Here is a 59,423-nt window from a genome sequence, read left to right as displayed (position 1 = left end):
TGTTGCACAAGCACCAGTACAAACCAATGGCTCTGGCTTTGCAAAGAAATGCAATGCAGCAAGCACCCAACTCTTATAGAAGAGGCAAAATTCTAGAGAAAACTGGCAGACGCCTACATTTTCACCCCTGGTGACAGAACTGTGTGCAGGCCTGCAATTCCACTCAACCGTAAACCTTATTGTAAAGTGAGTAAATTTCTGAAAACAATGATACAAAAAGTATTTACAATAACAGATTACTGTATAAATGTCTCTGACTTAGTAGTGCACAATACATTAAATATCTTTCACAAAAGGCACCATGAATCATTGGGCAACATCGTATCCAGTAGCTTAAAAAAAAAACATTTTAAAATCTCACACTGAAAAAGTAGTAACTTTCTGCAACTGTCAAATGTGGCCAAATTGTGTTGACAAAAAAAGGTGTGTTTGTCATCCTGCTGTTCCAGGTAGAGAGAGGCCTCTCTGTTGAGCGCAAAGCTGCAAGCAGAAATGGGAGGGGTTCAAACGAACACACTGCTCAGTCTCTGACTTACACATACAGGAGTGAGATGAGAACACAAAAGGCACTCAAAATGAGACTTTCAATTAAGGCCTTTTGTTTGAAAATAAGACAATGTTTTCAGATTTAATTATTTAAATCAGACCGCCAGAGCAACAGCTGAGAGCGCAGTGAGGATCGGCGTTTCCCCACGTATGACAAAAACACAAAGTGAGGTGTCTGAAATGTGTGATGTTCTTTTCCAATAGCATCTTCCCATAAGGCAATCATATCAAGCCAAGTTTCTCAGAAGCTGGCTGGCAAAACATTGTCCGAAAAGACAGACACATTCATTTCATCTAGAGGAGGCCTTTCCAAGCAGTACTGTCCCTACCGACACATACTGAACAAAAACAATAATGGAGGGAGATGAAGTCTTCACAGATCTTTTGCAAAGCATTACAGTGAGCACTGCTAATACAACGCACACCCCCAAGCTGCAACACTGAAATATTTCTCCACAAAACCCAACACAAGCAAAGTAAATGCCAGAGAGAAAGAAAGAAAAAGAGAGAGAGAGAGAGAGAGAGAGAGAGAGAGAGAGAAAGAAAGAGCTGACAAAATCCAGTCTTTTTGATTGAGCCTTTAAGTAACAGAGACTGGCTGAGCTGAGATGGCCTGAACGTCACCCCCCCTCGGCTGCAGGGTGGAATAAGACTGACTGCATGCAGAACCTGCTGACGAATGAGAATGTAAAACAGTCTACTGCAGTGCTGCGTTTTAACTCTGCTGTAGACAGATCCTTCATCTGAGGAGAAAGTCTACACTTCAAGGATTTGTTTTGGCAGCTGTAACACACTTTCTGGTTGTACACCATTGCAAGCTGAAATATCAAAGGACCTGCAACTGTTCCCAGATTCATGGTGCTTTTCCTTTATGTGTATATATAGTATAAAAACTTCCCCACAGCCCTCACTCCAAATCCTTCCTAAAACCAGACTGATGATGTCCTCATTTCCAAGCCTCCCACCACTGGTAAAGCCTGAACAGGTCCATCTTCCTGTAAATGTTGATTCATCTGCTCAGTTAATTTATTGGAGCTAATATCCATCTCAGCACAAAAAAGGCCTCAAGAGCCAGATTTTTTCCCCCCATCTGTGACAGACTGGCGTGTCAGGGCGATTTCACCACGACCCAGTAAGGGTTACACAGATGGATGTACAATCTCAGCTTAACACAGACAGAGAGAAGTCAAAGACAAAGCAGGAAGTAGCACTACCTCTTCTCATAAGTCACTCCAGTCCACATTGTCTGCAGGCTGTTCTTGTCAACATTCCGATTTAAAAAAAAAAAAAAAATGAGGGCATACATTCATGCTGCAGATGTACAGAACAGAACCACCACTGCCTGGCAGAGGAATCACAGCCATATTGCTCTCACCACACCTAACAAAAGCAAATGCGGTCTTGAGTGTTTTTTCCTTGATATGAAAAAATGTAGGATCTTTAAAAAAAGACATCTGTGCTTTCAATTAAATAAAATTAAATTCAAGTTTACACATGAAGACATTCTACTGTTTGAACAAAATAATCCAAAAATTGATAATGTGCTAGAGGAGTACTGCAGCTTGTGTTTCAGCTAGTTCGATTTGTCCAGGACAGTCGTTTTGTATTCGAGACACCAGGCGCTGGAACACGGCCCCATCGGAGGACGTCCAGCACTGTCCAACCCTCAAGGACACTTGTAAAAACAGCAGCTGGCTGACACTGTCCTTGCCCCTCTGATGCCCCACGCTCACTTCACCAACGGCTCTCTGCCTTCCACAACTAGTTCTAAAACCAAAACGTGCAGCACATGTGCAAGGGAGTTTCAGATAGAGTCTTAAAAATAGTGTTCTTTTGCATTTATTATCTGATAGCAACATAGTCTGTATTGTCATTAAAAAACACACTTGAAATGAATATAAAAGCAGTAATGAAATATGATGACAACACCCCTGTGCCACACAATGTGTCGCAGCTGAAGTCTTACAGTAAGTGCAAAGTCACATGACCTTTTGGGCTGGGGGGGGGGGGAGGCTTAGTTTAGTCTGTAACTTCCACCGGAACAAACCAACAAAGCACTCCGTTAAAGAGGGAAGCCCTGTGCAAGTGACACACTGCTGTTCTACATGACAGATGGCACCTCCGAACCGAACGAAAGCTTATGTGTACGTTCCAGACAGGTCGTTGGGGGGGGGGGGGCTTGTGCACAGTGTCTCATGGAGGGGAATCAAGATGTGCTGAGTAAATGTGGATCTGCCGGGTAATGACACTTAACACCAAACTAGAAGCGGGGCAGGCTAATCCCTGTTTTTCCATCTCCATTTGCTTTTGCATTCTATACACCCACACAACAGTCGTCCCTGCTCTGTGAGTTGACCCTGTTCTCTGTAGACCCTCAGTGACAGGATCGGCAGCTGCTACAGTAGATTACTGATGACACGGGAATCAATAAGTGATGTCATATCCATATACAATTTAGATTGTGAGAAAAGATTTGTTCAGGGCAAGAGGAGGTGCCTCTTCTAGTTTGATATAAGTATGTTTCTATTCAAGGTAAAGACCATGTTCCCCTATGAGACCTATGAGAAAGAGTTAGCTGTAAACAATATGAGATATAAGTTGTGAATTTCTGAGGTACTGTTGAGATTGTTCTCTGTCCCCCAAATCTGAAACACAAGAAAAAAAAACAAAAAAAAACAAATGGGGAGTCGGTGGAGTGTGTGGTGGCTACCTCTGTACCACATCACTGATTTCCTTGATGCAGGTGTGCAAGTTGTCCAAGGCCGGGCTCTGTCCCAGGCCACCTCCGCCCGACGAGGACGCCCGCAACTCCTGCAGGCTCAGTTCCAGTTTGCCCACGGCCTCCCTGAAGGCGAACTTGTTGCGCATCTGCGGGATGCAGTCCACGTAGCCGGAGCAGTAGTCCAGCAGCTGGTGGCCGGCGTCCAGCACCTGGCTGCTGGAGGAGGGCTCGGGGCTTCCGTGCAGGGCGCTGCTCAGGCACTCCGCGCACTCCAGCAGGGCCTCCTTGCTGATCTTCTCCAGCGGCACCCTCTCCGCCTGCTGCCGAGTCCGCCGCAGCGCCACCTTGGCGCCCCCCGCGGGGGTGGAGGGCGAGGGGGCGGTGCTGGCGGCACCGTTGGCCATCTTGGTCGGGGTGGCGCCGCCGGCGGACGCGGAGGGCGAGGAGGTGGCGGAGGGCGGCGGAGGCACTTGCGGTGGCGGCACTGACGGTCTCCCCCCTCCCCCTCCCCCTCCCGCCCTCCCCGGCCGTCTGAGGCTGTCGCCGTTCACCTCCACGCCGGCCTGCTCCTCCGCCCCGTCGCCGCTGTAGTTGGAGGAGGGGTGCTGCAGCAGGCGCAGGGTGGGGGGCGGGGGAGGGGCGCACTTGGGCTTGACCAGCCTGGGCCGGTCCCGGTCAGCCTGGTGCTCCGACAGGAGCTTGAAGCGGTTCCCCTGAGAGTCCACGCCCACCAGGTGCACATCGGCGGGGCTGTGCTTCAGCGTGGGCGAGATCAGCACCGGCACCTTGTGGTTGTGGGGGGTGGTGGACGGGCCCAAGCTGGTCGATTTGGAGGGAGAGGCCCACCCCTGCCTGTCCTGCACCACCGCCTCCTGCCCTTCCCTCCCCCGCGAGTGGCCGTCTGAATCCGCTTCGCCTCCGACCCCTGGCGCCCTCAGCGCCGTCGCCGCCCCCGCCCCGCTCGCTCCCCCTACCCCCCGGGGCAGCAGCTTGGCCTTGGGCCGGTCCCGGATCTGTGCCGTGCCCTCGTCCAGCTTGCGCAGGAGGGCCTCGGAGGAGCGCGTGGCCCCGTTCTCCGGCTGGGAGGTGGTGGAGGCGGTGCGCTCCAGCGGGGGCTTGCTGCGGTTCCTGGGCAGAGTGAGGGCCATGCGCTCCAGGTCCGGCAGCCCAGCTGACATGGAAGAGGTGGAGTTGGACCTAGGGAAGGGCTTGCTCCCCCCGCCCCCGTCCTCCGCCCCGGACGGCTTTCCAGTCCGCAGCCCCAGGGTCTTTTTTATGAGACGGGGGGTGAAGAACCCTGCCAGCCCCGCCCAGCTGCTGCTGCTGCCGCCACTGCCAGCCGCCGGAGACGGGGCCCCGGCCCCCGCGCCCCCAGCTGCGGAGGTCTTCTGTCCGAAAGTGGCCCCGCAGCAGCGCGACTGGATGTGGTTTCCCTCACCGTGGGACGGAGAAAAGCCCAGCCCGTCCGCCTGGGGCAGCGGAGGGGGCGGGGCGAAGTTGGCGAAGCCGGCTGTGGGCTCGTACTTCTTGTGCGGCTGGTTCTCCATCTCGCGGAAGGAGCTGCTCCTCTTGGGCGGGGTGGGCAGGCTCTGCTGCGGCTGGGCGGAGGAAGACGAGGACGAGGAGGAGGACTTCTTCTTCATGAAGGAGCTGAAGAAGCCGGCCTTGCGGTCCCGTGTGAACGTGGTCTCCTGGGAGTCCTCCAGGAGGCCGCTGGGGGATTTGTCACGCTGCTTGCGGGGCAGCGCGGGGGAGCCTCCGGCACCATCACCCATCAGCAGGCTGCTCACGAGGCCTGGGGAGGACACAGAGCAAAGCTGAAGAGAGAAAATTCCCTCCCTCCTCACCTTCTACCGCTTCTACAGTACCAGTGAAAGGTTTGGACACACCTACCCACACGTACCAAGAGTAAAGACATCAAAACTACAAAATAACACAAGTGGAATTATGCAATGACCAAAAAAGCTTTAAGCAAATCAAAATTCATATTTTAGATTCTTCAAAGTAGCCAAAAATATATATATATATATTTTTTTTTTGGAAAGAAATTTATAAACAGGCATCAACTTCACTATTTATATTTGTCTAAGAAACACATTTCAAGCATTTGAGCATAAGGCTTTAGATCAAAATGTCTTTGAATGCATGTTTCTCATTATCTTAAGTAGGTGTGTCCAAGCTTTTGGCTGTTACTGTAATTCAGCTGACATTCTAACCTTTAATAACATCAGCACAGCTACCCTTAACCAGCAGAAGATATGGGTCAGTATACATGACAGACAGGACTACAACAGGAATGGGTGCAGCACAGAAAGTAATGGATTCTTGCCAATCCACACTGCATTGATACCATGGGGGACATTCACTGCTTATACCACAATGACCCAGACTCCAACGGCATGAAATTTATCTCCAGTCAGATGACCTTAAGCCATTTTTGGAGGTTGATTCATTGTGCCTCATGCCGTATGGATTTAAAGCAGAGCGAAATGAATGTTTGATGTAACGCTGTACCGTGGTGGCATGAGGGAGTTACACGACAGGGAGAGTGTGTGTGCATGTGTGCACTCGACTTGCCTGCTTTACAAGTAACAGGCCACAGTTACACAGGGGTTAATGAATTCTCTAAGCTTTCTTACTTTCCTATCTTTATAAGAAGAATGTGTTACATCTGAAAGAAAACTCTAGTCTACAGAGCATTTGACACTGTTTCAGTGTTTATGCTTTGGTAACTTCCACAGTGTAGTGGAATTTAGGGGGGTTGTAGGGGGGTTTCTTGACATTTTGAGGGTAGGGAATTTCAGTTCTCCAAATCATTCACCACCTGCCACCATCGTGTGCATTTTATTTCAAACCACTGAAATGAGTCTGAGACCAGGACAAAAGGGACAGATAGAGAGCCATATATTGACTGTCTGCCTTATACGTCTGCCTATGAAGTGACTCAGGGGTTTCTTGACAGAGGAGTGATATATGGAGTCATATTTACTGTAGAAAATCCAATGTGCACTCAGGTGAAGTCTTTGATACTTAACTTGCATGTAATATGAACTAAAAGTACTGAAAAAAACTTTATTTAAAATGAGTCATTTAAATACATAAATATGTAAATAACTTAAGCAAAAAAAATTTGAACCGTAATAAATATTAAATACATTCATACACAAATACTTACAGAGAGAAGAGAATAAACAAGGGAATTTTAATCCATGAGAGAGTACAAATGCAGTCATTGGTTGTAAATGCAGTTTGGGGTTTGGGGATACCATGCTACAGGCAGGGACAAACCAGCAAGCACTGGGTGAGGTTTGTTATGTCCTCACAAGTGGTACAAAGAACAGATGACTGTACACACACAGGTATGCACACCAGCTCAACAAAGGCGTTAGATGAGCAAATTAATGTGAGGTGAGAAGGTTCATCAGGCATGCAATGCTTGAAAGACACAGTGAATAGGAGCTGGTGAGAGCTATAGGGTACCTGCCTGACATCCCTCCATTTAAAAAAATGACCTGACCCAAACTGAAAACTATCACCACGGAATGATAACTGAGTAAGCATGAAGTCCGTGCAGTTCTCTTCAACTCTATGATTTCCACTGTAAACACCAGCGTGCATTACTTAAACCTACAAAGGAGGACTTCCCATTTCTTGTAGACAAAAACATACACCAACTGAATATAGTGTGGACAAAACTCCAGGAATTACATTTTCTAACATTATATTAATGTAAGAATTTGAGGAGGTGTGCTATGATGAATCACGTTTGTGCCGGGGCACAGCGGACACTGCCGTAGCCCGTATCCTCAGGGCATCTCTGGCAGACACACTGCTGCCATTCTCTTCAGCCTGCGGCGGGGGCGTGCTGGGGTACCTGAGGGGCTGCCGTGTCCCGGGGGGTCCTGCCTGCCGTCCAGCCCCCCCTCGATGTTCTCCTTGTTCTCTGTGTGCTTCTTTAGCGTGCGCGATTTGGAGGGCAGGAGGGGCAAGTCGGGGCCGAACGGGTGCGCTGGCATGGAGGGGCCGGAGGAGGCCGTCTTGCACAGCTCCTCGGCCACCTCTGTGGCGGGGGCACGAGTACAGGACAGGAACAGTCATTACATTATTAACGTTACTGGCATTTAGCTGACACTCCTATCCAGAGCAACTTACAAAGGTTACAATTTTTTTTACATGTTACCCATTTACACAGCTGGATATTTACTGACGCAATTCTGGGTTAAGTACCTTGCCCAAGGCTACAACAGCAGTGCCCCAGTGGGGAATCTAAACGGCAACCTTTCGGGTTCGTATCGAGCTCTGCTCCTTACCACTACGCTACACTGCCGTCAGGTCATTTAGACCCGGCCCTCAGGTGCTGCTCAGCACTGCTGAATATTCTGGAAATACTACGAAATGTGCTGGGCAGTAGAGAGTGTTGGCGCTCTGTATGGCTGTACCTTCAGATATGCTGGAGTCGTGGAACATGGTCTCAAAGGCCTGATGTGTCTCAGCAAAAGATGGTCGGTCCAGGGGGCTCCACTGCCAGCCTGAAGACATGCACAGAAACAAGTGAGCTTGACCAATGGATATATTAACATGCTAATGGCAGGGCTGATTACTATCGGAGAAATTAACACTGTCTAATTACTGAGATTGTGACCTTTTAGGCTTCGTTAACATTTTCTTTTAAAATAAAATGGTGACTGCCAAGCTGCCTTAATTTGTATGAGTGTTCACAGTGAATGCCGAATAGTGGAATTTGTATGTATACATGTATGTATGTGCATGTTTATATATGAAAGCACTCTCATACTGTTTGAATGTGTGTATGTGTGAGTCTTCATGTGTGTACAGAGGTACTCACTTTGGATTGGAATGCGTGCGTGTCTGTGTACATATTTATGTGTACAGAGGTACTCATGATCTGTCTGAAAGTCTATGTGTGTGCATGTGTGTTTGTGTGTGTGTGTGTGTGTGTGTGTGCATGTGTGTGTGTGCGTGTGCGTGCATGTGTGGACGCACAGATATATACTCACAGGCTCTCATCAGCTCGTACACCTTGGGGGGACACCCCTCAGGCTGCTCCATACGGTAGCCCTTCTCCAGCAGGTCGTACACCTGAGACAGGTCTATGCCCGGGTATGGCGACATGCCATAGGTGGCAATCTCCCACAGCAGCACTCCGAACGCTTGGATCAAGAACAGATCACACAGTGATACAAATGCCATCTACCATATACAGCTGCTAAAAGCACTCTCAAAGCAGCATTTCCTTCAAAATATGGATTAATAGTGATGTTTGGCTAGTTCAGCACCATTTTTTCAATCTCTAAACAGGCTTATCAAATCAAATTCCTTATCAAATCCTGCAACATAAAACATGTGACTGTAAGTCCGTCATTGCCTTGTTCCTCCGCCCACCTACCCCAGACGTCGGACTTGATGGAGAAGGTGTTGTAGGCCAGGCTCTCGGGGGCGGTCCACTTGATGGGGAACTTGGCCCCCGCGTGTGCTGTGTAGGTGTCTCCAGTCATCAGCCGGCTCAGCCCAAAGTCTGCCACCTTCACCACATGGTTCTCACCGACCAGACAGTTCCTCGCTGCCAGGTCCCTGACACAGAGAGGGGGAGGGATCACAGTAAGTTCAAACGTTCTGTTAGTTCAACCTATCAGCTCACAAAGCATCCTAAGGCTAAGACTCCACAGTAAATACCCACCTGTATAAATGGATATCATGTAAAAAAACTGTAACCTATGCAAGTTGCTCTGAATAAGAGCTTCTGCTAAATGACAATAATGTAATGTGTTGATGTGCGAGGACAGCGTCTCACCTGTGGATGAAGTTCTTCTTCTCCAGGTACTCCATGGCGGAGGAGATCTGCGTGGCCATGTAGAGAAGCACCACGGCGTTGACCTCCTCGCGGTCACACTCTCGCAGGTAGTCCAGCAGGTTCCCATGGGGCATGTACTCGGTTACGATGTAGAAGGGGGGCTCCAATGTGCACACACCTACGCAGGGGGGAGAAACACACACGTCACTTCCACCCTTCCAGAGAGAACATCCATTCTCCATTCTCCTGGGGTACACAAGAGTGACAATACACTCAGTGGGCCATCTACATGGGGAAAATCAGTGACCCATCAGTGGGATGAACACACAGGTACCCTTCAAAGATACTGACCTAATAGCTGCACCAGGTTTGGGTGTTTCACCTCCTTCATGACTGAGGCTTCTTTTAGGAACTCCTCCACCTCCATAGTGTCCTCCTATCAGACAAAAGACAAAATCCTTTTATATCACTAAAAGCACAATTTCTACTCAATATACTCAAAATCTACTAATATAGCTTTTTAAGTGCTGAGTATGAGTACATCACAGACTAGATCCCATGCACTGCATTTCAATTGCTAGAGAGAGAATAATGTAATACAAGGTTTAGCCACTAGGTGGTGATCAACAACCATAAAATGCATAGACGTCGCATGATTCAATTATTCTGAAGAGGCAGCAAACCAGAGACTGAGAGCTTCTTGACAACAATAATTGAGAAGATACACAGAGAACAGAACAGAGATAATATAGTCACATGATCAAAAGAGTGGCCCACCTTGAGTGTCTTCACAGCTACGGTCAGGTTGTACTTCTTCCAGACCCCCACGTAGACCTCTCCGTACTGGCCCCCGCCCAGCTTGTGCTTCATGGTGATGTCAGTGCGCTCCATCTCCCACTTGTCGTGGATGGGCGACACCCCGTACACCGTGGGCTTGTTGCACTTGGGCGCGGGGTAGTGCAGCGTGGTCACCAGCCCGTCGGCCACCGTGGAATGATGGTGCACCAGCTCGGCCAGGGTGCTGAAGCGGCTCTCGGCTGTCACGTATACCTGGAGGAGGGGGCAGAGGCGTCATTAGAAAGGGGCATGGTGTGATGAATTATTATTTTACATGTAGTATGCGTTTTGGTTTCTGTGATCTAGTGGCTGAAGTATGGTAGTATACTTGGCTTCCCTTGCCCAGTCAGGTTTCGCAAGCTAACTTGTGGTAGGGCTTGTACAGTGCTATGCTCACACTCACTGGTCTGGGAGTGGTGTTAGCCTGGTCTGACACTGTTGCTCATTCAGCTGGAATGGATATACTAATGTTCTATTCTTCTGGACGTCACTCTGGGTAACACTGTCTACTAAATGAATGTAATGTAATGTAATGACAAATCTATACAACATTCAACCTGGACTGGCCTGAGGGTTAGGGATGAAGAAATATATCAGAGTGGGTGGGGACTAGGAAGACCAGCGAACTGCAGAGGAAGAGGGGGAGAGAGAGAGTGAGAGAGAAAGAGCAGGTTCGAGTGGGAGAGACAGAGAGGACCCGTGCCCTCCTCTCCCCGCCCCGTTCCCATCGTGCCCCGCACCTTGCCGTCGGAGGCGGTGTTGATGCGGTAGTGGTAGACGCGGCCCTCGTAGCGCAGCGAGATGGACAGCTGGCCCGGGCTGCTCTCGCTCTCCCGCACCAGGAAGCTGCCGTTGATGAGGCTGCTGAGCAGGTACTCGGCGGCGCTGCGCGACACGGGCCCGTGGTACCAGCTGTGCTTCTCCAGGCTGTTCACCGGCGTGATGTAGTTGCTGGGCACCCAGCCCTGGCCGTTCTTGGAGCGCACCTCGCTCCATTCCCCGTTCTGGTTGTAGCCCAGCACCCTGAGCTTCTCGCCTGGCGCAGGGAGAGAGGAGGAGGCACAAAGTCACACGAACGGCCCAGGGCCTCTTTCACAGCGGACTTTGTCACACGACGAAAAAGAACACACGAACTTTAATCACGACCGCCATGTTCTCTTTTTCACCAAAACCTCCCCGCAACTCTCCATACGCCCCTTCACAATATGAGCCCCCTTTTCCCCTTCAGTACAGGGTGATAAGTGCGATCATATACATATATAGCCTTTGTCCACCTGAATATAACACAACCAGTAATACAGTACAAGGCATACATATATAATAATGTACTTTTAACATCAGAAAATTAACAGACTTGAGTGCTTAACCCAGCATTATCAGCGTCCATACTGAAGTTTTTCGTCACTGTTGTGGCAAATATGTACACCACATACCACAGGAGTGACATTCAGAGGGTAGCACCGCAGATAAACATGAGCGATTTATTCTCCTGCGTTTCCTGCCAATGACATCAGCAGCGGGGGCGTGGAGGTAGGGCCATTAATGGAAAACCTAGTACTCAAACCAAGAACTGGGCTGTGGCTGTGGTCACAGGGAGGAGAGAGACTGGAGGCTGACAATCATCAGTTAAAGCATCAGTAAGTACTCTGTACGCTGTGGGGAGAGGGCTGGCAGCCAATCAGACCGTGCCACCCCTCTCTGCTCTGCCCAGGCTGCTTGACGCCACAGGGACCGATCTCAGCGCAGACACGTGTGCCGCACTAAAATGCTCGGCGTTTACGCGCCTCTCAACGATCGGACGGCCCAGGCGCGGGCCCAGGCCCACGCCATGCCCCCCTCCCTGGCACGCAGCGAGAAACAGTGAATGTCAGACGCCTCGGCCATTACCCGTCCCGGGCATCGTATCGATCTGACGCAGCGATTGGGGAGGGCAGTGCTGCTAATCCCCTCCCCTTGATCACCCACCGCTGTGTTTACCCACCTGCCGTTTGCCGGAGCAGAAAGGATTACGCATTTAAAAGCGCATTAGAGACAAACAAGGGTGTGGGGAACGCTTTGGTCTCGCGCTCCCTGTGACTCACAGCCAAAGCACAGATTCCCTTTCAGGGAGGGGGAACCTGGAAGCACTGAGTAAGTGCAATGTTACTTCACTTTTTTACTTTTTGACTTCAGTTAAAAAGGAGAGGCGCATTCCCTCCAGATATGTAGTATTTTAGGCGCGCACACCCCCCTCCCCCCCAAGCAAACTCTCTTTGATCGCAGAGGGCTGCCAGAAAGAACAAGGACAAGGCTGATAAAACAACAAACAAAATCATATACAATTAGGGGAATGGGATTATAATTAGCTGCCATCTTCAATTTGCTGGCTGGAACTGGTGTGATGAGTTTTTTTTTTTTGGGAGATGGTTTCTGGGAGTGCAGCGAAAGAACCCCCCACTGGGCACTCCACATGCCTCTGCGCATGTGTCACTATCGCATACTGGGAGTTTTGTTAAGGCGTGGGAGAGAGAATGATGCGGAGGCCGGCGTTGTGCAATTCAGTGGTCACAAAAGTCCTTTCAGAGTAAAATACCTTTGGTGATGCTCAGCGTGTTGTCACCGCTGGCGACGAAGTCGTAAAGTGCAACGAAGAGGTTGGGGTCGCTCTCGGCCGCGCCCAGCAGGTTCTCCTTGGAGCTCCAGCGCACTGCCTCCGTCAGCGCCGCCGAGTCCAGGCCGAAGGGCCGGTGGAGGGCTTCTGCAGGGAGAGCGAGAGGAAGAGGGGGTGTGAGGAGAGCAGGGTCTGTGAGCGGACAGTGATACCCGAGGAGGGCTGGACCCTGCGAAGGCAGAGTGGAGGGCAAACGCAACATCAGGGAAAAGCAGCGAGACACGTGACTGAGCGCACCATCCAAAACGGCGGACATTTTCCAGACCACTACCGATTTTAAAAATGACAGTTTAACGCTGACATTTATGAAATGTATTGTATTCTCTGACCCTGCTCTCAATGAGTTCCGGCAGCTCAACCTAAGCATACCTTGACCAAGCACAACCTGCCCGCAAATGCAAACTTTCAACGCAAAGCCACTGCAGTCCTTAAACAGATAAACAGTAACTACCAGTTACATAAAACTCCACCACATTTCCCAGTACTGTGGAGCATGTTCAGCAAACAATGTCAATGGCATGAGTAGATAAAGAGGCAAGTTGTGTCCTAGGCTGAGTCTGGGGCCGGGGGCCTCCCGCAGGGTACCTGAGAGGTGGTAGCTGTAGCTGTGGCTGTCTACATCCTCAGGCCTCGGACAGGGACAGCCCGTCAGCCTGATCCACTCTTCCTCAAAGCTGCTGGAGGGCGGTAGGGTCCGCAAAAGCATACTCTGTCAGTCCTCTCTCTCTGAGAAAAAATTCCCTTGCTTCCAGAAAAAAGAAACCTCTGAGCTTGACTTGCCCTCACAGGAAGTTTCTGTGCTTGTCTCTTTTTCCATGGCCTGCCTATATAGACTACAGGGCCTGGGGGAGTGGCTCTGAAAGCGGTAGGAAAGATACTGTAGCCCTCCACGCCCACAACACATGCCTTCAAAGTGTACCCAGCAACCTCGGCAGCATGTCTGGGCAGCTGTGAGCTCAGATGGCGGTGGGGGCAGAAGGAAAGGGGGGGTGGACAGCGTGTATGAGAGACAGCCAAGGAAGATAATGGTCCACCACTCCGGCATTACAGGTAAACAGTCCATCTAGGTTTTTGAGAAAGGAGAAAATCTTACAGAACACAGCAACAGTGTATCATTATGTAACAGATCACTAATTAGACCTGTTCTAAAACAACACTAGTCCAGTACTTTTGTAACAAGGTGGATACACCCAGAGTTGCCAGCAATAATTGAGGCCAGTAGCTGCATGATCATTCATTTGTGGCAGGGTTTCCAGAGAGGGGAGTAACAGCTGTGTACATCTTTTTAAAAAAGATTACAATATCTCAAGAAAACACACTGTCCATCTGAATCATTTTCAGAGGCTAGACCCGAGATACAGATTACACTAACAAATAAGAAAATGCCTGAGGCACTTCGGTTATCCAGCTTTTTCTTAAATTTTTATCCCCTAAGAGTGATGTCCACTGCATTCAGAGAAATATTTCAACAATGAGCAAACTGTATGTAAGCAGGGCCTTTAGAACCATCCTCAACCATCTCTGACCCACAACAAAATGCCAGAGAAGGCCTTCAATGTCAAAGTAGCCATAAATTAACAAAAAACTTGGAAAATTGCTAAGACGACGCTCTATTAAAAGGGGAAGATATTTTAACTATGTCTCAATCAATCAAAGACAACACTGTGTGGCATCAGCATGTATTTACCTGGGTCTAGTACCCACAATCCTTTGAGCAAACCAGCTACAAGTAACAATGATGCAACAAAGCAAGGCTCAGTTGTAACCTTAACACAGCATGCTGCTGTAGCCCAATCAGAATATCACCTACACTGGAACACAGAGCTGGTGTACCTCTGCTCCTAACCAGAATGCACTGGGGCAGAGTCCCAGTCACCTGGCTCAGCCACAACTCCCTACATATGTGAAACTTTCCAGTCACTCAGCCTTCCAGCATCCCTTTAAGCTGTGAGTGTGTGCCCATCGCTCTCCCTCAACAGCACCCGGACCCCAAAAGGCTTTTCATCCAGACAGACTGCAAACGCTCACATTCAGAGGAAAAACACGTTCATAAAGCAATGTTCCTCCGACTGCTGTTGTCCTGACCCAGACACTTCCATTACGACCTTTGATGTGGGTTAACAAGTCAGACTTTCCTGGGCCACAGACGTCGAAGCTAGATCCATGACTGCGATTCTCCATAGCAACCCCCTCCTCCGAAATGTCTCCCAGAGAGGAAAGTCGGGCTCACAGGGAGCGCTCCGGCAGACGCGTGTACTGGTTCACTTTTACGCAGCGCTGACCAGCTCCCTCCCCTCCCTGCCCCCCTTCCAGCCATGTCTCCAGCAGATGGCCAGACCTCTTTGTGAACCCCAAGCCTAACTCTGCATCCCCGGGGAAGGAGTGAGAGAGCTGGTAATAAGAGGTGGGTGCATACACTTCTGTTCTTTTGTTCTGGAAGGCCCTCTGGATAAGAGTGTCTGCTAAATGAATGTAATGTAATGTAGTGCAATGTAAGGGAGGGAACAGGAGACACTGCAGAACAGCACGGCCTTTCCCGTTTCAGACACTGCTGCTCTTGCAGTCCAGGCTCCTGAGAGCAATGCTGCCGGTACACAATGCCCACACCAGAGCTTCCTATGCTACACCAGCACAGCGTACTTCCTATCACCAGCATTAGGGACACTGCCAATGCATGGAAGTACACAGAATTGACCACCAGTTTTAAAATTTAATGAGCAGTTACAGGATTTTTGCTGAACAGACAATACAAAAGGAAACTATACTGAAACTTCACTTTGAAAATTACTTTCAGCTCAATGCAAACGTACTTTTCAAGTTAAATAATGTATTTGGAAATATTTCTGTACTTGTTAAGAACTGAAAAAAATGTCCCAGCCAGTAGGAGATCTCACACATAGTTGAATTAATCTAATTGTAGAAGGTTCTCAAATGTAATAGTCTCTACGCAAGGTATGGCGAGCAATATTCAACTTTCAACACAGGCGAGAAAAGTTTTACTTTTTGAAGATATTGATGTAAGGCTTAATGTATTTTTAAATCTTAATCTAACTAAAAGCAGAGAGAAAGTTTGCTTCCCAGTTTCTACAATGCTTACTGATGAAATAATCCAAGTACTGGGCCAAGTACAAGCCTAAGGAGTTGCCACTGTAATTCACCCAGGAAAATGGAAAAACTTCGACTAACTGGTTTCATTAAGCCGTATGATGTCAGCAACCCCCAGTGGCTTCTGGGACAAACTGGAGATGCCACAGTGCACTTGGTGAATTCACTTCAGTCAACAGATTACTTAATGCGCAAGTATGTGCAAGGACAACTGTTTAACCTGAGCTATGCAGCTACTGCCAGAAACAAGAACGTGCTAAACCAGAAATTACTTAAGTAATGAACACACCATAGCTGCCAGTGTTTCGTTTATTTAAAAAAAAAAAAAAACATTTCAGACGCATTAAAGCCTGCTAGCAAAGCACATTTAAAACAAAATTAATTCTGCCATCAAAAAGATACTGATGTACTGAACATCACCCATGGACCATTTCCTGATGATCAATACTGACAGTGTCATCCATTACAATGCACTCCCGTGTAAGACCAGCAAAAAGCTGCAGCTGGAGATTCTCCTCATTGCTGAAAGGGTGAGACAGAGAGGTGGTATCTTACAAGTGCCTACAATACCATCCAGTCAACAATACTATATTGATCAGACAGACATGTTACAGATTTATATAGCTGGTTATGATAAATTATAATTATAATTAAGCATTCTCACAGTAAAATAGTTTATCTGCATATTTAAATTGGTTTGGTTTATATTGGCTTAACGTAATTTTTTATTCATTTCTCTTTTGAATTATATATTATATTTTGACAGTATTTACAAAGTGTGTTTCATGGCAATAAAGCACCCTGACTTGAAGTGAGAGAAAACTCGGGAGAGGGAGAGAGGGACTGATCGCTCTTCCTATCCAATTCCTGCCCCATTTCCATAATCCATTCACTCTTTCACACTGGCAACGGATCCACTCATTCTTCCATTGTTCGAGATTCAAAAGACTGAGCGAGGCTTTGGGATGATACACCACTGGGAGGCAGCTGGGGTGCACATGAGGCATGAGGGGTTTATGTGCGAGTGTGTGTGTGTGTGTGTGTGTGTGTGTGTGTATATATATACACACGCCCATACACAGACACACATACATGGTATGTGCACACGTATGTGGTGTGTGTACTTGTAGTGTGAGTGGGTGTATTATGTGTGTGTATGCAGTGTGTGCGCTTGTAGTGTGTGTATCTGTGTGTATGCGTATGCATCCGGGGGAAAGGGGGGCTGTCTGGGGCAGGGGGCACTACTCCCTGGTGTTTGTGTATGAAGAGCAGGCACAAGTCCAGCAGCAGACAGCTGAAACAGTGGTGCAGCCTCCAGCCCTGCTGCGGCTCAATGGGGATATTGAGTGAACCACCCCCTGCAGCAGGCAGGCAAGCGCCCCTCTTGCAGCTGTCGGTAGCAGCTGAACCAGCACCTCTGCACCCCCTCCATCGCCCCATCACCCCCTCGCCGCACCGATCAGGGCCAGACAAGGCCAGGCCCCGGGGCCATGCTGCATCGACTCGTTCTGCCAGGCATGCCACAAGTGGCCAGCCCTCACACATCATAAACACCCCACGCACAATGGAGCCACTGACGTTCGGCAGTTCTGTCACTGGTATACCTGGATTAGACCCACACATGCCGCTCTGTAGCAAATGCAAAAATAGCTATTTAAGTCCCCTCTGTTTCCAGCAACGCGTTGGAGATACCAAGGATGAGGTTCTCTTCCACACTAAAGCTCCATGTTGCGCAGTGTGGGGTATTTGGATTGATTTCTTTACTTATTAACCACCTCAGCGGAAATTTGTTCGGTTTGGTTCTGAATGTGCTTCCAGAAACATCTCTATTTCCATATCCCTCACATCTTGACAAATACCCAGAGGTATAGCGTTTCCCTGTGTGAATTGTGTTGCACCCTGCAGTTCAGAGTGGAAAAACAAATTAATTGTCATGAAAGGGAAGAGTGGACTCCTGTGTTGCATAATTAGCCCAGATTTTCCTCGGAGCCCCACCCCGGCTCCGCACCTCCAGGTAATTGCCCCAGCGCTGCGGCTGCAGGCTCTGGGCCGCCCCTGTCTGCGGCTGCCTTCTGTGGGACTCGCAGGCAGACATTAAGCACTTGATTACGGGCCCGTCTACAAGCTTGGACCTCGAATCCTCAGCATGTTCTACAGCAGATGTTTTCCAGGCTTTGGAGCACTACAAGCAATTTGTCCATCACATGAGAATTACATAAGTCTTGCTTTAAAGGGCGCTGAAGAAGCATTTAAATACGCGTAGACACACTGTATTTGTTCGACCTGAACAACCTACTCCTGCTCAGACAGACAGGCAAAACTGACCTGTTTTAACAGGAGTTTTTCATAGGAAAGAGGCGAAATGATGTCAGTGCATGTGACAAACAGGAAGTCTGGGAAAGACTGAGATGGAACACTTCCTGTCTTCCTCCAGGCATGTGTGGGCTGGAGCAGAGCTCTGCTATTCCAATATACATGTCATTGTGTGCTGAGAATATTTTTAGCTACCATTAAAAAACACAATAGGACCATAAATACCTCCAGAACTATCACAGGTTTCAGACAAAGAGAAACAGGAAACGTGGACAATGAAACTAAACAAATTGACTTTTTTGTCAGGGAAAATAAGTTCATTTTGAAGGATAAAATCCCACGTTTAGTATTACTGGGGGAGCAGCTTCCTCCAGGTCAGAGTCTCAACAAGGAGAAAAGCCATTCTACGCCCTATAGATTCGCATGGAACCAGAGGGCCAAGCAAAGGAGCCAAAGTCAGGGCTGAAAATTTTATGATGTTTTCTCCCTGTCTCAGTGCCACTTTCATTCCTGGTGATGCAAGCATCTGAAAGTCCTGTACACTTTGGACACGGCACCTACGAAAAGGAGAGTCAAACCGGCAGTGCTGAAATAATAACTTACAGGCTAACTAAAGGCTAACACAAAGTCTGTACTTGGCCAGACTGTTCATGAAGGACATGGATGAGCTATCCGCTGAGAAGAAATGCAAATCTTGATGCCGCCTACTCCTGTTTAAGAGAATTAAAATTTGTCTTCATGTGCCAGCCGTCCGCAGTGAATCAATGGCAGTTTGACTCTTTTCACGCATGTTAAACTGGGATGATCGGTCCCTGGGCTGTCAGCACCGAGAGCCGGGCTTTGAAGAGTTGACGACAGAACAAAAAATAAATTATGTTATGTAAACAGGGTTCACGGTAATCATTGTAACACTAGGTAACAGCATCAGCGAATGTCAACCACCTAATTCGCCTACCTTTACTAATGTAATCAGTATGGACAATGGTACAATACAAACACACACAAAGAATTGCTTCTGAATCAGTCATATCTTCTTGGAGGTATACATTGTGTTACTTTGCACGTATGCTCAACCAGCCTACTTCCTCCCAATTCAGGACTTAATGAAGCACGTTTGTGTGTGTGTGTGTGTGTGTGTGTGTGTGTGTGTGTGTGTGTGTGTGTGTGTGTGTGTAGAGAGCTTCATGAAAGGAGGAGGCACCTGTATCATAATTCTGGGGTGGGGTGACCTCCTCCTACCCTCATAAATCTTTGGGAATGTAATTACACACCGGGGTGCCGGGAGACGCCTTGTACCGCATTCATCTGCGCTGTCCTCTGCCGTACACAGTAATTAGCTGCAGTCCGATCTGGAATGCGCCGGAGATCAGCAGCGACTAATGGGCCTCTCAGACCAGAGGCTGCCTCCCACTGTCCTGTAATTGGTTAATGTCCTGAGTAAGTGCGTCTCCCCCCCCCCCCCCCCCCCCCCCCGGGCGGGCCAATCGGACGGCCAGCTGAACTCTGAGATCACAGAGGCACCCTTGCGCCCTCCCCGCCATTCTGACATTCAGCTGCACTCCCAACAACTTTTTGCCCATTTACATTACATTATTGTCATTTTAGCAAACACTATTACCTAAAGTAACTTCCATAGGTTACAATTTATTACATGTTACCCATTTATACAGCTGGATATTTACTGAGGCAGTTGAGGGTTAAATACCTTGCCCTAGGGTACAATAACAGCGTCCCAGCAAGGAATCAAACTGGCAACCATTCGATAATGCCCCTTACCACTATGCTACACTGCCGCCATTTAATCTGGCAAACCAAAACCTGGCTCAACAGCAGGCTGAAGAGGGAGAGACAGGCAGAGAGAGAGAGAGAGAGAGAACACGTTTGGCTTGTTGGAACCAAGCATGCTGGGAAAATCCATCTAGTGCTGTGATTCACTTCACGTTTCTCACGTTTACTTCACATCCTGATGCCACTGCTTACATGACTGAACATCGAACTACAAAAGGAATCAACAAGAGTCTGAATTAAATTTATGAGAAATGCTATGACTGCCCCTTTCAGAGCCCCTCCAAATGATCATGTTCAGGAGCATGAATGTGCCCTCTCTCAAGAACATGGAGCTCACACACTCAGACGAAGTTTAAATAATATGAAGGGTAGACAAGTTTGAAAGCTGATCTGATGCCATGGCAGACTGCCATGTGATTCAAACTAGGCATTAGAATCCATCTAAATCATCTCTGTTTTCAGGATTACGACAGTCCGCATATTCATCCAGGAGGCCAGCATTTCCAAAACATTTCTGACAAACTCATTTTGTTGTAGCAGCGTGCCTCCAGGCTTCGGGAGGCTCAGGGGGGGCGGGGGGGGGGGGGCCGCGCTGTGGCATCCGTCTGAGATGTGCCAGCGTTACAGCATGCTCGGGGATACAGCACGAGGGAGTGGCACCAACCGCAAGAACAAGACCCTGCAAAGCCCTGGAGATGATCTGCTCGGATGGCCAGACCGTGTCGTAAATGAAGGGTTTGATTCTTGCCCAATCAGGAGAAGGGGGGGGGGAGGCGGGCCTGTCTGCTGTGCCCGCCCGCTGTCTGACTAATCAACGCTCTCCATCCCCTGTTCAGCGAGGATCATGTTCTTCACATTCTTTTCCTAAGTGTTTCCACGTCACCGGTGCAGACAAGCCCTCAACTCGGGCTCCTGTTGCTACAACAAAACACAGGACAGGGAACAGGACGTCTGAGCACACCTCATGCAGCGTCTTTCATGTTTCAAAGACAGAGCCCTCCTTTTTAATTGCGGCTTCAGGACCAGGGGCCCACCCCCTCAGCCCCGAGGCATGTGGTGAACCCCAGTTGCGTCAGTCCCACATACCCAGCGCGGCCTTCATCACTGAAAAGTGTTTAATTGCTCAAAACCCGGGAAACGCGAGTGGGAAGCACAGTTGGGAATTGACTTAAAAATTTAATTAATCCTGACTTCATTTAGTTCTTTGAGAGGAAAAAAAAAATCACCAGCAACTAATGTATCCCTGATCCTGGTGAAGGTGAAATCTGAAAATGTGGGCTGTATTTAATCTTCCCAGAGATTACACGCAGTAAGCTTTCAGTTCCTAACCTGATTAAGACAGTAGTAAAGTGTGGCGTTCTAATGGTGTAGTGATGAGTAAGGAGCCCAAATCAACCAGTTCCAACTGAGCTCAGCTCTGTCCAGAAAGGCAAGTGGAGAGACCTTCACTTTGTCATTTTCCACTACATAAATATCAATGAGAATCAAGGATTGGATAAAGCCTCATTATCATTCTAAAACAGAATTTTACTCAGGTTTACATGTAACAAATACTGCTCGAATTGGTCACGCACATATCAGTTACTACTACTCATTTTAAAACCACTACTAGCCAGCTGCCAAATGCCCAACTGCCAACTGTTCATAGCCAAGACTAGAGACGTACCAGCTCCATGTGCTTTGGCATTTTTCTCAGAACTAGTGTGGATGGAAATCTACCCTCAGGGGTCAGATTTGTGCTCCAACAGAACACTGACAATGAACCAACAACCTAGCCCAGAACAGGCATCTCTAAAATACAGGGAAACCTAGCTTCGACACCCTACGTCACCCCACCAAAGGAGAGACTTCAAGTGAGCGACAGCTGGGCTGATGAGGAATATCTGGGCCTTGCTTGAATGGATTACACTTTGCAGCTCTGTATGATTCATAGTGGCTTAAGTAGGACCAAGGTTAGAGGAACTGCTGTCTCGTTGGTGCCACACTCAGAGCCCGTCCTCCCATTACAAAGGGCACAAAAACCTGACAGCAGCCGAGTAACTGCTGCAGTATCAACTCACTGCAGCGCATTTTGTCATTTCACGAGGCCTGCAGTAACCCCTCACCGCACTGCATTTAATCATTTACAAGAACCTACAGCACCCCTCACTGCAGTGCATTTCACCATTTAACAGGGCCTGCAGTACCTCCTCGCTGCACCGCATTTCAGCATTTAACAGGGCCTGCAGTACCTCCTCGCTGCACCGCATTTCAGCATTTAACAGGGCCTGCAGTACCTCCTCGCTGCATCGCATTTCAGCATGTCTCTTGCAAACTTCTCTTTGCCGCTGTCCCCCCCATGACGAGCGCTGGGAGAATGGAGAAGGCACGGCTGGAAGCAGATAAAGGAAAGCGCGGGCTGTGAAGGAGGGAGATTAAAGGCGACTTGCATGCGATTAAACGGGAACTGCTGAAGTGGGAGGAGGGAAGGATTATCCCCAACGCAAGCTGTGCTCAATATCAACTCCACTCTCAGACTAATGAGAGAAACAAATGAGCGAGACGGGGAGAGTGATGGATTTAAGCTGGAGTTCGGGCAAAACCTGAAGTCAGTATGACAGTGCGTATAGAGATTCATTCTGGGGCGTGAGGGATCTTGTAAAAGACTGACACTAAACATACGGGAGAACACAAAAAGACAGAGCGACTGGTGGGCTGAAGAGGGAAAACCCAGCTGCGGGTTTAACAACAACACTGACTCCCGAAACAATACTGACTCCCAAGACAATACTGACTCCCCAAAATGAGGACAAGCTGACAAATTTACAAAGTGATCCCAATTTAGACTTTGCTAGATGCTACAACACATGAGAGAGAGAGTGCATGTTCTACTAGCGCCGATAAGTAAGACTCGCCTCCAGGACAAACACAGGCACACAATACACAATGACGTTTCCTTCACCATCTGCACCCACAACAGAAGCAATCAGTTTCTTTTTTCCTTTTCTAATCCTCTCTTTAATAAGAACAAAATGAGTTCTGCTGGGACGTGGTGGGGTTTGGGATAGTTAATGCAGCAGAAATTAACGGAGAATGAGTACAGCTTTAGACAACAGCCTCTGTGTTTGGCAGAGATGTGGAGGAGAGAAGGGAGAGGGATTTATCTGACTGCAAAAGTGGAGATATGCCATACGCATACAATGCGTAATCCATTGCCAAATGAGCTATGTGCCACACATTCTAGTAAAAATGCAGAAGAACATGCAACTGCTGGCTTCTAGTCATGAAAATAAAGGACACAGTGCCTTCTAGTGGTAGAGAGATGTAACTAAGGGGCTTGGCATTGAGACAGGACAAAATCCTTCTTAATTATTGTCCAAATCAAAACTCCTGTACTACATCAAACACTGTCTGATGACCAGACTAACCCTAAATCCACAAAATTCTTTCTAAATGTCTGTGTTGCACTGCTCGTTTTCTTCGAGGAACAACTACTTTCTGAAGCCTTCTCATATGTAAAAGTGGATTTGACAAATCCAATTTTAGCCATGATGCAAAACAGCTTATGTATTAGAGATAAACAGCACTTCCATCCTTTGGGCAGTTCATTTTAATTCAAGAGATTTGGAAGAATGCCAGTTTAGAATAAGCAATGCAAGGGGCAAGATAAAGAAGGGATGGTATTCCTCACAATTATCTTCTGAGAGCCCATTCCCTCCGTAATCTTTATATGATATCCTTTTTAAATTTATGGACCTATCCAGACTGGCAAGAGGACCAAACTCATAAGCTCTTAAGAATACCAGAACTAGGCCCTTCAGCATAGGAGGTGGAGAGACCATGAAATCTAAAGTAAACCCCTGAAAAAGTCCACCCTCTACCACAAAGCCTTTCACCCAGGTGGAGATATGCTACTTCCTTGAGTATGCTTGATTCATGTAAAGATCCAGAGGGTTCTGGGTTCAGATCCTGGCAGAGACAGAAACACTGTCAAAAATCTAGACATTTTGCCTTCATAAGGAGATACCGAAAACATTTTTTTCCAGAATCTGGAGTTTACGAGAGCGATAGGGGTGGTGGGCAAGCGAACATGTAAAAAGGTAACAATAAGCCGGGGTGACCTCACAGAGTGGTGAGTCATCATGCCTGAAGCGGGCGGTAAGGTGCAGACATCAGTTTGGGGAGCACTCTAGTGTCTCGGTGAGGTGACTCACTGTCTTTGGGAGAACAGGCACTTCTCCGTGACACAGGGGGAAGCACTCGGACAGACCGTGGCCTGAGCGTGAACACGAAGCCCAACACACGGTCACACACTGCGACAATCGCACGTTTTCAGGTTTTCAGTTCTCCACAGCTGCGCTCGCGAGAGGCAGAGCACCGCCACTACTCTGTTTGAATGCCACAGGCCGTGCCGAGCAGCACGCCGCAGTGGAGCCCACAGCACTGCCTCTGACAAAACCATACAACAGGCAACTGTTTGCGTTGACTCATTCCTGCAACACAAAGGTTCACAAAAAACCATAGGCTCTAAATCATTCAACTCTGTCCCACGTTTGAACAAAAATGTCGAGAAAATAATTTGGCACGGGCTGGCATCGAAGGGGATTTCGGAAATGCAATTCAATAGCAACATCTCTCTGCGGCTTAACAGAGGGAAGAAAGATTGAAAAGATTCAGCATTATAAAGCACTGACTCTACACCATCTTACAGACAGAAATTAAAACAAAACAGCTTTGTCTCCAAGTAATAATTTGGCAAAAGCAGACCCAGAATGATACCATTTGCAAAGAGCCATGAATTGTTCCATTTTTGATATGCTGATTGTTTACATTTAAAATCAAGCAGAATGTGTTTCAGCTGAAAGCATGTGTGATCTTGTGTAGACATCCATTTTGGAAAATCTGAGAATCCCCTCACCTCTATGATTTTACACACTGTATGCAACTTAAAATGGGGTACACTGCGTGAGGGGTCATTTCCCTATTTGTAGCCATCGCAGAGCACTGACAGCTTTGAAAATATTTTCTATCTTACTAATGATACAATAAAATGTTTCTTCCTAACATATCTTCTCAAGGTTGTCTCTAGCTGCTGAATGTCCTTGAATCAAACAAGCTTGCCATCTCTATGCAGACATGGTCCAATGTCTCTCACGGCACAGCCAGCCCCCCTTCAACTTGGGTCTTTTTAAAAAGCACTCTGAATTTGATCAACTCTAGTATTTCAAGTGAAACTGCAGCTCAACTACATTGTTGTATACATACATGCACACATACACACATCTGTAGTTGTTCATCAAGTATATGACAGGGCCTCTTCTGTGAGACTTAAGCTTCTAGATCCAAATGAGGTCCCTCCTTCACCTGACATTGTTGCATAATAAATGCCTGTGATTGACAGCTGTTCATGTGTCCTGGATTGTGGTGAGACACTGACACTCATGAGCTGTGACACTCAGGAACAATGTACCAGCCAGTGCTGACACCCCTGTCTGTCCTCTTTTGAAAAGGTTTGAAACCAGCCATCCTGCAACCTTGCCTTGAATACAGCTATAAAAAGGCACACTTGACATTTCAAAGAACAGACCGCATGCACATGCAGGTCTGTTTTCTTCCAGCTGAAGGGGTTCTTTGTTGTGAAGTGACAGGTTTCTCCTTGACTCTGCACAGTGCGTATGCTTTCACATTCCCATCACAGGGGACTGAGGAGAAGGTTCTGACTGACCTGGGCATGGGGCACAGGGGTGCAGTGTACAGCAGGGGCAGTGATGTGGATGCCATTTTGTTGCCGAGTCATCCTGCCAGTGTTACAATTATTACCATGCTTACCTCACAGCCTGAGGGAACTGTACCCCTCTAATAATGTTTGTGCAATTCACCGCAGTATTAACATGCAAGTAAATCAAAATCTGAAGTCAGTTAAGTTTATGACACAGGAATGTTGGCTGCAATTCCTCTGATATTATTCCTCTGGCATACATTAAATCCCTTTCGAAATAAAACTTTATGTTCAGTCCCTTTCTCTTATTTAAATGCCCCTGATCTAGTCATGTTGTCCTCACTTTCAAAGACTTAATCTGAGGTTTGTTCTTGGTACAAACTGAAGCAATTACTAGATTTCATGGCATTTTCTTTCCCTTGGGAAGCTGTAGTCTGCATTCGATCATTGCCTCTTCAGACTGCACTAACATGCAAAGGATTTTACAACGATTTCTGCTTCTTGTGTGAAACTTGACCTGACTCCCATCCGGAAAGTTTGAAAACAAGACCACTCTACTACCACTGTCACAATGCTACTGATAGGATGGCGGATATTTTGCCCATTTCATCAACTCCTCCACACTGAAGACAAGAACATCAGCAAGTTTCTGCAGAATGCAATTAGTCAGTTGAAAAGAGCCGAAGGAAACCACTTCAGTGTGAAACACGAGAAAGTGGTGGCGACCATAGACAGCTAATGGGGTAAAGTAGTGAGTGCATCCCCGGCAGTAAAGATCATTGTTTGGCGAGTGTCTCAGTATTGACAAAGAAAGGAACTGTCACTCCGGAGCGTGCAGCTGTGGAGCCGTGAAACGGCTCTTTATCCTTCCCCCCGTTTATTCAGAGGTACTCAATTGTTCCAATAAGTCTAGCCTATTCAGTCCAGTAAAATCAAATGATAAGCTCCCTCTCGAATGTGGTACTGACTACACTTAGCTGGGTGCTTACAGCATACAGTGAATGAACTAGTTATCTTGTCAAACGTGACTTGCTAGGTAGCTACGTGTTGGCACGTTGATCGTTTTAATGGCCTGAGGTTCCTAGTCAACTCCCCTCCACCCACCCTTAATTTTAAACAGCGTCTTGTGGTGGTCAGCCATCCTCAAATAACAGGGTTGTATATCTCACCTGTGGCTGGGTCATAGCTACCAATACTAATATGGCCAATGATGGGGTTGGTTAAAAAAAAAACGTGACACTGATCGTGTCGTCACTGGCTGCAGTTATCGACTGCATCGCTAGCTGGGTAATACAAGCCAATACAAATCTGCGTGCAGGTATTACGAGCTAGCGTGGTCAGACTAGCCTTGAAACTACTGTATTATACTGTAGTATCACCAGATCACTTTGGTTGTAAAAAAAAAAAAAAAAAAAGAAATACGTCGATTTCACGTGAAACAATTCAAAGCAGAAAACAGAAATATACCATGTAACATTAGCTAGCGACGTAAACCATCGATACAGTCGGTCACCTCGCTAGAGTAGGGAACCTAGGGAACTAACGTTAGATAAACCCATAATTTTATCCAGTGAGGCAGGTAACATTAGTTCTCAACACACAGATTTTCAAACTCTAAAGTAAAAAGTAACTAGCTAATAACCCAAACTAGCCAGCAATGTAGATAACATAGTATTGGCCAATTTAAATGAATCCAACTCTAAGCTCTATAGTTAAGGTTTTCCATTTGTTATACAGAAACTCAGATAAGTTAGCCAGCAAAGTAACTGGAATAGTATCTGAGAACTTCACCACCTAACGTTAGCTAAGCGGTTATCGAGCCAGCTAACTTGAACAATGAATATAGCGAACATTAGCCAGGTAGCTAACTTGCAATACTCCTCCTTCCACAGCTTTTAAAAAGCACACTTGATGAAGTGCAAAATACAGGTTCGTAGGTTGTCTGCTATCGAACAAAGCACTGGTTCACAAATAACCGCCCAGTCAACGCTAACGTTTGCTAGGTAAGCAATTCCTTGAACGCCATGGGACAGAAGCGAATGGCCAAGATAGTTAGCTTAGCCAGATGTAGTTCGCTTGCTAGCTAGCACTAGTCAGCAAGATGATTGTATGGATAACAGTAGCTTAGTATGGTCCGCTAGCTAATTGGTTGCTCAATCACCATTCCTCTTATATGGCTATTTCCATTAGCTTCACAACTTTGCCATGTAAACTGACTACAAAAACTGATCGTACCTGAGTGTTGGGTGAATATATTGATTCCCGGATCCGGCACGCTGACAGCGACAGCTCTGCCTGGTGGCGTCCCGGTAGTAGCAGCTTCCCGTGGTCTTCTCCCGGCGCTGCTCCCTCGGTTCGTCTTTCCCTGGTGCTGCTGTTGCGACTGCGGTTGAGGTGGCTGGAGCCCCGTCGAAGCCCCCTCCCCGACGCGGCCTACCTGTTGTCCCATATTCCCAATTCTGAGTAGAGATTCGCGGGACGTAACCCACCTCCCTCCTGGATCACATCCCCCAAGGCGGAACGGCCTATTCGGAATAGTATTCCTGAACCTCTCCTTCCAGTCTCGCTAACGTTAGCTAGCTAACGTGTAGTCTCGCTAGCAAAGCTAGCTCCCCCTCTCCAACGCGAACCCACCTTGCCTCCAACGGCAGCTAGCTAACGTGTGACAGATCGGTTTGTCCAACTATACGCTAACGGGCAGCGGGATCACGAGGCGGCACCGTTTTATTCCTCTGGCCCAGAAAGATCTAATTCCTTCAGGGTCGTTCAGTCTTCCTCCGGCCACTGCGCGCCCCCTCTGCAGCCGCCATCTTTACCGCAGAACAGCGCTTACTTTGCATTGGGGAGTCCACTATCCGGATCACTGATCTGTACGCCAGATCCGTCCGGTATACTACCTAAGCCCTCCCAGCCGCTAGGTGGAAAAACGGAGGACGAAGAGGAAATCACCACCAAGCTGTCTGGAATGGGCGTTGTTTGATAGCTTTACCGCTGGATAGATAACTCGCTTGGAAATGGATTAATGTTGCTCGCCAGCGTTACTATACTGACCGGTTCAATCACCGAGCATTCATCTTGTTCATAATTCAAGTTAGTAGGCTATTAGCCATTATTGTTCCTTAAGGATCATAAGAGGCTTGATTTCTGTAAGACAGAAGTGGCGCCACCCCACAGCAGGCCTAACGTCAGTAAAACTTGTTTTAACTTTCAGGTGTGTCAGTTTGTTGAAACCTATTTTTGGTGGTGTGTTTGGATGTAAAAATTAAACTACTGTCGAAATGTTAAAATCTTACTTTGCATGCGCAGGGGTCGAGACAGATGAGATCAAACTGAACGTGATAGTGATGCTTTTTGAGATCAGGTTGAGCTAAACTGCCGTACCTCATCGGGTTTCATCCTTTGAATTTGACTTTCGTTAGATGTTTTTTTAGAAGGTGGGGGACAATTTCATCAAACGCTCATATATTAATATTAGGATTGATTTTTTTACATCATGTTGGTAGCATTCATCACCTACATGCAAGGGGCAGAATTCAGTCATGTCTAGGTTTTCATCGCAGGATTTACTTACCAACTCAGACTCACAAAAAAATCAACACACAATGCCAGTGTGTGCAGTGTATTACCAAATCCCTCTACAAATCTGAGAAGACATTATTGGATTATCTGATATGTACATGGATTACAACCCCACCTGCCCCAAATATGAGGAAATTAAATTCTAGTCTTCATCCACAGATGACTCCTACCCCTGTAAGCCTTTGCCATATAGTACATTATTGTTTTGAATGAAGAATGTTTTCATTGAGGACATTTGTGCTGACTTATAAGTGTGCTTCCTTCAGAGAACACCTAGTAGAGAGAAATTAATAAATACCTAGACAACATCAATTATATTGTGGTTACACATATAGACACACTCCAATGAAGTCATCAATGTCTGATGCAGCTTTGATTTCTCTGTAATTTGTTCTGTACAAAACACAATTTCATTTCCTGTCACAATGGCTGAGGGAGCTTTGGGTTCATGTTGTGCTCTGATAAAACTGTTACAGAAGCAGAATCAGTGTCTTCATTTTCCTTATTCCCCTCAACCTATTCCTACACAGAGAAAATGAGGTTAAGTTTTCACTCATGCTCAGTAACTGCCCATATTTCCATGAAATGGATCCCAGGAGCCCTGTAAATATTTCCAAGTTCTTGCTCACTCTTTTGAAGGTTCACTTGTTCCACTGACAAAGTGCCATGCATTTACATGGAGTACTGCCTAATTAAATACTACTACTATTACTACTACTAATGTTGTCTTCAATATGGTGGTGATCATTGCAAATTGCTGAAAAAATTCTGGTCCCCGAATGAAATAAGTCCTTTATTTTGGGCATAATAAAATTCTGGTCCCAGAATGAAACAAGTCCTTTATTTTGGGCATAATTCTTTTTTAATTTACAGAGTGCATTTGACTGGCTTGGATGTGGCATTTTTTATTACTTTTGTAAGTTATCATACATAATTTAAGAGTACAGATATTTTTGACATAACAGAAAATATTGTTGCAAAACAATGCAGTTTATTACTTTCCCCTGGTTTAAAGTGCAATGTTACAAATCACATTTTCAATATGGAATACAGGTCCAGAACATCAAAATTTGTAACAGAAGTTGAAAATACATCAATCACAATTCAAACCCTTGTATACAGTAACTTAAGTTTTACCATCAACAAAATAAACTAAGTTTAGCACTCTATGATTTAGTCTTTTTTTTCACTCTACCCAAAGGACAGAAACCAGTCAGTTTAAAAATACTTTCTTATCTGCATATTAACAATAAAAATAAATCAGCATCTTGTATAACACCTTAATTTGACAACTGAAATAAATTATACTCTGGTTCAAAAAATGAACATCAGGAAAATATATAAAGAAATGTCAATAAGCAAAATATTTTTCATATATCCTGTATTTTAAAGAAAATCATTTGCCAATAGACTTAATTGGCAGTTTTGTTTTGACTATTTGATGGTAGGTTAAGAAATTAAATATTTGATGTGATTATTTGATCAGTGCTCTGACTGTGCATTTCATAGAACAATCTCTATATATTATAAACATGGCTGATTAAAAAAATCAATGAAAACCAGCCTTTTATTGTAGAAAAATAGCAAAAGTGTCCCACTTCAATACACGTTGAAGGTACTGACAACTTGGGTAACCGAGCAGTGTTGTAGTATCTATTTTCCTTCAAGTACACTGAGGCAAAGGGATTAATATAAAAATTATCACACCTCTTGTGCTTATTATTGAAATAATGAGGAAGGGTTCATGGGTGGTGTCTCACTAAATATAGCTATACACCGCAACAAATATGATACGTCAATATGGAAACATGTATTGTTACACAGCGCCATCTGGTGGCAACATATTCACCTCACGTCAACTGTACTGGAGAGTGATACACCAAAAATCTAGGTAAACCAAGACAACTCTGTAGACAATTACAAATTGTCTATTGCCCAAATGAAACTATAAACATTCAAATCCTTTCAATTTATTTGGCCAGGAAACTCAGAAAATTCAGCCCCCTGACTTGCAAACTACATTTCTGCAGTTAAGATTGACACCAATAAAGCAAATGGCAAATAGTGCAATTCAGCTGTTTTCTTTAACATCGGCAAAAGCTGGATCAAGAAGCAGTGGGAGACAAACCCTCAAATTTTTTAGTATTTCACCTCAGAGAAGTACCTCACAATGGCGGCTTACCAACCAACATCTATTTGGCAAAAATATTTGGCACTAATCAACATGATAATACAGTTTACTTTATCAGCCACAACACGTTTATAATGGTAACCTCACTGCAGCCAGCTGCAACAGCATTACACATTTCCCCGAGCATTCAGATACACAAGTGGAATAATCCGTTTTGATACAACTTGCAGTATTGCTTTGAAGGATAACCAAACACTGGCTTGGCATCGACAACACCATTAAGAACCTTGTCCCACAGTCATCCCATTCCAGATACCAAATCGTCTATCTAAAGATGCAAACAACACTTAAAACATGGCAGTCTTTCCCTGGAGTTACTATTTTACACCAAAGGGAAATCACATACAGTATGCTCAAGCACTTCAAATGGGAGAGACACTATTGCTGAGTCAAAGTCTCAAAAGCTTCTGCCTGATGATCATCAACATAACAAAACACATTCCAAGCTGCACAGAACTCAAAATGTTAAAAAATGGCATGGCAGTGATTGGGATGAGGCCAGTGTACACACAGCAATGAAGTTTCAATCAATAAGGTTAACTGTAAAAGATCTACAATAACTGAGTATAAGCAGAACGCATGACACCACTGTATTGCGCCTGTGTTGTGGGGTAGCACTCTGGTGAAGGAGTGACAAGACTAGCTTAGTCAAATCTGTTCACTAAGACTTGGCTTGGTGAGCTTTGCAAGGATTCCCACTGGTCTTTCACAACCTGCTAAAACAATGAAAACAGCTGTGACTACATGCAAACTTGGATTTGTTAAGCTGATTCCAAGTTAAGCTGGGCCTTCACTTCTTATTCAGTACTGTTCAGACCCTTAAAACTGCATTTGTAATATTTATGTAAAATACTGCTTCCTCACAGAGCCCAAGGGCTGCTCTGTGAAATGCTGTTTTGCTCCACAGAGATGACTATGCATGAGATTTTGACACCGGATGGACACGTATGTGAAAGCTACCTGAGAGAATACAATTTATGACAAGGACAAAATTAAATTCTTAAATAACTTCAACAACAGGGAAGAGGACAATTAAAAAAACAATAAATAACGTAAAAGTAAAGTACAATTTTGGTCCCCTGTTCAAACTGTTGGATAACTTGGTATCTGTATCCATAAAACTGAAAAGACAGGCACAAATATGATATCTTTGTGAATTTGACAACCTTCCAAAAGGACATACATGCAAAATACTGAAAAAGTATATACTGCAAAGCTATTTTGCTCATTAGTCTCCCATAATCAATATACCATCCAGGACCCCCACAATGCAAAGATGCAATCTAGCTACACTGCAATGACAGGAGGAGCTGACAAAGGAAAAATGACAGCGGTAAAATGAAATGAACACAAAGGAATGCCTGCTCTCCTCTCCCCATCACATTCATTTGGTTGGTGAGACTGGTGTGCTGTGCCTTATGCTCACTGGCTCAGGGGGACTCCACAGCAGGAGCAATCTGCTGGTGACAGGTCCAGGAGCGCGGCTTCAGCAGATCCAGGAAAGAGGGCTGAAACACACACACACACACACACACACACACGGCACAGTGAAGACACCAGGGGATGGCTGAAACACACTGGCTGATGTGACTAAAGTAGAGCAGAATTAAATGTCCACTGTTCATCCCCAGATATCTTGCTGCCAGCAGCAGGCGTAAAATTAAAAACTGACAAGCACCATTATAATAGGTATGCTCTTTTACAATAAAAACATCAGATCCATACAAAAAATAAGCCGACCACATATAGCATAAGTGTCATTATTTAACTGACAGTTGCTGACTGAATTCAGAAGGATAGGACATGACTGTGTTCTCATTCTGTTTGCTTATCACTCTTTTAATACATCTGAATCAGCAACTCACTGAAATCAGGGAAGCTTAGGTCTAGCATTGTGAGTCGAGTGTATTCAGATCTACATCAAAACACATGCCCTGGCTGACCATCAAACAATGGCCAGCGATTTAAAGGCCTGGCACTGAGGTGAAAGTCAAACTCAAAAGAATCAGTACTTGTGGAAATGCAACAACAAACTAGTTAACCAACAACTTCCCTTTGAAGAAAATTATCTTTTTTTCAAAGAAAAAATTCAATTTTAATTCAATTTTAATTTTAAATCTTAAACCTCAAGTCAAGTTAAGGACAGCAAAATGTATGATATTCTGATATACAGTTCGAGCCAGTGATCTTCATCTAAATACCACTACCTTATTAGGTGAATGCATAGTAAGATGTCAGACCTACCTCCTTTAGGGGACAGTAGCGCTGGGCATACCACTCCTGGGAGTACAGACAGATCAGAACCCCCTGACCCAGAAAGAGTGAGGTCCACATGATCACGTTCCAGATCGGGCCCTTCCTCCGGTCATGGAGGATGAAATTAAACAACACTGATGGCAGGTTAGGGCAGGCAAAGGGAAGGAGGAGGGAAAATGACACAAAGGAAAACAGGGAAGGGAAGGGTTATTACTAATAAAAGGACAGCAGAGGGAGCTCTGCCTTTTGAGCAGTTAACCCCTTATTCATTGCTGGCTTCCTTTAGTGGTGGTCTAAATGGTGTGAAACGTAGGTTGCATCAATCATTACATGCAGGTTGTTTTTTAATCAAATACGCAACAATTATGGTATAAGCCTTTTGGTAATTTGAAGCTCCCTTTTATGTGCTTTAGACCTTACGGTTTATAATCAAAGGTATCATGGGATTAGAACTGGAACATACGTACTCCTACATTGTATGATGACACTGAGACACATTAGGAACAAATATAAATATCAGGGAATCAAAAATGATCGTACAATTACAGTAGAGCAGGACCTTTTGCACAATAACTGTGGAGCTTAACGATAAGAACAATCACATTTATAAAAAAGAAGTCACCAGTCTTACTCCCAAAGCACATGAAGAGGCAGAAGAGAACGGGGTAGAAGAAGCCGAAGCAGATGGCCAGGACGTACTCATGGACCACCGCAGACACAGTGAAGACGAAAAACATGGCTCCCGCTCGAAACCTCTTCTGTGACACCTGCGCGGGGGCGGGGGGCAGCGAAAAAGGAGAGGAGTGTGCAGTTAATCTGCAATAATGCAGTTTATTGAATACTTGCTTGAGTTGTATTGCTGGATGGGTCAGACCCAAAAACAGTTTTTTTAAATGAGTTTTTATGAATGATAAGTAACTTTTTCAAAACTTGTCCTCTTCCATACAAAGACAACATACACACAGACCGATTGAACAGTGAACACATTAACGCAAAAAATACGACTACGGTTTGTGTTTTCAAAACTTTTTAACCAGGTTGAACTATTTGCAAACAACCTGTACCAATGTGCAAGTGTAACTTAAAGAGGGGCAAGAAAAAAACACAAAGAATAATGCAAAAAGCTCTCAAGATAAGTTTCCAGCAACTGATTGCCAGCAATACAAACTACTCACCCATAGGAAGTCCCGGTATACGTAATTGTACAACCAATCATGTACCACAACGTTCCAGGTCCGATAGTAATTGGCAAAAGATGTTGAGTTCCACCAATCCTGACAAGGAGAAACGCCTGAGATTACATTTGGCCTTTATTATGCATGCTTAAAAACCAGGCTGCTTTCTGTCTGGCCACAAAAAAAAGTTACAGTGGGTGCATTTCAGTTGTGGAAATGGAGGAAATGGGATGTCCTTCTCAGTACCTTGTAAAACATCCTGTCGGCGAATCGCAGCATCTCTGCAAAGGCATTGAGCCAGCAGTGCAGGAAGGCGAAGAAAGCCAGGAAGAGAACCAGCACTCCTACACAGGGAGAGGGAGAGCTCATAGAGCTCGTTTCACCTGGACACTACAGCTCCAATTCCCATACCAACAAAGATCAGTACCAGCCAAAAGTTTGCACACACCTGATTAGGATGCATTCGAAGACATTCTGATTTAAGGACTTATGTTTAAATGCTTGAAACGCGTTTCTAAGACAAACATAAATAGTGAAGTTGATGCCTTCATATGAATTCTTTCTGAAAAATTAATTACAAAATATCTTTTGCCTATTTTGAAGAATCTAAAATATAAGATAGTTTTGATTTGTTTAACATTTTTTGGTCACTGCATAATTCCATTTGTGTTATTTCATAGTTTTGATGTCTTTACTATTATTCTAAAATGCGGAAAATAGTAAAAAAATAAAGAAAAACCCTTCTATGAGTAGGTGTGTCCAAACTTTTGACTGGTACTGTAAAATGAAGTACACATAAAGGCATTGAAGTTTTTCTTCTAGCTTTGACAAAGACAAAAAAAATGTATGGGGCTCCCGAGTGGCTCAGTTGGTAAAAGCACTCGCTCCGAGTGTAGACTGAACACTACGGCCCAGGTTCGATCCCGACCGTACCACTAGCCGACAGTGACCGGGAGCTCACATTGGCTTTGTTCCGCTGGGGATAGGGGTGGGTACGTCGGCAGGGGCTTCGGTCCCATTAGCAACAGCGACCCTTGCTGGTTGATCGCTCTCCCGGATTGACAGTGGGGGTTGTGCAATGGGACCGAACCTTGATGACAAATTGGGCATTCCAAAAATTCGGGAAATTGGCCATTCCAAATTGGGGAAAAAATAGAAAAATGAAAAAAAAATGTAATTGAATTTTGATCTCATCACACTGGGGCAACACTGGGCTCCAGAGAGAGGAGATTACCTGGTAGGATGGAGTTAAAGACACAGAGGACCATGACCCTCAGGTCAAAGAGCTGTAGACTGATGCTCCGGAACTGTGGGATGCAGAGACGCACAAAGACGTAGTAGGCATAGAACAGACAGCCCAGCACCTGCAACGACAACAGATCCACCTGGTTAATCAACAGCCTTCCAATGCCTTCTGGTGCAGTAACACAAATACAGGAACTGTACCTGTAAAAACTTAGTGGCAACATAGCCCCATCTGATGAACGGGTTCCTGTGAACAAAAAAGATAGCCTTGAATAGCTGTAATAATAATTATGAAGGTTGTCAGGACGTTTTGTTGGCGTGGCTGGGATTAGTAACCTGGACATGTGTAATGCTGCTGGGTATGACTGTGCTCCACTGCAGCTTTGAATTACTAATGTACACAACATTCTGTCTTTGTGGTTAAGCTGTATGCTGAAGCAGCACACACAGACAGAAGTGGAAGCAGGGTACTGTGGCTGAAAGCTGTGAGCATCATCAAGCTAGTCTTGATGAAGTTCAGAAGACTGCTTTTTAGCACAAACTAAAATCCAAACTAGTGCTATGGTCACAATGAAACAACTGGGCAAAACCTGAAAAGGAGTGCAATTATGGGGTAATGGACACAGCTTAGTAGAGTCCTAAGTTGGATGCTCATTCGCTTTGCATTTTTTGTACACTCTATGTAAACAACAGAACGAGTCTTGTTTCAGAAGTACACTATTGGTCGCAGGTAAATGTGTGTACTTCTGAAATGGGAAAAATTGTCAATCAGTGTATGCAGTATATTCTCTGTAGTATATTCTTTCTGAAAGGTGACATTACTTCAAAGCACAAACCAATTAGAGAAATTCAATATCAAAATCACGACAGCATTTTGGACGCTGACATGGTCAGCAGAGTATGAAACTTGCAGTATGTAACATGGTATGAAACCATATTATGACATCGTTAGAATCTGCTAGAGTATACACTTATGAGCCACAGATTTCTAGCAGCTGCTCGGCAGGCTGGTCCACTGTACTGTGATGTACAACCTCTGCTCACCTGGGGTAATTGTCTCTGTAGATTAGTGTAGGGGCGAAGAGGAAGTACAGGTACTGCGACACCTGGGGGATGACCAAGGGACCTGTGAAATGAAGGGGGCAACAGTGTTAATAAAAATACTCCAGTGACACTGAAAATTAAGTCACTAGCCTTTGCTTTGCTTGTTATAAGTGGATAAAGAATATATTGCACAACTAAAAGCCTTACTGTTCTTGTCTTGTGCAGAGACCAGTACTCTTGGGACATTCTCCCGGACAAATGAATGTGCTTTCATCATCAGCCGGACCTGCAGGGGGCAGTACTCAGGTTTTATATCAGCCCCTTATCCACAGAAATTGAGCTTGGAGCATCTAGTACTAACAGTCACTTGACATTTTCTAATGTCTTTTCAACAGTGAAGGCATGACAGTCTAACTGAGGGTGGTATCATACTATGTAATGCTACACTGAGTTCATTTCAAAACAACATTGTGAAATACGGTTGGGCTGATAGCCAATAACTTTGGATAGCATGGCATTTAAACACATATCACCTATATATGTATCGGTGACTATAATGTCATAATGGTGATATTAAAGGGGTGTGAATGTATGTAAAATTTAATCTCTTTTTCAGACATCACAGTCAACAACTAAGGGGAGAAAGCAAAGTGCATAGAATTGCCACTATTTACTGTTACATGTGACCAACAGCAGGTGGATCAAATTACGCTGTAATCGCTTATTACTCTGCCATAACAAAGGGAGTGTGGAAAGTGCCACTGTTAGAGTGTCGTGCATGACCCCAAATAGATAAGACTGGCTATGGCGCTAAGAAGATATGCAGCTATTGCACCCACTTTGTGGAGACGAAACAGCACAACCAAGAAGATGATAACACAGCACTACACAGAGAAACAGACAAACACTAAAACAGCTACAAGAGCAGAACAGAGAACAGGGGCTCTGTCGTAGGAGAGTACCTGTTCCAGGATGACGATGAAGCGTGAAGCAGGTGGAAGGCCATTTTGCAGCACCACGTAGGTGGGCAGGAAGCCGAGGCCCAGCCCTTGATACAGCAGGAAGAGGGATCCGGCCAGCAGGGAGCGCAGGCTGCGGTGGCGCGAGGTGTGGTACTGGCTGGCCCACATGTGGAACAGGCCGTAAGGAACCACCAGCGCTGACAGGAACATGCACAGCCAAGTGGACACCACCAGGGGGAGCTGTCCAAATGCATAGACCAGCAGGTCAAAGTCCAGCACCAGTCTAGAAAGGAGGAAGAGAAACAGAAATATCAAATGAGGATAAATATCATCAAGGAAAAGAGGTATGGACAGGCTGAAAGAAAGAGGGGTAAACCATGAGGTAAGAGCAAAAGTACATGAATATCTTCATATAGTCTGTTTTTTTCATGGCGCATTAATGTCTCCACCTGTTTTTTTTTTTTTTTAACTGATGACATCAATTCACTTGCAGAGGTGGAAATTTTAGAGCACAATTACTATGTATCCATTTACATGTATCTACTAATATTTTCCTCCATTTCAACACGTTACTGCTTTATGAATAAGGCCAATTACAAAGAGGAATGAAGAGCCATAAGATTTCTTCTACCTCCTCTGGCTGTATTGCTCATGGCATGAACTGAGAGCAGAGGGCATCACTGTAATTGCACCCGATGGATCTGCACCTCACCTGCCTTCATCAATGAAGTCCACCACGAGCGTGCTGAGGATGAAGAGAATGAGCAGCGCGATGAACATGTGGTAGATGGTGCGGATGTGGTTGACCTCAAAGAGCTCACTGCGAGGAGGGGGATAAGAGACACTGCCTGAGCAAAGTAACAACGCTCTCTCAAATACATACAGGCTGAGCAAAAAAAAATCTATCACACACTCACGCAAACACACACACACACACACACACAGGGTGAAATTCAGGGGGCATTTAGTTCTGCCCGCTAATTATTACTGAAATCATTTGTATGTGGAACATTAAGAAAGTTAAGCTGGAACCCGGACGGTCTTGCAACCCAACTCAGAACTCACTCTAACAGGGATCGGCGGATCACAAACAGCTTGCCGTGGTCCTGAGAGGGCCGCAACTGCCTGTAGAGAAACAAACGAAATACACTGAACTGAAATACACGTCTCAAGAGGCAAGAAAACTAAAAGGCCTGAAGCAGAGCCAGAGAGATGGACTCAGACATACAGAATGAGAAGGACAGTGAAACACCAAGGTACAAAGACACAGAAGGACATGTAGAGACAGAGAGGGATGCAGAGACACAGAGCGAGACAAAGGAAGCGTGGAGACACAGAGGGACAGAGAGGGGACCCATCGAGACACAGTGAGACAGATGAACCTGAGTTTGCTCCTCTCCCTATCGGACAGTGGCGGAGAGAAGAAGGGGGGGACAGAGGGGGGCTCCAGACAAGCTGACTCCTCTATCAGGCTGTCCATGAACTCGTTCACCTGGGAGTCAAGCTGTTTCATCAGGTCTGCCTTCAAGTGCTACAACAAGGGAAGAATAAAAAGAAACAGTCACCGTAATTCAGTTATTCAGAGCATATGTATCTGACTGCCACTGCACTCCCACAGCAATAATGAATGGCAATTCTAGCTACTGGTCACCATAGGCAAAGCAATGCCATGCTGAATACCACACAGTAAATGTTCTGGGAAATTGTTGGCACTGACCTGACAACAGAGTGGCTACAGACAATCATGTCATCTCTCAAACAGTTACCTTTAGCATCTTAAACTAGGTTTTCAAATCCTTGTCCTGTATGTCCCTGTATATTGTTTTTTTTCCCACCAGGTAGGAACAAAGATTATTAAAAAGCATTAAAATGCATTCTCTCCATATTTCACTAGTGTGAAATCTATGGCTAAATTAGTTTTGGTGTTTTAAGTATCTTTAATGCTATGTGGTTAGTACAGCAAGCTTTTATTCCAAGCGGCAGACAAATGATGACATTTTTAAAAGAACAGAGAAAATCGTGACAAAGTTCACACAGAGCACATCAGTATGTTCTCCTGACAATATAGCTAGCTGCACTGTAGCAAGAGGCAGCAGGCATTTTTAACTATACACCATGGCACTGAAAACATCTCCTCTAAGCCCTCCCTCCTTTTCTCACACACAGGGGGGCAGCAAAGAGCACAGCTAACACAGACAACTGCCAGAGAAAAATTCAACTTTTTGCAATGACTCTCCAGTACAACAGACACTGACTTCAGATATTGGCAACTGCCAGTAGAAACTGCCTCATTGAACATTTTTTGCCCATGTTTCCATCAGTGTAATGTACACCCCCAGCCACAGAAAGCGGGTTACATGACATCATTTCATCCCTAATTCCACTTCCCCATTCCGCTCCACAAATGCATCAGTGAGTCATGTCCTCTGACCCCACACAAAAAGGCAGAGATGTCCTCACTGACTGAAACCAACACGATTAAGACACAGGAAGTTCAAGAGTTTCATATAACCAGGGCTTAATTAACAAGGCATATACTTTCTTATTTCTGTGCAGATTTTGCTGCTCCAAATTTTACACAGAAAATACAACAGTGCACAAACCAAAACAAATCCAGAACACCACAAGAGACACACCACATGTGCATACACACAAACAAATACATAGACACATATATATTACTTAGCACATTCACACTGACTGGCTTTGTTAGTTATTAGCTCTTATTCTGACACATAATTAATGAGAGGCTTTCAAAACAAACAGGCAGTACAAAGCAGCTTGTCAGGGGTTTAACATGATCAGATTACAGCTCTCCAAGCCTTATGGGTGATTTAATCCAACCAGAAGGGATTAATGTCTTAGAAAGCAAAAATGAGACTGCAGCATGTTTAAACGCATCCATTGTGAGAGTGGAATATTACCATTTATTACTTGGCTGGATCTGGCAAATGCAGAGGATTTGTATAAACACACAGACCTTTATTAGTCAAGTCAGTGTTGGGAAGAGCTCCAGGAGGAGCTTCTACCTTGGAGTAAACATTTCACCATAGGTGTGGCTCTGAGCTGAGTTTTCAGTGTGACCTCTGAAGTCACAGCTGTGGTAGCACTTGCTGAGGCAGGTTTGACTATTGTTAATTGTTGCCTTTGAAACAGAATACGTCTTTTTTTTTCTTCAAAATGAGATGCAAGCTGCATTTTGCTGGTTCCTTGGATAACAGAATTAGATCTTTGAAAGTTCTCTGGGGTATACCTCTGCCTTCATCTTCAGCTGTAGTTTCTTGCTGATGACATGCTCCACCTCCATTTTTCCTGAAGTGAACAAGCGAGAGGCATCATTGTTCATGGTCTCCCTAAGAACACACTCTTCACAGACACAAAACCTTTTTTGTTTCAAACTGACGCATCAACTATTTTCATACTGTAACAACTACTTAACTTCCATTTTAAGATTAAATGCTTCAGTTATGAAACATGCTCAAATAAATGTGATAATATCCCTCTGAAGAATCCAAAAAGTGAGGAAGTAAATCTAGTTTTTAAAGTGTAGAGGCCGAACACAGCTAATCCTGCTAAATGTGTCACTTGCTGTGAACGCCCTGTAAATGGGTATGACTTCCTTCAGCACCTGTGGCTGTTGCTAAGAAACCCAGGAGACCTACAGAAATATTTGACTAGGACATAGGACAACAACACAATTTCACTCCTCTGGATCCCTGACAAAGTCAACACATGGGGTGGCATTTATCAGAGTATGATTATATCCCATTTAAAATGGCAACCCGTGTGAGTGACAATGAGTAAGAGGAGGATCAACAAGGAATTGAAACCGCAGTTAACTCAACAATAGGGTGGATACTAAACACTCATATGTTGCAACCGTATGTGGTTCCCACAAATGTAAAATCAGCAGTAGTACCAACATTTCTAAGAGACATTTATGCTGTTGTCAGTAGCCTTTTGTAGATTAAGTCCTCTTACAGAAAACAAAGCTGAAAGAGACAGAGCAGTGGAAGACCCGTTCTGATTCTGACATGTTTTTAAACATTAGGGGAACGTCCCAGCAACCTTGACAACACGTTCTGCTCTATCGCTGAAGCTCAGCCTTGGGACAGACTGTCAGTGACAGCAGCTGGAAGGGGCTCGTTACCACTGTGACCTCACACAGGGTTCATCAGACACTGCCTCAGCAAGACTGAGGTTCAGACAAGGCTGGAGTTCACTTTCGGACAAAGGGTGCAGGAAAATCACAGAAGAGGAGGAGCCGTGTGAAACCTGAATGATGACGACCAAAATCACACAGCAAAAGATTCAGGACTGTTTGGGACAGCAGCAAGTTCCTCCTCTGAAGATGAAGTGGTGGGACAAACACATGACTCTGAGTTGCACAACCTTGAAAGGGACTCTTTCTTTAGAGCTACGGTGCATTAATGCAAGCCAAATAAATGAGCTTGCCACATTTAATGTTGTAACAGTTACAGGAAATCATGAGTTGGATTTACGGTCACTAAGAAAACAATGACAACTAGGCTAGAGGTCACACTGTTATCACATTACAGCCTTCTTCTCGCAACTTCAGCATCAATGTAATTTGTACACCTACTGAATAGTAAAAATGCACAAAACTGTCTTCTGACTCATTTGCTTTAAGTGATAACTATAATTAAAAGACATAACGGATTGTCATTGCTCATCTCTCACTGACTTCAATAACTCAGAAGTGTTAAGTACACCAACTAAACTACATGGTACAGAGCTAAGTCACACAGACAATTAAAAGTTTGATTATCTCCTTAGAAATCAATAGAGTAGCAGTCCAAAGATTAAAAAAATGTCTGTCTGGATGAATCAGTAAGCTCCAGACGCGAGCACCTACATTACGGCAATACCACACTGAGTAGACTCTCACATACTCCACAATTCTGTCTGTGGCTTTACCATCACTAACGATGTACAGTGGAAGATAAGAGAAACTCCACATACAGTAAAGTAGTACACGGTCTCAAAGAGAAAGTCAGAGTATTTACAAATACACCCAAGCAATCTGGAAGTGATATCAGATCAAGAACTCCAGCTAGGTAATTACACAGCTTTCACTCTTTTGCTGTCCATTTTCTAGCCGGAAATGCATCCTTGTATAGTTTCAGCTGGTAAGACACAAAACTACAGCTGGATTTAATAAGATGGAAAACCAGAGCAAAGGCAGAAGATTCAAGCACACTAGCACACTGTACATAGGAGATGTAACATGAGTATCCAAACCAGGCAGCTAGTGGCAAAACCAATTACACATACAAATACACAGAATTAAACTTGCCTATATAAACAAATGTGAATACGGGTTCTCACCCTACTAATACAACACGCCGTGACAATCCCACACTCATGTCTGAGCATGAACACTCGGGGTGAATTGAGAAATCACATTTAGTCACAAATAGCAGCTCTGCCCAACTCCTTATCCCTTTTTACGTCATGGAAACCAGCACTCAACTAACACCAGACTCCTGCATTTTAATTATACAGCTTCTGTGTGGAGGCTGAGAATCAAGTGGAACTTTAAAACAAGTGAGGTACTGTATGTAGAGAACTACAGCAGCTATTTATGAGGGCTTTCTCCTGTGGTTACCAGCAAGACAAACCAGAGGCATTTTTTAAATCTTCAGAGTGTGAGCACAAGTGGTGAAAGGGGCTATGCTGGAAGAAACCACAAAAAACAATCTTGTCTCCTCAGAGATAAACACAGCATCCAGTCTGAACTGAAAATGATCATGGGGAACCGTCCAGTCGCATGCACATTTGATTGGGTAAACTGTAGGGCACATTGTGATTTTTGTCTCACCGTTGCTGGTTATGCGGTGATCACCACCGCTGCCTTCTCTCCCAGGGCTGTCCGGATCCGGGATACTGGCCACGTTCGGAGCCGCCCTGCGGCTGTGCAGAGCCACGTTTTCGTCGCTCGCCATCCTGCGGGGGAAACGCACATCACCTGCTCAACACACACGTCCTGACCTCTGCTAAGCAGAGGTGGACACCCCGGCCTCAGAAAGTAAAAGTCCTGCTTCGCATTTGTTCTAGCCATTCATTAATCGAGGCGATTTCACTAATTAGCTCCTCTACCTGGCTGAAGAGTTGTGCTAATTAAATTCAGCTGGTGTAGTGCATGGGTGGAACAAATACGTGACAGGACTTTTACTTTCTGAAGCTGGGGTGTCCACCTCTGCTGTTAAGCCACTCACCTTAAATCACCTGAAAGGTTCAGCACTCCGTGTCTGCCAAGGGCAAACCATGTTACTGATGAAGCCTCATTGAGCCATCAGATGATTCTTCTTGACCTAAAGCTGAACTGTTTACATCAACAGGGTGGTCAAAGTCTGGCTCCAAGTCATCCATGCATCCTAAATTATTTACATACACTTATCTACCCACAGACGAACTGAGGGTTTGGGCACCACAACCCCCACTCAGTCATTCTGGATAGGGCACATTTGTTTTTAGTTCTGACGAATCAGTGTAACGTTCTGAAGGTTACTATAGGGTACGTGATAACACTTCTATTTGACTGGTAAACATTTTGTTTAATTTAAAATTATGTACAAGACCTTGCGTTTCAATGTTTCTTACATTCCTTTATTGTTGTTGCCTACATGTTTGATTTAATTCAAAAGACAAGTATGAATCTGAAATGCTAAAAGAAACGAAGAAAAAATGAGTTTCAGTTCTTGGGTCTATCCTTTGTAATGGTATGGGTATACCTGTCATTTTTATGTTATTAAAGGACTAAAATGTTTAAGTGGACCACGAACCCCCAGCTTGGATAACTGACTGAGGCCAGTCTGAAACCTTGATTCAGCTCCCTGAAACATTGAGATTGTTCTGCGGATAAAGTCTACACAGGTACAGTTCAGCTTTGATGATTTTAAACAAGCTGGATGGCTTCTCCTACTGATGGAGAATAATATATCAGCTCAACCACATGTTGTGAAGATCAGTGAATATGTATGTCTGGATTGACATGATCCAATAGAGCACAATGACATGTTACATAGTCAACACCTTTCTTCTGAAGCAAGTGATGCAGTTTCCCACAGTAAATCAAAGCAAACTACTTACAGGCAAAGGAAAATGCTGGTTAAGTTCATGATTTAATTTTTTTTTTCCTGACAAACAGAAAATGAACCAATCTTCAACATAATCCAAGAGACAGTGGGAAGGTCAATAAAGGTCAGTATTTGCCTTTGAAAGTGGTCATATACATTACTCTTATTTGCTTTGCAAACACGTTCATCCACCTCCACTGACTTGGGCCATATTTTACCATTTATGTACCATACTCAGCAGCTGTGTTGCTGTTTTCAACCAGTACCTTTGGGGTCACAATTCATAACCTCTGACCATAATTTCATTTCCATATAGTAGTATGTATGTATTTGATAATTGGTTTGAGTTATAGTTTGCATACTAAAAGGTTTTGGTCAGAAAACTAATGTTTGTTTGTTTCTTTCTTTCCCATTTCCCATTTCCCATTTTCCATTCTAAAACAAACAGGCACTGACCTGTAGCTAAAAACGCCCTGTGACCATTTTCAGACCTTAATCCAAATGCCCTGCCTCTACAAGCAATGACACAAGGTCAGGAAGAAGTAGCTCTGAGATAAATTCCTAAAATCACACAGAATGCAAACATGGTCGCATCTCTAATCCATAGGCTTGAGGTCACAATGAGAGGTCCACAATTATTTTTCTAAAACATTATAAGCAAGGATAGCCTTTGTAATGTAAACATTGATCGGCAGAGACTTTGCCATTCTTCAGGGGACCAATAGTCTTGCTAGATCCATCCCGCGTTTCAGACAAAATTGTTTTGGTTTATTCACAAGTTAGCCACCGTAGCTACAACGCACAGTAGGCATACAGGCACAATTGAGCGCCTAGCAACCGGTTTTTAGACATTGCAAAGATAACTAGCAAGCAATCTTCCTACCATCATCGATCTCTGTATAATAAATAAAATGTGAAATACTCTGATACCGGCTAATTAGTTGTAGTTATGCAGTCTTGTTAGCTAGCACCAGAAAAAAGGCATTACACGCGCGGACGACACAGAGTTTGACTTGTTTGACAGTTTGATGCAGACTGGTTACATCAATTAAGCAGGTAGCTAGCCAAAATTTGGATATCAGTGTTTCTGGATAGCTAATAGGCCTCTATATATGCGTACTTCGCAATCTGACAACCTAGTTATTTCTGAATATATAAAATCTTAAGATGTAAATCAACAGGAATAGCACGATGCGCGGATGCTGTTACGTTTAGCACACTGGCTAGCCAACTAGCTTAACTGATTTTTTGGCAAGCTAGCCATCACAATATAATGTATTTTAATTGTTTGAGACAGGACTGAATGTGTAACTTCCTTTATCAAAATGAACAACACAGTAACGACCCAAAGATCAAGTAACTATACTGGATAACCAACCAAAACCAATCTTAGCTAGTTAGGCACTCAGTGAATTGGCTATCAGTGTCCACGGTGCGTTGAGCATACGTAGCAACTTAGCAAGCCAGGTGCCCACCAATGTTGCATGATGAACACAGCAGTCATAGTTAGGTGTGCTGCCAGCTAGCCTGGTAGCTAGCTGGTTCACATCCTAATGCAAAGACAAAGCCAGTTTCCTAGCATGCTGGAGTGCGGAACAGACCGCACTGCTGCGGATACTCACGTTTCACAGTTCAGCGCGCTTTTGATTTCCCCTCTGAGAGAAGCTGCTAACTAGCTAATTATTTCCTGCTCATCGCCGGCACATCTCTCTTGTGTTTCAAATGACTGCTAGGGACCACTGCAAGAGAATTAGCCCACCTCTTTCATGATTCACCGCTCCGCCTTCTGCAACCACAACGCAGACCACTCGTCGCTAGTGGGCGATACTCCTGCTAGAGCTGCAAGAACCAAACTTTCTGGTCTCTACTATGTATTCTAGGGTATGTGTTGACGTAAACGCCACAGGTCGACATCCTGACGCCATCAACACCCAGCATACTCGCAAGAGGAGATGGACTGATTATAAGACGAATTTTAGCCATTTCCTCCAGGAGCTGAATGATCACGGCACAACAATGGAAAGATTAAAAAGAACAAAGCGCAACGGACTTTTGACATTTGTTTTGAATGTATTCTGATGTAATGATTAATTATACTCGCTGGCTCCGTTCATGTTCATGGTTTGTATGAATGTGGTGAATAAAGGTTTTTGAGGAAAAACAGAGTCACCAACAACCAGTGCGATACGTACAGGCGGACGATTTACACTTCTGTAGCTGATCATTTGATATGTTGCTCACCGTCCTTATCGTTAGTGTGAATAGAAAATAACAAAGGAGATCAGTGCTTCCTCCAGACAGCACAGTAGTCTAGTCAACCAGATCAGTGAAGATTCGCACCTATGTCAGTAACAAGGTATAATCATTTATTCTTGAGACGAAAGGTGAAGTCGTCCAGAAAATAATAAAGGTAGACATTTCCTCTACATCCTTAGGACCATACTTGGATCGTAACAGTTCAAACAAAATCAAGAGTGTTATAATGGACTGCCATGTTGACAAAAGGACGGGGTATATTTAATTGTAGACGTAAAACAAGGAATTGCGTATCACCCTTTGTCCTGAAGAAATGGGTATTTGAAATGCTGATTCAATATAATTTTGTTCTGTGATGCCTCTTTTTCAAAGGACACGTTGGGCAGCGTTGTTTGGGGGCATTGTTACTGAATTCTAGTGCAAGTAATCCAATCTGAACACCCACCTGTATCAGTGGTTCAGAGGTGTCTTCTAAGCAAAGAAATGAAACCTTCCTTTGCTGTAGATCCATGAATTATGCAAGCACATAAGTAAACAATTTGTATTTTATAATGGGTTAACTTAAAGACGGCCCGATGAACAATCAGAGCATACAAGAAGACACATTACATTACATTACGTCATTTAGCAGACGCTCTTACCCAAATAAGTGCATCACTATGCTAAGAGTAACTGTCGAGAATGTTACAAATGGTCAATAAGATACTGAGTTAAGTCATAAACTAGTGTAGAGTGCCTTAAAAAAATAGCAATAGGTTTTTTTTTTTTTTAAAAAAAAAAAATAGAAAATAGGGATAGAAGACACATCAGGGTAGAAAAAACACAACATGGGTTTCAACAAGTTCTGTCAAAAGATTCGGATTTTGCAGCAGCGTGATTTTACTCTTTTTGGTAAGAAGAATGGTGAGAGAATGCCTGTTTGATAGAGTGCTAAGGCCAAATAATTTTTTTTGAATAAATGACACTAGAATATGCAATTAATTGTGCCTGTCATCCTATGTCATATTAGAAGGTGCTGCTACTTATGGTACTTGACCCCATAAAATATCCTATGTTTTTTTTTTTTGCCTATGAGTAAGCTTTTTCTATGTAATGGCAGTCAGTAATGGTTACAAAAGTGATGTTACAGAACTGATAACCTAAATACCAGTCTACATAAACAACCTTATTTAGTACCATTTGTGCAGCTTCTTAGACACAGTCACACTTAATTACAAAAGACATGAGCCAAAGTGTTGATAAATCAACCAGTGGTGAGGGAGGGAATTACCTAACTGCTGATCTCCCTACCGGAACACATTTTCACAGAACCACAAGAGTAATTTCATTTTATTTTTAAATATTCATAAAGGTTAAGTAAGTTTTATTCTGTTAAGCTGAGAAATGATAATGGACAGGCCGCTCTACAAAATCCAGATAACTCACAAAAGGTAATGGGGAGTTAACCCTTTCACTTACAGGCAGGCAGCACTACCTTAACTCTATGAGCATAAAAATGAAATGAAAATATGCTTATGTGAGGCGGGGTTATTTGAAGATATTAGTTGATGCTTTGTATTTAGTGCAGAACATGAGCATTAAAGTAATTAATTTAGAAACTTAGACTTAAGAAATCAAAGACATCAGATGATTACATCACCTTTCTTTGGCATTAAATGTATAAGTTAGTGGTTTAGAATAGTATTGCATAATGGAAATACTTAAATGTTTTATGACATTGTTTTTGAGTAATGAAACTTGTGAAGTCATTTCCATTAAAAGAACAGTTCTTTTATAACAAATTTTGACACACAAAAAGCTGAATTTATGACTGTTACAATGTTCAGTTTTGAAGGTTGCACTGCTAATACATTTAGCTTCCTACTGTATGTTTGTCTTGCCTATCTTATTATAGAGCTCTATTTCATTTGGTTTTGTAAAAGTCAGAAAGTAATTCCAACAAAAACACACAATCTCATCTAGCAGAGCCCTGGGAATGAGAAACCAGATAACAACATTCCTAAGTACAGTCAGAGAGAACATGGGATACCAGTGCTCAGAGGAGGCACTCACATGTAAGCCAAGGCCCCATCCTGAATGATATTTGTCCTTGAGTACAGGGCTTGAATCAGTGACCACGTAGGCTGCAGATAGCTCAACAGCAGAAATGGGAGAAATTTCAATCCAGTCTTTTACATTGATGTATTCAAAATTGTAGTTGGTTACAGAAAGAGGTGAGAGATCAGAGTTAAGATTCTGGAAAACCTGCTGACTAAGAGTGTCGCTGTGACCCCTGGAGAAGTGGGTGAAGTGGGGGCCAGAGAGGGCTGAGCACATCCAGCCGAGGTATTCAGAAGGACATTCTCCCAGGGATAAAAGCTTTTTGTCCCATTTGGCTGGAGGCCATCATCACCATTGATGTGAAGACCTAAAACTGAGCTGAGAGATTATTCACCCCAGTGCACTGACCCACAGGACTGTGGTAGGAGAGCAGGGTGTAATCATGGGAAAAGGCTGGGATGATGTCACACTTGTGACCATTGAATCATTGCTGTTGTTTTGCATGGAGCACTGCTCACAGTATCTCTTCCCTCTGAAAACCTTTTATTTGTTTTCCACTTCCAGTTCGAAAAAGTTATCTTCCTAGGGGAGAGTTTCTAGAAAAACGCTGCTACGTATAATATGACATGTTATGACATTAAACAATGGGAACATGGATGAGCTGATGAAGCCACACATTTATGGCTTTAAATCCTTTGAATTTCTTAAGTGATAAATTTACATCAGCAAATCACAATCTTATTACACTTGAAAATTAACATATTTCTGTTTGTTACATGGAACAAAAAGTAGTGCAGTATTGACAATTTGCAACTCAGGCATGTAAATCTAACTGCTGTTGAACATGGGAAATAAGTTCAGACTTAGGTTGAGACATTTTGTTTTCTGCTTGAACTCTGGAAGACCACTAATGCAGGCATAATTTTGAAAAGCTTTGATTAACATTCAGACCACAGATCTTCAGAATGCCTTCTATTTAACTGTTATAAATCATAAATACATAAAGCTATGAGCAAACTTAATCTATGAGAGTACTGACTGGAAATAGATAATTGCATACACCTTCTTGACTGTTTATAAGAGTCTAACTGAGATACTCCCTCCTCCCTGATGATCGGTTCCATTCCACTGTGATGGTATTGACACATAAACAACGAAGTTCCAGTTACAGAGTGTCTCTCTTTGGTTGGGATTTTCTTGGTGCTTTTGCTCCTGTGATTGCACGGGAAATGCAATCCAGTGTTCATGCTCCACCATCAGCATTGTGTCATTATAAAGTCACTAAAACCAAAGACTCCCATTGCTGGGCAGCAGTTCTTCACTGTACAAACAGCTACAAAAAGCACAAGGGTCCCAGGATAGCTTTGAAGTCTCGCACCCAGTGCTGTCCCCTGCCCTCTACACTTAGGTCCCTGAGGGGCAGCAGGTCCATGTCACTGCCCTGTACCTCTGCACTGCTTCGGACAGACACCTGCAACTCCACCTGCAGACACAAGAGACATAACTTACTACACTCACCAACACATGCTCACCATCAGGCTATAGCTGAAACTCTCAATATCACTACCACTGGGCTCTCTTTAATCCTAAACTTCATGAAAGTACAAAGTTTCATGAAAAAGCACATAGACTGTATTTAAACACTACACTGACACTGACTGTAAAGCTTACAAAAACAAAGAAATACAAGAGTGTGAAACCTGTCTTTATCCAATCAGAGCCATGTATAGACGGCTAAACACGGCTCTGTATCCAATATGCCTGGACTGACATCCTGTGGCCACAAGAATAATTGCAATTACTGTTGTATGATATAATGATGATAATACTCATAACGAAACATCCAAAAGGGGCACGTTAAGGTTGCAGTACAGACTTCAGGTCCTACCTCACAGCCATGCTGTGACACAATGCTATAGGCTGCATCTGTTGGTCTGATCTCTTTTTTGGTGTCTGCTAGGAAACGCAGAATCCTTGGAGTTGCAGTTCTTTGGTTAGATGTCCCGTTGTGGTCAGCAGCAGAGGGAGGGCAGGCAACTGTCACTCGCTGAGATGCAGAATGACTGTGTAACCGCAGAAACCGGAGCTGGACTGTACTGAGGCCTACATACTCAAACTGGGAGAATGTCAGACAAACTCTTAAATACAGCGATGAAGGTCACATAGTCATGCAAACACGGCAATGAGCTTTGAGTTACCTGTTGCTCTCCCTTAAGAAATCCAAACATCATTACACACAACCCTGAAAATACTTATACAGTTTTTAGACCATATTAATGGTAATTTCCCCATGTAGCTGCAGAGTTATCTCTTACCCAGAAGCCATTGCTAAGATGACTGAACCACTGCATTGAGGTATTGGAGGTCTTTGTTTCAGGTTCCCATCTCCCTGCCATCTGCAGAAAGAGTAGCAAATCTTGGTCCAGAACAGCATTATATTTACCGCTACAAAAGTAAGGATCCGTTTCAAGGGATGTCTTAATCTTAAACACAGCAATACATTTTAAGTTCTAACCTCTTACTCCCACATTGTATGACAATTCTTGTACATAAAATATTAAACTCAATACATTATGAGGGGCTGAAGCTTATATTCTTTTTTGCCAATACCTTTCACACTAAAGCTTAGTTAGAGTGACCCACAAGGTGATGTAGGCTTATAAAAGTATTTACCACATAAGTCAACTAACAAAATATTCCAGTGAAATAAAGGAAAAATTTCTCTCTCTGAAAAATATCTTTAATAAGCTTATTCCCTTGGTCCTGAACATAACCATTAAAAAATTCTCCTGAGGCCTTCATGCAATGTATAATGGTGTATACATCCAGTCAAGGTAGACTGAATATATACACCAGTAATATAAACATCCATCATCAAACTTAATTTTCACAAATGAAGGCAATATGTGTGTAATGTGGACAATTATCAAGCTGTTGATAAAAGATAAATAACTGATTAGTAAAAATAATACTGACACACAGAAAGGTTTAAACCATAGAGCTTATTGCATGTGGAGCAGAGAACCTGTGATTTGACTGGGGGCACGCAGGTCTGTCCTCCTGCTGTGAAGTTACAGAAGACATGCAGAGCATCGAAAGGACAACCCTGATTAGGGTCCACGTAGAAGTACCCTGCAAGTATAAAGCCTTGGTAAAAACACACAGACATCTGTGCACTGCTGTCATTCTAGAGAGTTTCATCTATGGAACATACAGTGCAATGTTGTAAGTAAAACGAGATTTAACTCAAAGAGAAGGGACCTGTTTTGATAACTGGGTTGCCTGGAGAGATATCCAGGATAGGCACTGAGCTCAAAGGCACACCCTAGCCAAGTCCCTGATGGAACTCGAAGCTCTACCTCACCCCCAGGTGAGGGCCCCGAGTGCTGCTCTGCCCTGCAGCTGATGGCTAGCCACACTCACCATCATTCAGGTGTGGGTGGGTCAAAATCAGCTCAAAGCAGGTGGTGGCAGGACTGTCCTTGGTACCCTGTGGCCAGCTGAACGTGTCTGCGGCTCTTCGGATCACCTGGTTGTGCTGGAAACGGGGCCTCCTTCGGGTCCCTGTTCTGGAACTCTGAAGAAACAGAATCGTCCCAGAATCCAAAACACCTTATTTACTGGCTCCACAGATGGATTAACTTGAGCCAGAACACTGACTGCCAAACATCTGCTCATTTTCAGTCAGGAGAGCAAAGAGCAAGAGTAAATAAAATGGTCCCACCAATCTTTGGGAAGCAAATAAAAGTGATTGCTGATATTGAATTGTGTACCTACATTCAGGTGCCACCTTCTCTGTCCAGGAGGACCCGGGTTTCCCTGTAGGATACACTTCCTTCAGTAAAACTAATCAGAACATTGTGTTGCCCAATTAAGTAACACCAGTGATATTATATGTTCATTTTTTTCCGATTGAGTGATAAAATGGGTTTCCTTACGCGTGACCCTCGATGCCCTTTCACACCCTTTGGCCCAGCCATCCCCTGTATGCCCTTCACACCCTGTGGAGGACAGAAGAATATCAGGAAGAGGAACTGACCAGCTTTCCAAAACATGCAGCCAAACTACATATCAAGCTAAGGTTCAGCCAAATAATTACATAACAAAAATAATAACAAAAATTACGTAAAACTTAGTTATCCGAAAATTAAGCTTTTACATGGATAAAAGTTTCTGCTGGCAGTAAATGTTTATGTCCTTTAATTATAGCTACATTTTAAGAAACAAAAAGTAGACCTGGAAAAATGTATAAATTTGCCTCAGGAAGAAATAATGGAAAACTGTGTTATTACACTATGTTATTAATAATGAATTAAGTAATAGTGGTTGCTCCTTCAGATAGAAAAATATATTCACCATTTGGCATATAGATCACCATAATATTACTAGTTAGCACACTGTAGTGCCCTGTGGCCGTTACAATGTTTTATTGTTCAAAAGAACACCTTCCAAGGCATCATGTATCACTTGAATTAACTACACTTTGAAGAACATTCCATGCTTTAAGTTGTTAAATACCGCTGTGGTTTTAGGGTGTTTAAATACAAAAAAGGTGCATATATTTCTTAATTAACAAATCAAAACAGGTAAAATTATACCTTTCTGTAACTTAACCAAAACCACATCTTCAAAACATTAGGGTGACCATACGTCCTCTTTTTCCCAGACATGTCCTCGTTTTGGGACCTAAAACATGCATCTCTAAACGAGGACGTGTCCGGGAAAAAGAGGAAACATAGTCACCCTACAAAACATACCACTATACACATATTACAGCAATGTAAATTTCAAATGCAATATTGGTGCAAAATTGATTAATTAAGTAGCATTATAACAGTGATTCATTACATTATGACAACAGCTGGAGAACTCATTTTCACAAAGCAACAAGAAGTATTGTTCCGAGAATACTGGGGAAAAGTAAAACCAGTTTATCTAGAATAGATATCAGAATATCTAATTGTATGTTGACTACATGTGGTCTTCTGAAAAGATATAAACCATGTGCTTTGACTTAACCTCAACCCTTCCACGACTTTCTGATATGCTGTGTCTTGGGTACAAGCACAAGCGATCTAAACATACCACTTACCTTCTTTCCAGACAGGCCCTGCAAAATAGTGAGAAAAAGTGAGATTCACTGAGGAGCTTTCAACAAAAACACTCTTTGTACTCTTTGTTGTTTGAATGCCCTTATCCAGGTTGTCTGTAAATGGTTCCAGTTTTGTGTCTTACACAGTCTGAGACTCGTATCCAGTCATACAAAAACAACTGCAATACCAGAACCTCAACTCAGGGTGGCAGCAGTGCTCAAACTTGGATTTGTGCACATGGCCTTCAGTGCAAAGCTCTAACCACTACAGCACATGGTGACCATACATTTTAAACTTTTGTATTACATTCAGGATTAAAAATAAAAAAGTTTTTTTTTTTTCCATTACATTGTACTGTCACAAAAATGCAATTCAAGTAACAACAACTGGAACTTACAGGAAGGCCTGGAAATCCTTTATGCCCAGGTGGACCACGGGGACCAACGTCCCCCTGGAAAAAATTACAGAATGCCGGCTGTAAATTGTCATCATGCTTAAAAAACAGCTAATGCTGTTAAAACATATCCATAAGAATGGGACACATATTCAACAACACTTTTCATGAAATTTAAGAGTGGACTATGGACAAAATATCAAAATCCCTCTAAGCAACACATACTCACCTGCATTCCTTTTGGACCAGGGCGTCCTTTGTAGCCTGGCAGTCCTTGATTACCCTTAAAAAATGCACAGCTGTCTGTGGAACTGTGATGTTCTCTTTGAATACCATCTATATTAGCATTTTCATGCACAAATCTGCAAATGTTCCTTAGTGGTTCCTCAGACTGGTTCCTCAGTGCCTCTTTCCACACATGGTTGCATATATATACAAAAATGACTTCAATCACAGCCTCACAAAAAGTGACCTGGTTGCCATCGCAATGCAAACGTATTCAATCTGCTCACTGGTAGAGAAATATACATCCAAACAGTAATGTACACGTGTGCTATTGTTTAGATAATTAGTTATTTAGTTAATTAAGTTAGCAATATCCCTTTCCAAGAAACAACCCCTTGAGCTATATTTTAGTGCAAAAGCATGGCTAAGCAAAGGGTGAGAGGGCTCTTAGAAAATCTCACTGTCATACATCAAATACATCTTTGTTTCTACTGGTGTTGAATGCCCACCAAAGATTCTGAGTTTCCTCTCTCTCCACACAGATGCAACAGATGCGTGGAAATTTCAGTGAGAATACAATTTTGTTATTATTATCACACTCAAGTACCCAATTTTGTTGTTAGTAGGATAAAGATACAGTGGTTTTTGTAGAGAATTAGAGAGAATACCAAAACATTAATCAGCTGCTATGAGGGGTTTGGTCATTGCATTAATGTTGTATCTTGGAGACATAAATATTTCAGCTTCTTGTTTTCTGTAAAACAATAACACACTTGTCATTTATAATGTCTTTTTATGGTTATAAATCAAAAGCACTGGTAAGCAGTTTTGGGTTTAAATGTCCAGGAAATACAATCTTGACATTTAAGTAAAAGAGGTTATTGTGGAACGCACGACTAGCTTAATTTGATTCCCTTTTAATGGCAAGGGACTGAAAGGTGGTGCGACAAAGAACCACAGAAGCAGCATCAATCATATAGTACCAGGGAGACAGTAACAGAATCTGGGAGACAGAGACACACAGAGAACCATCTATACTACATCCGCCTCGGTTTAAAGACAGAAACTTACTTTAGCCCCCTTTCGGCCACGTGTTCCCTGAAGCCCTGGTAAACCAGTAAACCCCTAGAGGAAAAAAGGATGCTGGCTAATAATGCTATAGACACAGAGTCAATCAGCATTGTCATCTACTATGTAAAATCATTCAGTGGGTGTATAGCTATATAAGGATAAATACTCTACATGACAATAAAAAAGTATAATAAAATAAAGTACACTCCCAACAGTAGAGTTGCTATCTTTAAATTGGTTGTTTGGATCTATCCTCTTTACAGTACTGTATGTATGTAATTATTTTTCAAAAGTAAAGGCTTAGTAATCTTGCTCATTACTAGTAACTGAGACTATGACTCCCAGACACAAGCCTCTTCCATTTTCTGGCATGCTTTTGTGATGGTGGATTGTACCGTTGCTCCTTTGTAACCGGCAGTTCCCTTCTCTCCTCTGAGTCCCGGAATCCCCTGCACAAACACAACATATTGGCACTAAAAAACACTCAAACATGGAAAAGGACTGAATGCTACACAAACACACACAAAAAAACTTGAATAAAGGGAAAGGATTGTACTGTGCAAGGCTGATAATCCTATCAGCAAGGTTGCTCTGTGGACAGTTTGTGGAGGAATGGTGAATGTTTGCGTACCCTTGGCCCCATGGGTCCTGGGGGTCCACGTCTTCCTTTTGGGCCAGGAACACCCTAAAAGAAACAGCTGACAATAAATGTGCTGAATAATGCATTGTTCAAAGCCTTACTGGCTTTGTTATGGGTCGGGCTGGATGTGTGAAAACCAGACGCTTGTGTAAAATGAAACTGCAGGAGGTACCTTTGGCCCAGGAGCTGCAGTATTTCCCCTTCGGCCAGGTGGGCCAGGTGAACCCTGACATAAATCAGACACAGTTGCATTTTAAGAACAATTATTACTTGCAGCAAACCCACAAGAAACTTTCCCCTATTTTAATTAAATCTGAAATTCGCCACACTGGCATGGTTTGTAGTGTTTCCTGTGGTGTGCTGTGAAATACAGTGTCAGTTGAGAAGAGAGAGGTTACAATGGGCAATCAGGCACAGATTATGCAGCACACGCACCTTCCTCCCTGGCAGACCAGGCCTTCCAGGGCTTCCCCTGTAGCCAACATCCCCCTAGAAATGCACAAGTTACAGGAATATACAAGTCTCCATGTTCATATATTCAGTAACACAGACATTTGTAGGAATGGTGCTCAGCCAGATGCAAACAAATACAAAATTCCATCATTTGATCCCATCACATCAAAATTTCCCAAAAGCAGTCAATTACCGGATCACCTTCATTTCCTACAACACCTAGCAGTCCATCCAAACCACTTGCACCCTGAAACAGGGACACAAAACAGAAGTGAGGAAAAGCTGGATTGAGGCATTGCTCATTACATCATGTATAGATAATTTGACCAGAGCCTTGGCCTCCTGCAGGTCCTACTGAACCATGGACAGCCCTGATCTCACCTGAGCAGCACCACTGAGATAGAGATGCAAATCTGCGCCGAGGAGAACTCAGGGGGAACTTTCACGCAGAGTTCACCTGCCATTGCTTTGCATCAGGTACATTTTCAAACAAACTGCATTTTTTTGTAGTGCAGGTTCACTTCATTTCAGACAAATGTGTTATCGCATGTAAGTTAATATGCAAATGAGTTTAAATTTGTTTATCCCAGCTGCTGCTACATGTGGACCAAAATTGTACTGGATTTACATTGAATCGGTTCACTGCGCCATGTCGTTTTGCCATTCACCTAGAGTTCTCTGGAGGACACAGGTATGATGTGGAATACACAGATATGTCTCATGCTGTGCTCTTGCTTTTCCTGCATCTTATTTCTTGTGTTTATCAAATACACGCATTAGAAATGATACATAGTGAAAATTCCACCATCTAGCTGTGGAAGACACATGTCCTGTTGAACACAATTCATTAGCAATGCGCTGCAGCAGTTGGCCAGGCAGCTGGAGTGAAGGGCACTACATCACTTCAGGAGACCACAGCTGGTGCCCTTTCTGAGTGGTTTGTTTCCAATCAACCTGAATTCATTTGTAAATCCTGTATCAAAAGGCACTGCATTCAGTTCCAAATGTTCCAAGACAACCCCTTTGTAGTGGGCTCTGTGCGATTGTTTTAATTCACACCTTGGTGCCATTACATAACTCTCAATGTTTCAGATATTGCTCCAAACAAACTGAAAAACAACTCCTATTCCAGTCAGGTAAATGAACTATGTGTGAAAGAGGTCAAAAACTCTCTCTACCTTTAGTGTCCCTGGAGCTTTGAATTAAGGCAAATGTATGAATGCATTGTGCTGAGTTCTGTGATGTTTATTGCAGTGCTAACTTCAAAGAAATAAAAGCTCTGTAATGAAGCTCCAGGTAAAACCAGGTGCAGCACCCTGTCCCTTTCATGTGCACTCCATGCATGGTTGTGGTGTACAGGCTCCGTACTCCTGGCTTTACCACAATCATTATCACACAGTGGAGCATCACATGGTTTATGACATGATGTCACAACAGCAGAGCAATTTCTGTCATACTCAGCGTGCTCTTGGGAGCTGGAAATACTTACTGGTAATCCAGGCCTCCCAGGTGGTCCTGGCTTTCCCTTTGGACCTTCAATTCCCTGCATACAACACAAGGATCAACCCTGCTACAATGTTCATATTGTTTTTGTCATTAAAATTATATTTGTACAACATGTACACATGAATTACATATAGTTGACGTATACTTTAATATATGTAGTCTCCGTCCATTATTTGCTTCAGATTTGTTTCACATTTGCTGTAATTTTTCACTAACTCACCCGTTTACCTGAAGCACCTCTGATCCCTCTATGTCCTTTGCTGCCTTTCAATCCCTCCAAGAAAGAGAAATATGCAAAATGACAGTTAGTCCATGTACTCACAGAAATTAAAAATCTTCATTTGAGTCTTTATTCACAATACATTGTGCTGGGTTTTCCACGCTGTCTTCTCTCACCTTGGGCCCCTGTCTACTAATATTTCCCTTGATCCCAAGTGGGCCTGGGGGTCCCATTCTGCCCTTCGGGCCTGGAATTCCCTTACGTCCTTGAGGTCCCACTGGCCCCTGTGAGTAGATCAGTAGAAATATTTGTCTTACATGTAAACTAATTTAAGTTGAAGCTAAAACAATACAATAGCTCAATAGCTACAATAGCTCACCACTATTCCTCTTGTTCCAAAGTTGCCCTTCCCTCCTTTAGAACCCCGAGGTCCCTGAGAAGAACACAAAAAATAAATGAACTCTAGCAGGAGAACCTGCAGTGAGAAAAAATCTTCAGCAAT

The 59,423-nt window shown here is 44.0% G+C and overlaps 2 protein-coding genes across 5 annotated transcripts; both read right to left on the bottom strand.

Annotated features, from left to right (window-relative positions):
- Positions 1-3,234: 3,234 nt before the first annotated feature.
- abl2 (c-abl oncogene 2, non-receptor tyrosine kinase) lies at positions 3,235-28,280 on the bottom strand. Of its 2 annotated transcripts, none has more exons than XM_036521943.1 (11): positions 27,707-28,280; positions 12,490-12,654; positions 10,658-10,953; positions 9,858-10,130; positions 9,432-9,516; positions 9,081-9,258; positions 8,676-8,860; positions 8,287-8,439; positions 7,708-7,797; positions 7,143-7,328; positions 3,235-5,063 (listed from the first exon to the last, which is right to left on the bottom strand). In XM_036521943.1, exons 1-11 carry the CDS (start codon positions 27,918-27,920, stop codon positions 3,253-3,255), a joined length of 3,636 nt encoding a protein of 1,211 aa, XP_036377836.1. In that variant the 5' UTR covers positions 27,921-28,280; the 3' UTR covers positions 3,235-3,252. The 2 variants fall into 2 exon arrangements, with proteins under 2 accessions (XP_036377836.1, XP_036377837.1); XM_036521944.1 differs by lacking the exon at positions 27,707-28,280 and adding an exon at positions 13,153-13,347.
- Positions 28,281-32,580: 4,300 nt separating this feature from the next.
- On the bottom strand, positions 32,581-46,854 carry soat1 (sterol O-acyltransferase 1). Of its 3 annotated transcripts, none has more exons than XM_036521947.1 (16): positions 46,783-46,854; positions 43,766-43,890; positions 41,177-41,235; positions 39,306-39,454; positions 38,989-39,048; positions 38,636-38,743; positions 37,924-38,206; positions 37,169-37,247; positions 36,962-37,043; positions 36,119-36,164; positions 35,907-36,036; positions 34,919-35,016; positions 34,673-34,771; positions 34,129-34,264; positions 33,486-33,631; positions 32,581-32,749 (listed from the first exon to the last, which is right to left on the bottom strand). In XM_036521947.1, the coding sequence occupies exons 2-16, from the start codon at positions 43,887-43,889 to the stop codon at positions 32,672-32,674; spliced, it is 1,677 nt and encodes a 558-aa protein (XP_036377840.1). In that variant the 5' UTR covers position 43,890; positions 46,783-46,854; the 3' UTR covers positions 32,581-32,671. The 3 variants fall into 3 exon arrangements, with proteins under 3 accessions (XP_036377840.1, XP_036377839.1, XP_036377842.1); XM_036521946.1 differs by having other exon boundaries at positions 46,646-46,818; XM_036521949.1 differs by lacking the exons at positions 41,177-41,235; positions 46,783-46,854 and having other exon boundaries at positions 43,766-43,842.
- Between the last annotated feature and the right edge of the window lie 12,569 nt (positions 46,855-59,423).

The sequence above is a fragment of the Megalops cyprinoides genome, chromosome 2 (genome assembly GCF_013368585.1).
Source record: "Megalops cyprinoides isolate fMegCyp1 chromosome 2, fMegCyp1.pri, whole genome shotgun sequence".
Classification (NCBI taxonomy): Eukaryota; Metazoa; Chordata; class Actinopteri; order Elopiformes; family Megalopidae; genus Megalops; species Megalops cyprinoides.
The sequence above is the reverse complement of the archived record's forward strand: the minus strand, read 5'-3'. Positions and strand labels throughout refer to the sequence as shown.

Bases quoted from the DNA above. Each gene is read 5' to 3' on its own strand.
- soat1 (XM_036521947.1), bottom strand. From the start codon at position 43,889: ATGGCGAGCGACGAAAACGTGGCTCTGCACAGCCGCAGGGCGGCTCCG. The intron at 37,248-37,923 runs GTACTCTCCTAC...TGCCCCCTGCAG, and splicing joins TCATCGTCATCCTGGAACAG to GTCCGGCTGATGATGAAAGC. The intron at 33,632-34,128 runs GTAAGACTGGTG...ACCTGCCATCAG, and splicing joins CCTCTTCATGTGCTTTGGGA to TGTTGTTTAATTTCATCCTC.
- abl2 (XM_036521943.1), bottom strand. From the start codon at position 27,920: ATGGGACAACAGGTAGGCCGCGTCGGGGAGGGGGCTTCGACGGGGCTC. The intron at 9,517-9,857 runs GTGGGCCACTCT...TTTGTCTGATAG, and splicing joins TAGCTGTGAAGACACTCAAG to GAGGACACTATGGAGGTGGA. The intron at 8,861-9,080 runs GTGAGACGCTGT...TCTCTGTGTCAG, and splicing joins AAGAAGAACTTCATCCACAG to GGACCTGGCAGCGAGGAACT.